At 39.1% G+C, this 59599-nt stretch overlaps 6 protein-coding genes across 7 annotated transcripts; 4 read left to right on the top strand and 2 right to left on the bottom strand.

The window, feature by feature from the left end:
• Window positions 1-4227: 4227 nt before the first annotated feature.
• LOC114362486 (polypeptide N-acetylgalactosaminyltransferase 10) lies at window positions 4228-7587 on the bottom strand. Its single transcript, XM_028317916.1, has 6 exons — window positions 7386-7587; window positions 6552-6755; window positions 5965-6016; window positions 5542-5677; window positions 4694-4869; window positions 4228-4328 (listed from the first exon to the last, which is right to left on the bottom strand). Exons 2-6 carry the CDS (start codon window positions 6750-6752, stop codon window positions 4228-4230), a joined length of 666 nt encoding a protein of 221 aa, XP_028173717.1. The 5' UTR covers window positions 6753-6755; window positions 7386-7587.
• A 380-nt stretch (window positions 7588-7967) lies between these two features.
• Cnx99A (Calnexin 99A) lies at window positions 7968-27344 on the top strand. 2 transcript variants are annotated; one of them, XM_028317917.1, is made up of 14 exons: window positions 8213-8260; window positions 8584-8601; window positions 8701-8814; window positions 9132-9296; window positions 9890-10039; window positions 15799-16007; window positions 16443-16650; window positions 17147-17267; window positions 17849-17991; window positions 19808-19924; window positions 20753-20893; window positions 23284-23406; window positions 23825-23992; window positions 24732-25015. In XM_028317917.1, the coding sequence occupies exons 3-14, from the start codon at window positions 8701-8703 to the stop codon at window positions 24798-24800; spliced, it is 1728 nt and encodes a 575-aa protein (XP_028173718.1). In that variant the 5' UTR covers window positions 8213-8260; window positions 8584-8601; the 3' UTR covers window positions 24801-25015. The 2 variants fall into 2 exon arrangements, with proteins under 2 accessions (XP_028173720.1, XP_028173718.1); XM_028317919.1 differs by lacking the exons at window positions 8213-8260; window positions 8584-8601 and adding an exon at window positions 7968-8115 and having other exon boundaries at window positions 24732-27344.
• A 6157-nt stretch (window positions 27345-33501) lies between these two features.
• LOC114362497 (arylsulfatase B) lies at window positions 33502-40741 on the top strand. The gene is made up of 12 exons (XM_028317930.1): window positions 33502-33646; window positions 34960-35119; window positions 37072-37231; window positions 37419-37513; window positions 37706-37776; window positions 37861-38014; window positions 38303-38460; window positions 39068-39216; window positions 39440-39582; window positions 39740-39890; window positions 39978-40097; window positions 40398-40741. Exons 1-12 carry the CDS (start codon window positions 33563-33565, stop codon window positions 40567-40569), a joined length of 1617 nt encoding a protein of 538 aa, XP_028173731.1. The 5' UTR covers window positions 33502-33562; the 3' UTR covers window positions 40570-40741.
• On the bottom strand, window positions 40718-49288 carry LOC114362485 (uncharacterized). Its single transcript, XM_028317915.1, has 10 exons — window positions 49110-49288; window positions 48774-49034; window positions 48419-48695; window positions 48020-48192; window positions 47715-47849; window positions 47237-47288; window positions 47069-47171; window positions 46158-46314; window positions 45178-45332; window positions 40718-41301 (listed from the first exon to the last, which is right to left on the bottom strand). The coding sequence occupies exons 1-10, from the start codon at window positions 49137-49139 to the stop codon at window positions 40842-40844; spliced, it is 1803 nt and encodes a 600-aa protein (XP_028173716.1). The 5' UTR covers window positions 49140-49288; the 3' UTR covers window positions 40718-40841.
• Window positions 49289-49477: 189 nt separating this feature from the next.
• LOC114362501 (uncharacterized) lies at window positions 49478-50444 on the top strand. The gene is made up of 2 exons (XM_028317935.1): window positions 49478-49730; window positions 50051-50444. Exons 1-2 carry the CDS (start codon window positions 49530-49532, stop codon window positions 50279-50281), a joined length of 432 nt encoding a protein of 143 aa, XP_028173736.1. The 5' UTR covers window positions 49478-49529; the 3' UTR covers window positions 50282-50444.
• A 1603-nt stretch (window positions 50445-52047) lies between these two features.
• csw (protein tyrosine phosphatase non-receptor type corkscrew) lies at window positions 52048-57601 on the top strand. Its single transcript, XM_028317920.1, has 2 exons — window positions 52048-52347; window positions 54425-57601. The coding sequence occupies exon 2, from the start codon at window positions 54532-54534 to the stop codon at window positions 56449-56451; it is 1920 nt and encodes a 639-aa protein (XP_028173721.1). The 5' UTR covers window positions 52048-52347; window positions 54425-54531; the 3' UTR covers window positions 56452-57601.
• Window positions 57602-59599: the final 1998 nt, after the last annotated feature.

The raw sequence follows: 59599 nt of genomic DNA, 5'->3' as shown, positions 1-59599 counted from the left end.
AACACATAAATAAATAAAAATTTTGTTAAAATTAAAGCGTACATAACACGCTGATTCCCCTGTAATAATTATTGTAACAGTAATAAAATAATATGCACCATCAAGGACCGCCCCAAAAAGGATAAAATAGACATAATAATAAAATTGTAAAAATGACAGTTCATTACAAATAAAATTAAATAAAACGCTCGAGTAAGCTGATGAGAAAAGGACATTGACCACGGCATTAACACTTACAAGATCTTTTTTAAATCGCTAGAGTTAGTTATATGAATAACAGGACTAGTGTCTGAGCGACGAGCCATAATGGCACAATTTTTAACCCAGACATATTGATAATTTTTATCTTTTGCTATTTTTTTCACTGATTGCAAAAGAGACTTATTCGAGCTAGTCAAATGGTCATTAAAATATATAAAATTATTGTTCGACTGAAAACCGATGTCACTACACTTAAGTTTACGTTTTCTAACCTGGGACAAGAAATCGTCCTTTTTCCATCTAGCCAAAAAACGTACAACAATAGGCCTGGGCTTGGAACTGCTACTCATTGTCTTTTTGGGAGCCACACGTGTCACAAAATCAATGTCCCTGGCACAATTCAGATCGAAGCCAGAAGCTACTGAGATACTATCCAAAAGTTCAACTAGGTTTTCAGTTTTCCGTTCCGGAATCCCATAAATCTCGACATTAGATCTTCTAGCCCACTGTTCCCTACTGTTAATTTCATTTTCCATAACAGATAACGATGACTTCAACTGGCCCACATCAGAGCCGGCTGACTTCAATGACTTGATATCACTTTCAACGCTATCAACCCTTGAACTTAACTCTTCGAATTTGCTATTGATGAAGTTCATTGAGTCCTTAATACTGGAAATATCATCCTTAATTGTCCGTAGTTCACTTGCTATAGTTGCACGAAGCTCAGCTGCCAATTTGCCCATTTCAGTAGCTATTATTGATCTGATCTCATCTGGACTTATGACGCAATCGCGCGCTACGAGACCCGATTCGGGCATGTCCTGCTTCACAGGCGAGCACGAAGTGGATGTGGATCCTCCTCTACGAAACGTAATGTTGTCATTATAGCTGGCTTTGTTGACATTACTGCTATTGGAGTTGCTCCTTATCGGTGTCGTATCTTTGTTAAGTTGCCGAGGCCGAGCCATAACACATTCTGGACAAGTCCAGTTCTTTCTGTAAGCCAAGTCGGGCCTCTTTTCCGTGGGGAACAAACATTTTAAGTGATAACTTAATTTACAATTAGAACAGTCGATGACATCGGTGGCGCCACCTGTGGTCGACTTGCAACATGCGAACTTCATTGTAGCGGATGACTAAAATTGTCTAAATAAAAATCCAAATAAATTTCTTGTGCCGAGGTTTGAACTTGGAACCTCTCGAAAACGCCGGTGTAAAAATCCAGTTCTAGCGCAAACGCGCTAACGTTGTGCTTAAGCGGTGTGACGAAATAAGTAGTTGGGTGATGCCGATGATTGACGCAACCGAAAGTCACTGTTGAGTTTTATTTTAGTTATACCCGCCGTAACAGAAACACTGAATGTAAACACCGTATGAACAAATAGTCTTTTTCAATAAAAACATCACTTTCACACCTTTAATTTCAGTACCTTCATTATATAATAATATCACTTAGACACTTTAGTTGAACGAAATAATGTAAAATGTTTGTGGTTCTGACGATTATGATCCGAGAAATAAACATTTAAATGCGGAACCAACTAACATAGGTTTGCTCTCAACAACTACCGCCGAAGAATATGTATAAATAAAAAATACGTTTATTTCGAACCAGGGTCCATAAGAGTAGGCGCACACCGTTGACTTTTAGTTGGCCGATAGTTGTGCCCGATTTTAATTTGTATGAAGAATCGGCCAAATCGAATCGGCGTAGTGTGCGCACTCCCATACATGCCCATACTGATCAACTGCCCGACTATAAACCTTAATTCTTTAGAAATTTCCATCGATGTAAACAAACACTTGTGCACACAATTACACTATAATACTCACGTTTTCTTAATATCATACACATTATTTCACAAGCTCATGAAACCAACTTTATTCTCATGATGAAACAAATATGAAATCTAACATTGAAAACAAAATATTTTAACAAAATATTTGGATGGTGAAAATTTGTGCTTCGTGTTAAAATGTCAAATCGACATTTGACGTTGAAATTTAGATCCTATCTCTGGAAAATCTGTAAGTCATAGACAATATTCATAGATAATAATCTGTAAATTTTATCGATTTTATTTCAAGTATTCAATTATTTCAATGACCATTAATTACTTTGATAATATTAATTTAAAATAAAATATAAACGAGGTTATATTCAACAATCTATTTTTTCTTCATTGAATGCAACAACACACTTTGCGAAGAAGTCTTTGAATTCAGAGCCCCGATTACGGTAATTTTTAACGTCTCCAATCCAGACGCGTTTCTGATTCTGCAATACGATTGGTCAAAACAGCTGACGTACGCTGTTGAACGACCAATCGTATCGCAGAATCGAGAAGCGTGTCTGGATTGGAAACGTTAAAAGTTACCGTAATCGGGGCTCAGCTTTATTATACAGACGAGTGTCACATAAAAAAGGCATTTCGACCACTTTTCGACTGGTTTACGATTTTATTGTGCACTTTGTCTAGACCGACAGTATAATTCAAATTATATTTCCTAAACAAATAAAAAAGGGAAATTTAAATTTTCTTTGATTAAGAAGATCCTATTTTGACGATCACATTACTGATCACAACTATTCACAACATCACTCAGAAGAGGGATTGATCTTAACTATACAAACGATCTTTAAAAATCTAATAATCGTCTGTCGCAGTCCGTAAATGACATTTACAGATGCGATTAACGAGAGATTTTGTCGCATCACTAGTAGATCAACTGACATAGACTAAAAATTCGTCAATGTCAGTTGGCCATATTTGTTTACATTTGGGGAAATTTCTAAAGAACTAAGGTATACTATCGGCCGACGAAAAATCAACGGTGTGCGCCTACTCTTAGTGTTAGCTGTGGTGTTAGTAACAATGTAAGCTTAAAACTATGTTAGTATTAATTAAATAATACAAATGATTATTTATTATTATTATTACAAAACATTATTATAAATAAATAAAAAATTCTTAACCTTCAATGTTGTATAAGTACCTAGGTCGAATTCAGATTAGGGTATTTCCCATGCGCATCTAAATAATATTTGTGGAAGTATAGTTAAGAGATATGGGGAGCATTAGGCTAGTCCCTTATCAAACATGTAATGCCGTATTAATTGCTGGCATAACTATAATTATAATCTGTTTGGACAAGGACATGCATGTTCACCGTATCGCATCAAATAAAACCTCTTTGTTTGTTGGTGAAACAATCGCTTTGCATAATCAATTTTATTCTATAGCAATAATAAGGCCGTTCAGTACATTTTTTTTTATGCATGACAAGGCAGGTATTTGACCGCAATCGCGCCTGGTGTTAAGTGAGATGCAGTCTAGGATGGTACATACATATCTTTTTACAAGCTTTATATTGTTATCATTTTGCTTGAGAGTAGTTTGTACCTACATGAGAGCAACAAACATCCTCACAAACTTTCACACTTCTATCAGTACGAGAATCACAAACTATACTATTCTATACTAATATAAATACGAAAGTAACTCTGTCTGTCTGTCTTGCTTTCACGCCTAAACCACTGAACCGATTTTGTTGAAATTTGGCACGGAGATAGTTTGAGTCTCGGGAAAGGACATAGGATAGTTTTTATCCCGGTTTTTAAAGCAGGGACGCGCGCGATAAGGTTTTTCTGTGACAGACAAAATTTCACGCGGGCGAAGCCGCGGGCGGAAAGCTAGTCAATCATAAAAAAGTCACTCACTTTTGGTACTAGCATCGTCGACTAGAAATATCTCCCTGAGCAGGTGTGGAGGCGACCGGTTGAGGACCCCGTACGCTGTCCGTAGCAGAGTGCTCCAATGTTGATAGTGGAATGGAACCACCAATAATCACAATCAAGCTTAAAAAGTCACTCACTTTTGGTACTAGCGTCGTTGACTAGAAATATCTCCCTGAGCAAGTGTGAAGGCGACCGGTTGAGAACCCCGTACGCTGTCCGTAGCAGAGTACTCCAATGTTCGTTGTAGAAGGGAACCACCAATAATCATAGTTAAGCATAAAAGGTCACTCACTTTTAGTACTAGCATCGTCGACTAGAAATATCTCCCTGAGCAGGTGCGGAGGTGACCGGTTGAGGACCCCGTACGCAGCAAAGTACTTCAATGCTCATTGTGGAAGGGAAGCACCAATAATCACAATCAAGCATAAAAAGTCATTCACTTTTAGTACTAGCATCGTCGACTAGAAATATCTCCCTGAGCAGGTGTGGAGGCGACCGGTTGAGGACCCCGTACGCTGTCCGTAGCAGAGTGCTCCAATGTTCATTGGAAAGGAACCACCAATAATCACAATCAAGCTTAAAAAAGTCACTCACTTTTAGTACTAGCGTCGTCGACCAGAAAGATCTCCCTGAGCAGGTGTGGAGGCGACCGGTTGAGGACCCCGTATGCTGTCCGCAGAAGAGTGCTCCACTGCTCATTGTGGAAAGCAAGCACCAATAATCACAATGACGCTTAAAAAAGTAACTCACTTTTGGTACTAGCATCGTCGACTAGAAATATCTCCCTGAGCAGGTGTGGAGGCGACCGGTTGAGGACCCCGTACGCTGTCCGCAGCAGCGTGCTCCAATGCTCATTGTGGAATGGAACCACCACGCTGACGGTAGGCAGAGACTCGATGTACAGCTTCTTTTTGCAGCCGGGATGTCTGTTGATGAGATAGATACTTGAATGCTGCACAGTCACAAAAAAAGGTGAAACGTTGGAACAGATTCTAGACTACCTACCCACAAACAACACTTACGAAAATAATTTTAGCGAGACTACCCAGGAAGAGGACAGTTATTTAAAATTTTAAGCAATGTCTAATAATATCATAAAATATATTTTAAGGAAAAGAAGAAAATTCGTCAGTGTATTTATATGAGGGTAATCTCCGAATGTGGCGGTAGGCCCGCCATATTTATCGCATAACCGCATACTGATCAAAGGTCAAACCGTCTGAGTAAATGTATCTAAAAAGGCTCGTAGGTATATAATAATTACTAGTTTTCATAAATTAGTACCAATCAGAGTTGAAATACAACAAAACCGCTATAATTTAACAACAATGGGTAGGTATTTGAAGTTGGACAAAAAAATGGCGTGCGTACGCAATTGAAAAAAAAACTTTGCAGAATCACAATCACAACACAAAGAGGCTTATAGGAACATAAAAAAGCAGCTATCGCAATTTAAATACAAATAACCGTTATTAATAACGGTAGATAAATAATGTAGGTACTTTGAGTTGGACAAGAAATGGCGTGTGTTAAAAAATGCTAAGAAGACCTCTTCTTAACGCAATCACAAATCGCGATGTTATGAAAATCCAACTCACCTGATATCCGGCAGAGACCGGTTTAAAGGAATCCTGTCGCTTAGGGCTCCGTTGAAGCCATTCTCGGCGTAAAGCCGCTCTTCCAAAGCACTATCCTTCTCCGGCAATTCGGCTGGCTGCCCGTGTTCTCCAATACCTTCGAAAAATATTATTTTAACTACCCACATTCCACAAAAAAGGTGGATTTTTAAATTATACTTCACAGCTCTGGGTGAAAGTCATTTAGCCAAATTGAAAAAAATATTTCGGTACAATTAAAATCGAAATATATTATGACGCCTTGAAGCGAATGTAGCATACATTTCATCAAAAGTTATGCATAATTTAAGCGATGCAATCGGAAGTGGCGCCTCTCGTCCTAAAGAAATATTTTTATATAAGTTATGCCTAAATAAAACTACAAAATTATTAAATAACACATACCCTCTCGATTCTGGTCTTCTCTTATTTGTGTGTAGTTGTGCCAGTCTTTTTTCTGAAACCATACAAAAACCATACAATCGCAACAACAAATAAAATTACTCATTTAACGCGCTATGCCTGTAAACATATGTACCTATACTTCATTTAAAAAATCACTCAAATATCATCATGCTATAAATAAAATTGTGCATGAAATGGATCAAATAAACTGTTCTAATATTTAATTTACGATGCTCTTTCCAGTAACTGGGTGGAAATGGTTGTTTTGTTATCATACCTAAAGATAAGTGCCTAACAAACTGAAATGTTTGCTCAGATTCCTTGGTAGATAATGCATTTCTCACATTAAGAAGGCATGACATTTTCACTTTTCTCATAATATTACTTTAATATTGTTTATTTAACACACATCGAGACATAGCTTTTTACATTGTCTATTATTTTAAACGTAATGAAACCACCAAGAGCTTTTAATTAATTACATATTTTGTTTCGTTCATTTAAGTAAAGTCAACTTTACTTTGCTACATACACATTCACTATGGAAAACCAAGATCAACTTTGAAGCTAATAAATGCTTACAATACCTTTGCACTTGTGGGCACAAAATACGGAGGTTTCTCTGGAGCGTCGACCGGCTTTACTTGAGCCTCTTGCGCAGGGATATCGGAGTCTACAGTGATATTGCTGATGTTCTTGATCATGTAGAGAATGATCAGTATGATCGTAAACGTGACTAGGTTCCGCAGCCGGAACAACCGGACAAGGTAACGTCTAAAGAATACCATGATCTGCGTTAAAGAAAATAGATAATTATTAATTATGTGTAGTAATATAAAATAAATGATAATAAAAGAAGTCACGCATGTATAAACTCACTTACAATATTAACTAATCTAATTACTCATATTTTGTAAAAGGATTTTGGGAATTAAATCAAACTTTAAATTATATTTTTGCCTTCATGATTAATGAAAAATGTAATAAAAAGTTAATATAAACTGCGTAACAACAGTATTAATATCATTAAAGAATTTTTAAAAGAATTCTAAAAACTATCACAGATTTATTATAATCTAACGGATTAAATTTAAGACCCAGTATTAAAATTATTGGTATTAAAAAAAGCTTATCTGATAAGATTGTAGAATTAGTTCAATGTGGATGTTTCAAAGTATTAAACGCTTATTTCCCACATAAATTACTCTCTTGAAAATATTTTATAAGATAAAAATATTTTTAATAGGTACATAGCTACTGTGTACTTTATTACACGGCAACAGCTAGCCACGTAAAACGTAGCTCTATACGTTAATACATAGCTATCAATTAATACTAGAATGTAGAAACGTGTATTAAGTTAACGTATCAAGCAGCTGATTAAATATTAAAAATATAAACCATTACAAAATTTATCTCACCAGAGTAGGATATAACGTTGAATGTTCGCTTTACTGACTTCAGTCAGGGTTGTAAATCTAGGAACATGTGAAACCACCAAAGATATTTCAATCTAAATCTTTACTTCCATAAAACACAGTAATGTTTTTATTTTAATTGAATTTTTATTGTCGCAAAACTCGACACGACGAAACAATCCCTCAAGATGTTAATGTAACAAAATGTAAACTGATATTTAATCAATGTATATGACTTGTAAGAAAGAGATGTACCAACACGCATTTGAAGAGGCAGAATGAGACAACAATTCAAACAGACAGCTGACAGGATGACATGCTAATTTGTCCGGATTGTACGTAATTGTTTAAGTTTTTTAAATCAAAGATACGACTCAAGGCATCAATTTTTAAAATCTTTCAAAGATACAAAATCCTTTTCCTTTAAAAAAAAATACTTTATCCAAATTCTAGTAACTAGAATTTAATCAGAAGACACTAGATTTTATTTAGAAAACCCATAATATAATTTTTCATTTGATATCAGACCATTGATTATTTCTTCAAAAATTTTGTTCCACAAACGCATCGGAAAATTCTCGACCACTTCCTTGACAACTGTTTGTTTTTGATTGGCTGAAATTTTTCAGAGGAAACTGAAAATCATTGAGGTTTAGTTTGGATTTTACGAGCACAAAAGCTAGTTTTTTTATGTGTTGAACAGTAACAATAAGTGTAATAAATAAAGAGCAAGGTGAGTTATGGTTCTAAACTTCATAAATAAATTAGAGCTGACTTAGGGCTGGGTCGCCGGCCCTTTTATTGAGGATATCCGATTTCCGGCGCTCTTCTATTAGCTGCTTGGTTTTCGAACTGTTCTTGCAGTTTTTTAATTGAATTACAGTAGAACGCCGATTATCCGAACGCCGATTAACCGAATCGCCAATTATCCGAATCGGTCCTAAGCGTAATATAAAAAATTTAAACCAAGTAATTTTTGTTTTGTTGTATTGTAACATGTTGGAACTCACAGGAGTCTAGATATTTTTCAACTAAGCGTTATTGTAGAACTCTAAACACAGTTAATAAAGTATATTCTATGTGTGTCAGTTCGTTTTTAACTCGTTTTTTCTTTATTACTAGTCTATGTCCGATTATCCGAATTTTCGATTATCCGAATCTACCCCGGTCCCAATTAATTCGGATAATCGGCGTTCTACTGTAGTTTGAAACAGACGTGGTAAAAGTTGGAACTGTGACTAGCGTGTGCATTACTTATTTATTAGCGGCCGACGTGTAAGCGTTATCAGTGAAATATTTGATGGGGTTTTCATTTCAGATGGCTCGAGGAGGGTACCGGGTGTTAGCGTTGAGTGCCTTACTGGTGTTAGTGGGAAGTGCAGTGGTTGTGAAGGCGGAAAGTGAAAACTCAGATGATGGGATCTCTGTGGAGGTTAGTTTATTAATCATGTCATACAGATACAGGTTACATGACCTACTTAGCAACAGTTAGAGATAGCTCTGCTTCTTGCAGAAAGATTTTGTACTTGAGTACCTTATTGCTGAATGAACTGTACATCATCTACCAGTCTTTACACCATAGGCCAACAGCTACACTTGTTTTGTACTAAAAACAATGTAATACTAGTTGTCTTGTACTAAAAAACCAGTGTAATTCACACTGAACTACTTTTATTTGAAAAAAAATATTTTATATTTAGTAGTATAATAATTTCATGATTAACTTTGATTGTTATGTCATTTGTGTAGGTCGAAGAAGATGACCAGTACCACAGTCCGACAATAGACCCGAAGAAAGTGTTCCTCGCAGAGCACTTTGACGATGAAGCCGCTTTTAAGAAGAAGTGGGTTAAATCGGAGGCCAAGAAGCAGGGTGTCGATGAGAACATCGCCAAATATGATGGCAAATGGAGTGTAAGTAGTTTTGCATTTATTTTTACTAAATTGTTTTTCCTGAATTTACATTTTTTATTGTAAATCTTTGTATAGAGATCATTGAGACTATGATATAGAATGCTGATTAGAATAATGTTATAGTGATTCCTATTAGAATAAAAATGCCATTGTAACCTTGAATTTAAATTATAATGATCATTAATTCAAAATTCTAAAACAAAAAATCAGGTTTTAGTACCCCAATGAGCATTGCCCATTTAATTTTGTGACGATTTAGACTTATCTTTGTTTACTTTAAATTAGTTTTAAATTTCATTCTTATTTTAATAATCTTGTGATCTTGTCCAAGAACAACACATTTGTTTGATATAGGTTCATGAGAATAGTTTTTTTCTAATTGGTTTTAAGACTTCCCTGATATCTAGGTTTTTATAGTTTTAAACTTTTCTATGTTTCAATCTACCTAAGAACATGAATGTTATTCCATAGTAAAAAATTTGTAAACTAGTACCTTTGAAGATAAAGTGAAGTATGTACTTAAGATAGTTACAGTGGATTATCTCATCCATATTTTACTTCTTCTCCTTCTAATCCAATTGCATTCTATTTAGATCCAAGCACCAACAAAGAAGATCCTGAAGGATGACTTGGGATTGGTGCTGACCACGGAAGCCAAGCACGCGGCCATATCCACACTCCTGGACAGGCCATTTGAGTTCAAAGACAAGCCTCTCGTGGTCCAGTATGAAGTTACTATGCAGGTATGTTATTTTAAAATATGAAATTTTGTTTTTTTTTTTTTTCCTTTTCTAATCTGCTACTTGGCAATCTGTTTCCGCGAAACAATAATCCAATTATCTGTCCGATTTCAATCCGGTTCTTGAGGTGTTTAGTAAGAGACTAGTCCAGTGAGTCATCTCTTATTCTTTCACTGCGAAATTTGGTTTAGTATAATAAATTTTTACCAGTAAACACTATTTGCCAATGATTTAATCTAAATTACATTTGACATCGTTTTATTGAAATAATTATTAGGCATAAGGTTTCTTCATTGTGTAACTTTTTGTATGACAATCAGGTTTCTTTATTGTCTCCCAGTCAACCTTTTGGCTAAGCAGAAAATTAGTAATTAGTTATAATGTTGTAGCCTTGAATAGGATTTAAATTTAAAACTACACTATGAAGTTTTTTATCTAAAAACAAACTATGCCTGTTGCTATGCCAAAGCCACAACTATTGAAATTATACTATGAATGCAGAGATTAAACAATTATTACGATCTGTAATGGCATTGACTCACTTTTTGTATAACATTTTAAACCGTGACAATGTTTTCAATTGCAAACCAATTGTAATTTACATTGTAATACTTCTTAATTGACTGTATTAGAACTAAATATTTTGCGCCATGTAGAGCGGAAAATGTTATTTTCTCGAAAGTATCTCTGTAATATAAACTATTTATACTTATTGCCTGAAATGAAATATGAAATTTTATTGTCTAACAAGAATCCTTGGGAAAAAAGCCGATTATGTTTTGAAAAGACGGAGTTCGAGGGGTATTCGTTATTGTATAGCTTGTAGTAATTGGCTTATCGGCTTAGCATACAATAACTTTCGAGATGTACTCGCCTACGCGTAGAAATTGCGTGTACTATTGCATCATACTAGTTAAATTAGAATCTAATGCCTAGGCTTTGGTTGTGACCCAAAATTGTCGCCAATGTTTGTGAAAGTAGCTAATTACATTAGTATAATTAGTAGTTAATGTTTAGGTAACCTTCCAAATAGGTTGTCATGATATCATCATAAAGCCCTTGGAAAGTTTTCGTTTAGCTGGAATGAAAAGTAGGTTACTAATCGAATAAAATTAATTTACGAAGTCCTCTTTAAAATATTTAACCACACATTCAAGGTATTGCTGTAAAGACTGAATCACTCTCATTCAATGTTAGTAGGTAACTTGTACATAAATATTTACCTAATTGAAAACTAAATTTCGACCTAAATATCTCAAATCTGAAGGTAAAACGTATGCAATTCAAATTGACCAATGCCATTCTTCTAAAACTTGATTGTGTGATAAACCTAAAGACCTAGGAATACATTATCACACATTATCATATACTTGAACTATTTCGTCGCATTTATTTGGTACGTTTGTTTTATTCAAAAGTCGGATATCTTCGCTAGAATCGTTATTTATAACATTTAGACTACCATTCGTCATGATGTCCATGAAAACAGTGGAATGTATTATGTCATGAAGTTGGATCTTTTATTTTTGCATGTTGAATCGAATTCGAATTAATTTCACAAACTTGTTTTTATAGAAATAGTTTAATCATGTCAACTGACCACTTTTACTGATATAGTTTTAGTACATTAACCTCTTCTTTGTCTTGATCAAATAGACTTGATAATAAATTAAACCAAGCTGATTTTATCAGGCAAACATTATCATGACTTGGTTAAATATCTGGGGACCTAGATAAAGTAACTTTAATGGGACAAATTATTGTAAAAGCTTTGTATAGCCTGACCAGGAACATAAAAACCCTGGCATAAAGGCGCGTCAATTGCATTTGATAGTGCAACACTGGGTATAGTCGTACCTGTATTAAATTAATAGGCTAACTTTATGTATCAGGATTCAGGATTATAGGCTAATTTAATGTTTTCATAAATTAACAAAAAAATATTACATTATAGGTAAACTGATTTAAATAAATTAAATGAAACCATCAATCGAGCAAGTAGGATTTTATTATTATTCATCAATAATAACATTCTGAACTTGAATATTCAACTACAATGTCTGCTCATGAACGCTTCAAACTCGGTACTTCTTTCCCAATTCCATAAAATTCAACACTTACAAAGTGACAAAAAACTTTAAAATAGGTAGTTGAAACAAACCACAGCTAATTTTCATAGTTGACTGTACTATACGATAAACATGTCAGTCAATTTGACAACCTTTGTCGGAAACATTATTTAATGAAAATATTGTCCGAACCCTTAGTATTTCTCTTCGATAAATACTTCACATTGTGAACCACTTTTCTTTCACGACTATAAAAAGATTTTAGCAATTTAATTCAGAAAATCAATTGCACACATTTAAAATAAAGTTTGTTTACACTTTGACAGCAATAGACTGACATGCAAGGTGACATATCAATGAAGTTTTCAGTTACTGTTGCCATTAAAAGAAATTAGTACCATTAGTTTTCCGCAACATGGCGAGGGTTTTTATGTTCCTGGTCGGGCTATAAAAATAATGCATTAAAATAAATATTTTCCATTGGTTTTTTCTGAGGCTCGTAGGCGTTTTAGTAGGTAGTTATTAAATTGAATCGCCCAGAAATTAGGCAACACGTCTTTGTAAAAAGTACATAAATTACCACAATGGAGCTATTTACAAAAGTAGGCATTACAAAATATCATGACGAATTTTTTTTTGAGTAGCGAATACCATGGGGCTCTCAAATACCTTCTAACCAGGGTGAAGAAACTTCCATACAAAGGTCATCGAAGTGAAACTTGCTTCCAAACAGCGACATCGGTGAATAAATTCAAATACTTTTTAACTACCCTAAAACGCTCTAGATGTCGCTGCTCCTGTTTCCTTCATATTTTCATTTTTTTCTTAATTAAAATATATTTGAGAATATTGTTAATTACAATGTGAAAACTTTTTTTAAATGAAATTAATTTGTTTTAATTTAAAACTGAACATTGACATTTTTGTTATAATTTACATAATAGAGTAGTAGAAATTACTATTTAACATATGGCAACTTTGTTTTTCCTCCAAAATGGCCGGTGTTGTTTTTGTTAGGTTGAATTGAATGCATTATTGTTTTCTTAGCCATCGTTTATGAGTTCTGTGGCCCTATTAAAGTATTGAAGAGTCGAGTCAAATTCAAGTTCATTCCTTCGTACCTGCTGCTGTTCTGGTTCATCGGAGTTTTGTTCGTTCCTTCGTGAATCGCGAAGAAACTTTCTGTTATGTTCACAAGTGATCTGAGTTTTCTCAATGTGCTGTGTTCTGTGTTTAGTGTTGAAAACTTTGCGAAAAGACGCTTTTGGTGTATAATATTATGTGTGTTCATAAATAAAGTAAAATTATTATGTTCTGGTTCATCGGGGTTTTGTTCGTTCCTTCGTGAATCGCGAAGAAACTTTCTGTTATGTTCACAAGTGATCTGAGTTTTCTCAATGTGCTGTGTTCTGTGTTTAGTGTTGAAAACTTTGCGAAAAGACGCTTTTGGTGTATAATATTATGTGTGTTCATAAATAAAGTAAAATTATTAAATTCAAAAGTTTTTGTTTACTTATTTGCATTTCCATGTGCAATGTAGAATTTTTCCAAATACATTGTTTTGAAAATACGTACACCATAAAGATAAATATTTTCAAAATAATGGATTTGAAAAAATTCTACATTGTACATCATAAAAACAATAATTCTTTGAAGGTTATGAGGGCCTATGTGTGCGTGAACTGTGTGTATGGGTGCGTGGACTTTATGTATGTATGTGTGCGTGTACTATGTATGTATGTGAGCGTTACGTACGTAGGTTAAGTACAGGGAATTTAACACCAGGCTATCAATTAGTAGGCTCAAAAATTTGACAGAGAGGGTTCTCTATTTCCTATGTATTACTTTTCTCTATGCTTCTAACGATACATTACGCTCATGTTTACAAACTGACAAGTGAAGATGCTGAGAACGAAGACAATGTAAACACCGTAAACTTGCGCTGGCGTCGCTCCAGCATCGCTTTCGGAAGTGCGACTTCCAGAGTTTTATAAATAGGATTTTATTTTAACACGCCAATGAACTTGGATATTTTTGATTTGCTGAATTAATGTTTTGCACATGTTCAGGGTTGACTGTGCCAATTTTTTTGTTATTAAAATAGAAAATAATATTTCTAATGTAAATATACCAAGACACAAAGAAGCATTTCAATGAACATTGTATTTTATTTATTTTGTAAAATAACTATATTTACAATTTCCATCAGATAGGTAGATCAATAATTTAATATTTTATACAGTGTCCAGAGTAAAAGTAAACTTAGTTTTTTATTTAGAAAGAATATTCGTAATTTGAATCTGGGGGCACGGCAGTGCCCCCGCCAAGTCGAGCGCGAAGCAAACACTGCCGTACCATCCTTTACTGGAACCATTTCGCCGCATTTTCAGGCCCCTATTTGAGAACCTCTGGATAAGACCACAACGCAGAAATTTTCGTCATCTAGTAAGCTATAATCACATACTTCAAATCCAAAATTTCAAGCCTGTAGGTCATTTAGTTCCGAAGTTAAGCGAAAGCAAAGTTTCGTATTTACGACACTCACTCACTGATAATCATCAAAATAGAACTAGTACTTCCCGTAAACTCAGAGAGCTGAAATTTGGTACAGAGTTAGGGTTTAATGGCCACATAAAGGGAAAACTATAAAAACTAGGAAAATCGAAGATCTGGAGTAACCACATTCATAATCAATACTACTCCGGCACCGTGGTGTTCGCATGTATCGCTCGCCACTAGATGGCGCTAGCACTAGCAAGCGGTGTCCAGATTTTTTTCCTTTCTAGAGTCCCCCGTCGATTAAGTTGAATGTTATGTAATTTGCATTTCGTTAATTTCGTTTATTATATTATAAGGATCGCTAAGGTTATGTTATTTAAATAATTGTTCATTCGTTGTTTGTTCTCCATTTTAAGGGTCGTTGAGTTTATTTGTGTTTAATATCGTAAAAAAATGACGATAAAACGACGACGTTAAATAATTTTGCCACTTTCTACAAAAAGAAGTGAAATCCCACCAAAAACATTCTGTAAAAAACTAGCCAAGTCTCGGTGGAGCTGCTTGTTTATCTCTAAAAAGTAATGAAATCTAGACAAAGTCGTGCCAAGTCTATGGTTCCTTACTGCGATTTCTTTATTATTATAGTTAATGTTGTGTGACTTGGCCGTTGAACAATCTTTATTAAGATAATTACATAAGTATTATTGAAATACGCAGCTTTATTAAACCTACAATTGACTGGTTATTGTTGAATCAACGTTTTCCAAGTGGCGCGGTAGGTAGCGGTTCTAGCGACCGATTTGTGCAATTGTGTCATGGAGCACCTCGTTTTGTACCCTTCAACGGCCAAGTCACACAACATTAACTATAATAATAAAGAAATCGCAGTAAGGAACCATAGACTTGGCACGACTTTGTCTAGATTTCATTACTTTTTAGAGATAAACAAGCAGCTCCACCGAGACTTGGCTAGTTTTTTACAGAATGTTTTTGGTGGGATTACAAATTACTAATATTACCTACTGTTGTGGGTTCACCACAATAGTCCAGCGGCGACGGGGTTAAAACTAAAGGCCCTCGAATCTACAGTTCGTCTCCGACACCATTGGGCTATTTTCGCCTTCAGTTTGATTTATTTATTTGTTCGATAGTTTGATGATTTATTTCTAATCAACTATTCTATTCTCTCTTCAGGAGGGCCAAAACTGCGGCGGTGCCTACATCAAGCTGCTCTCAAAGGGAACCAACACCAAAGCGGATCTCCGCAAGTTCTACGACCAGACGGCCTACACCATCATGTTTGGGCCCGACAAGTGCGGGAACGACAACAAACTGCACTTCATCTTCAGACACAAGAACCCGAGGAATGGATCCATTGAGGAGAAGCACAGCAAGAAGCCCAGGTGAGGAGTAGTTGACACCATTTGATCACTAATTTACATCAAGCTGCATTCTAGACTGCATCCCACTTAACATCAGGTGCGATTGTAGTCAAATGACTGCCTTGTTATGCATAAAAAAAGCTGCTCACAAAAGGCACGAGTACCATTTTTTTAGCAAGAAGCCTAGGCAATGAATTGCGGAGTCTTTAGAAATAGTCTACTTGGGCTTGATGCTAAATGAGTTTTAGAGTTGGAAGACAGTTTAATGCATAAAACAAAAATCATTAGCTTATAGCTACGTGAGACCCGGTTTCCACCAAGACGGAGCAGAGTGGAGAAATGTTTTGAATAACCAATCGATTTCATTATTTCCACCTCCCTTCTCCGCTCCACCTTGGGAAAACCGGCTTGAAGTTCTGCACCGAAAATTAATTGTATGAATTTACTTTTCCCCAGCCAACGCCTAGAAGACATCTACAAAGACAAAGAACCGCATCTGTACACTTTGATCGTGCGTCCAGACAACACCTTCAGCGTGCTCGTCGACGAGAAAGAAGTCAACGCTGGCTCACTCCTGGAGGACTTCACTCCCGCCGTCAACCCGCCTGAGGAGATCGACGACCCCAGCGACAGCAAGCCTGATGACTGGGATGAGAGGGAGAAGGTAAGAGGACTTTCGTATTGAACCACACACACACAGTAATTTGCTCATGTCATCTTACCTTCATCATCATAGACGGCTTCAGCGACAACTGAAGCCTAACAACTAGGACTGTGTCCACACTCTAGATACCGTCGGCTGATCCACAAGGTGCAGTATGGTTGTAGATTACTGGTCGGTCAAAATTGCCTAGCACATCCTTGATGACTACAGACACCCCGTAGACTGCAGACTTTTTTCGGCAGATTGGTCGTGCTGAATATGTATGGAAGTACGCACATCAGTCATCGATTTGATACCGGCCGTTTCCGCATACAGTTAGAATAGAAGCTAACCAAACTATCGCCCTACCAAAAGTCTATAGTCTGGAGGGAGTCTTTGAAGTCTACTGCTGTAGGCCATGCGTCTCCAATCGTTTTCGAGCCGTGTAAATTCAGTGGCTTCCCTAAACTCTTCCAAATAAATGTTCTTTCTTTCTAAATATTACATTTGTGTACAGATCGTAGACCCCACGGCGTCGAAGCCGGACGACTGGGACGAGACGGCGCCTGCGCAGATTGTCGACCCGAACGCGGTCAAGCCCGACGGCTGGTTAGATGCTGAGCCCGAGATGATTCCTGGTACGTATTCAAATATACTAACTTATGCTCATGTGTTGTGACATAGTGATTTCGTGACAGATTTTTTGTGTATTTTAAGTTTGGAGGGTACGTTTGGGTAACCTTTGTTTGAGACGACCATTTAAATGACATTCGAATAAGATAAAACGTTACTAGATGTTTTTGGTGGTCCCCAAGCTACTTCAGCTGAGTGCTAACAAAATAAAAAAATGGCTTCCCCTACGAGATTAATTGATAAGCATAATGCACGGTTGGTATAATTCTTTGCAACAAAAACTACAATCGCGGGCCCGAAACGCAGCGTTCAGAAGGCGTAGTGTGAGTTTATGTCAAACGCATTCGATAGCGACTGCGTTTAAAAAATATATGTTTGAAGATTTTAATTCTTAATAGTTTCCTCTAGGGGCGCTATACAATCCGTCATACATTTAATGTCACTTTTTTACGCAGTCGAAATCGAGTGTAAACTCACGCTACGCCCACTTGGTCACACGTCTCGGAATTAATGTTTTTACGCCTGTTAAAGTTTTTTTTACAAACAGCCACAGTTTAAACATTAATGAACAATATTTTTCCTCTAGACCCCGACGCGACCAAGCCTTCTGACTGGGACGAGGACATGGACGGCGAGTGGGAAGCGCCTCTTATCGACAACCCTGCTTGCGCGTCTGCACCCGGCTGCGGGCCCTGGCGTCCACCCACCATCCCCAACCCCGACTACAAGGTATACTGCACGTTATGTCGTTGAGATATAGTCCGGTCGCCGAGCACATAGAATTTCGTCCAATGACCCCAAGCTACACATCCTTATCGCTCGCGCGTAATTATATTGCTGTCGCGACTGTGCGACGGGCGCCCGCAGTGAGTGTGCGAGCGCGACAGCAACATAATTACGCGCGAGCGATAAGGATGGGTAGCTTTGGGTCATTGGACAAAATTCTACGTGCTCACGGACCAGGCTTTACAAGGTACACCACACCTTAAGCAGTTGTGATAGGGTCTATATTGCAATAACAACCCCGCCTGTGCCTCCGCGCCTGGCTGCGGGCCCTGGCGCCCGCCCACCATCCCCAACCCCGACTACAAGGTACAGTGCACCTTATGTAGTGGTGATAGGGGCTAGTTTCCAATGTAACAGATTCCAAACATGGACTACAAGGTACAGTGCAACTTATGTAGTGGTAATAGGTGTTATATTGCAACGACTTGACTTCGCTGGTTGCGGGCCGTAGCGACCGCCCACCATCCCCAACCCCGACTACAAGGTACAATGCACCTTATGTAGTGGTGATAGGGGCTAGTTTCCAATGTAACAGATTCCCAACCTCAACTACAGTCAGCGTCAAATAGTTCGCGACGACACCCAAAGTAGCCAAAAAGTTCTTGTTTGTTACAATTAGAATAAGGTTGTGTTGTCAACTTTTTGGCCACTTTGTATATCACGAACTATTCTATAGGCAAATTTGACGCTGACTGTACAAGGTACCCTAGTTCTTCCACTTGATGAATCGACGACCTAGTGAATGTAGCATCTGGATGCGGAGTATCAACTACTTTAAAGGCAATAATGCCAAACAAACGTGAATATAGCCAATCGGTGAAGGTGTCAGACTTGGCTGATTCGAGATCCGAGGAAACTAGTTCGAACCCTGTCACCGCTGGACTATTGTGGTGAACCCACTCTCCTACTTGATGGACCAACAATTTTGTAAAAATCGCGGTAATCATCTACATGCGGGCAGCGCAGGACCAGTCGTGGAAATCCGTGGGGGAAGCATTTGTCCAGCAGTGGACGGAATTAAATTTAGATCACAAAATCAATTGCACACATTTAAAATAAAGTTTGTTTACACTTTGACAGCAATAGACAGTTTAATTATTGACATGCAAGGTGACATTGAAGTTTTCAGTTACTGTTGCCATTAAAAGAAATTAGTACCATTAGTTTTCCGCAACATGGTGAGGGTTTTTATGTTCCTGGTCGGGCTATACTAAAGCCTGGTCCGTGAGCACGTAGAATCCCGTCCAATGACCCCAAGCTGCCCATCCTTGTCGCTCGCACATAATTATGTTGCTGTCGCGCTCCCACACCCACTGCGGGCGCGCGTCGCACAGTCGCGACAGCAATATAATTACGCGAGAGCGATAAGGATGGGTACCCCTATCCGTCCCCCGGACACGGCCTGAGCCGAGGTCCGAGCCTACCGTGGCGCCCTCAGGCCGCGTCCGTAGTCCCCTCGATCGGGCCCACTAGAGTGAGCCCGCCGTAGGCTGGACTTTGGTCCAACACCGCGGTGGGCAACCCTCTAGTTGGGTTCGCCACTGATCGGGCGCCTTATGCGCTCGATACGGCCCGATTGCGAACGTCGGTCTGCGACCGACGCGGACGAGCCTTGGCTTCGCTTCGCGAAGCCCACACTCGGCCTCGTCGGCACGCGCACCGACGATCGCTAAACGGCTAGAGTACCTTCCGTACTCGCCACTCTGCCCGGTGAAGCTGGAAAAGCTCCTCAAGCTACCAGCGCAATGTTTGTTTGCAGGGCATCTGGCGCGCGCCTCTGATCCCGAACCCCAACTACAAGGGCAAGTGGGTGCCGCGCCGCATTCCCAACCCGGACTTCTTCAGGGACGAGCATCCCTTCCGTATGACGCCTATCGTGAGTATATGACTCTTATTTTTATCCCAGGAAAATGGCCTATCCATGCCATACCTACCGCCGGGAGACGGCGTGAACTGAAACTTGGATTTATTTATTTATTTATTTGATCACCAACAAGGTTACATTGAGGCTTCACAAAAGTAACTATAAAAAATGACACTTGTTAAATGCAAACTTAATTATAGGTGAAAACATCATGCGTTAGAAACTAAAGCAACAGCAATTAGGGGTTAAAAACTGAAAATATTTATTATTGTGTAAAGAAGTCCCTATGCTTGTCCCTATATTTGTGGGAGAAAAGAAGTACAGGCAGTGGCAAACTGTTTTAAATATTATTTATTTAATGGGTCGTACACAGAGTGAGTTACAAAAATATAATTTAAAAAAATTGCGCAGCAAATGAAATAATTTCAGAAACCTTAACTTTACCTACCCTAAACATAACAACAATTTAACTTCGCACGTTTTATAGTCGTGTGACTTGGTCGAAATCGATTTTCCGACCAAGATTATTAATTGAACTGTTTCGTTTTTAGGGGGAGGCCTTAGTCTATAGTCTGGTCTGCGAGCACGTCGAATTTTGTCCAATGACCCCAAGCTACCCATACGCGACGGGTGAGACGTGCACACTCACTGCGTGTGACGGGCGCCCGCAGTGAGTGTGCGAGCGCGACAGCAACATAATTACGCGCGAGCAATAAGGATGGGTAGCTTGGGGGTCATTGGACAAAATTCTACGTGCTCACGGACCAGGCTTTTTTTCTTGAGGAATCATTTGGTCAATAGTGAACATCTTTGAACGAACCAACAACTCCTTATTCCCAGCACGCCGTAGGCTTCGAGCTATGGTCCATGTCTCCTATGCTGCTGTTCGACAACCTACTAGTGACCGATGACGCTGAAGTCGCGCGTGCGTGGGCGCAGCAAACCTTCCACCTCAAGCGCGCCAAGATCTCCAGGGACTCGGTGAGTTTGGATTGTATACTTTATTGTGGTTGATATTGGGTTTAGATTTGATTGGCACTCTTGTGCCTCGTGTTGGGAATGTGTTTGAATTTTTTGATTGGATCAATGTTAGTTGTCTGTCAAGAACAAATGAAAGTACGAAGTGATATCAAATAGGTACAGCAATACTAGTCTGTAATCTTCTATTATTTAAAAAATTAAAGTAGACACTAGCGTCCATATTTCCAATTAGCGAATGCGCACACTTGGCGACTAGACGCGGCCACTAAACGCATATTAGCTTGTCCGCGCGTTGTGGCGACGACAGCTAACATATTAAATTGACAAGTCGCGCGCCGCGTCTGTCGCTTCAATTGTCACCCAGTGTGCGCTGTCGTTTACTTCATGTGACAATAAAAAAGTGCAAGCAACTAAGAACTAAAGAACAAGTTGTATACAAGAGCAATAAATAATAAATTCGCTATAATGCTGTGTCATGTCTTCAGCAGAAAGTAATTCCATCCGACTAGCTTTTGGACAAAATATCTACTGTAAAATAAATACAATTTAGCAAACGCTATGGGGCCGCATGCTGCGCGCCATGAACTACAAGCCGGGCTACTGGGCGGCCTATGCAGTATACGTCGCCATTCCTATCGCCGCATACGTTGCCTACCTCGTCAGCCGTCTCAGAGAGGTCACGTGTGAACTGGGCTCGTTACTGTCAGTAGTCGCTAGATACAAGACGCGTTGTTAGTTATAGTCTGGTTTGCGAGCACGTAGAATTTTGTCCAATGACCCCAAGCTACCCATCCTTATCGCTCGCGCGTAATTATGTTGCTGTCGCGCTCGCACACTCACTGCGGGCATCCGTCGCACAGTCGCGACAGCAATATAATTACGCGCGAGCGATAAAGATGGGTAGCTTGGGGTCATTGGACAAAATTCTACGTGCTGGCAGACCGGGCTGTAACACTAGGGCTGCATGCTGCGCGCCATGAACTACAAGCCGGGCTACTGGGCGGCCTATGCAGTATACGTCGCCATCCCCATCGCCGCTTACGTCGCCTACCTCGTCAGCCGCCTCAGAGAGGTCACGTGTGAACTGGGCTCGTTACTGTCAGTAGTCGGCTAGATACAACACGCGTTGTTAGCTATAGTCTGGTTTGTGAGCATGTAGAATTTTGTGCAATGACCCCAAGCTACCCATCCTTATCCCTCGCGCGTAATTATATTGCTGTCGCGACTGTGCGACGGGCGCCCGCAGTGAGTGTGCGAGGGATATAATTACGCGCGAGCGATAAAGATGGGTAGCTTGAGGTCATTGGACAAAATTCTACGTGCTCGCAGACCGGGCTTTAACAATGGGGCTGCATGCTGCGCGCCATGAACTACAAGCCGGGCTACTGGGCGGCCTATGCAGTATACGTCGCCATCCCCATCGCCGCTTACGTCGCCTACCTCGTCAGCCGCCTCAGAGAGGTCGCGTGTGAACTGGGCTCGTACTGTCAGTAGTCTGCTAGATACAACACGCGTTGTTAGCTCACAACTACAAGCCGAGCTACTGGGCGGCCTACGCCGTGTGGTCGCGTGTAAACTGGGCTCGTTACTGTCAGTAGTCGGCTAGATACAACACGCGTTGTTAGCTCACAACCACAAGCCGGGCTACTGGGCGGCCTATGCAGTATACGTCGCCATCCCTATCGCCGCATACGTGGCCTACCTCGTCAGCCGCCTCAGAGAGGTCGCGTGTGAACTGGGCTCGTACTGTCAGTAGTCGCTAGATATACAACACGCGTTGTTAGCAAACAGTCTTGAGGCCGCATGCCGCGCCATGAACTGCAACCCCTGGCTACTGGGCGGCCTACGCCGAGTACGTCGCAACCTCGTCAGCCGCCTCGGAGAGCTCACGTTGAAAACAAAGACACTATAGTTTTTGAAGTGAAATATGGCTAATTTACCTGCTAGATCATTCTTCTATCGGTCAGTTTTCTATCGGCTGCATACAATGTTTATGAGTGTCAGTTAGACAATATTGAAACTATTGTTTTATTTTTGCTAATACGCTAGTTTTGTTAACTATCTACTGGGTGGCCTACGCTGTTTACGTGGCTATCCCCGTTGTCTCCTACCTTATTAGTTGCGCCAGAGAGGTCCCGTTTCAAAGAGGCTCTTTTACTATCGGCTGATGTGGCTAATTACGCGCTAGATTTATTATAAGGCAACAGTTTGCATAATAAGGTTGTAAGGTTTTCATCGCCGTCTATGTCGGTTACATCTGCATCCTCGCTAAAGAGGTCCCTTTTCACAACGAATGACAGAAGACAAATAAAGGTATACGTTATTATAGTAGTAGCAAATAGTAGAAGAAAGTAAGCTAGAGCTAGAGTACTAGTAGCCGCTATCCGCAGGATTCGCTGGTGGAGCGGGCACTGCAGTTGGCGGGAGCTAATCCTTGGCTATACGCGGTGGCCATACTTGGCTCCTTCGCCATTGTCGGCGTAGTGGCCTACCTCTGCTGCGGACCGAGATCGGTAAGATTGACTTTGTTTTGTAATGCTGTAAGGACTCTGATATTAGTAGGTACCCCTTTTCTGCTGCAACTTTTTTGCTTCAACTTGACCTTGAAACGCTTAAAAGCATTCAGTCTGAAGATGCGGAATAGTTCTGTGACCAGACACTTTAAAGATTCTGTTTCTGCTGATTTCTTCAATGTAGTAGAAGAATATTATAATGAAATAAAATATCTCATCTCACATAGAATTTGCAGTTTACAAAAAATTGCTTTATGAACGTTTTGCATAGATATAAAATTGTAAACTTTATAGCACATAATTATTGCAAAATAACACCTATTGCGAATCCATAACATATCAAAAGTTTTACCGAGAATTACCAAGACAAGCTTCGACACAATCATGAGCTGTCACTCACTGTACCCTTACACCACAGGATTCGGACGCAGACGTTAAAAAGACTGATGCGATGATGGAGGACGATCCCCACTCCGAAGGGGAAGGGGACGGGGCTGAAGGGGAAGGGGAAGCCGAGGCTGAGGAGCTGGAGGAGCAAGAGCAGGCTTCCAGCAAAGCGGACTTGGAAGGACCTGATACCACTGAGGTGAGGAGATGTGATATATTGTTAGAAGCAGCTCAAGGATCTGATGCGATGATGGACGATCCCCACTCCGAAGGGGAAGGGGACGGGGCTGAAGGGGAAGGGGACACGAGTAGGCCGCCAGCAAAGCGGACCTTGAGGGGCCGGATACCACTGAGGTAAGGAAATGGGATATATTGTTAGTAGCAGCTCAAGGATCTGATGCGATGATGGAGGACGATCCCCATTCCGAAGGGGAGGGCGAGGGGGCCGAAGGGGAAGGGGATGCCGAGCTGGAGGATCCCGAGCAGACCGCCAGCAAAGCAGACTTGGAAGGACCTGATACCACTGAGGTAAGGAGATGTGATACTTTAAGTATGGTAGATGCAGCTCAAGGATCTGATGCGATGATGGAGGATCCCCACTCTGAATATGTAACCTATGTATTATTTTATGTAAGCAGAGTTAAGAGAAATTGTATTTTAGAGCTAAAGCCTGGTCCGTGAGCTCGTAGAATCCCGTCCAATGACCCCAAGCTACCCATCTCTATCGCTCGCGCGTAATTATGTTGCTGTCGCGCTCGCACACTCACTGCGGGCGCCCGTCGCACAGTCGCGACAGCAACATAATTACGCGCGAGCGATAGGGATGGGTAGCTTGGGGTCATTGGACGGGATTCTACGTGCTCACGGACCAGGCTTTAGAACCAATCTACATTTTTTATTCCAAACAGGCATGTTGTAACCAACCATCATTTCCACAGAGCACGCCTTTGGTAGACGCAGAAGGCGCGGGAGACGGCCAACGCAAGCGCAAACCGCGCAAGGAGTGAGCTCCCGCTACGCAGGTATTCTTCACATCAGTTCTGTCCACCGCTCTTGTTCCCAATCTCTGTTAGTGTTGCCGAACTATCTATAGTAAAACTATCGATAGTTTTCATTCGAAAAAGCCTTCTCCATCGATAGGCCTATCGATAGTATCGATAGCTTTTTATTTAAAAGCGACGATACTATCGATAGTTTATTCTTCACGAGCAACAGTACTATCGATAGTATCGATAGTATTGCGCAAATTCAATAGTATTGCCTCGTTTTGAGTTATCGACAGTATCGATACTATCGATAGGCCAATCGATAGTCTTGTGATAGTTTGGCTATCGATAGTCGACTATCAATCGGCAACAATAATCGCTGTAGAATTTGATAGTTGACACCACCATTCTGTTAACACTTGTTTAGAATCTAACGCCCGTATTCACAAACATTAATATGATTTTAAACTTTCGCGTTCCATTTCAATTAAAATAGTAAGACACGGGTCTTAACGCGACGTTTATTAATGAGTTACATTATGTACTCACGGCTTAACGTTTCTCGATGGCTCGATTTTAACATTACTATGAGTCACAGTGCGCGTGGACGCACAGGGTGACACGCGAACCAATCACAGAGCTTTATTCAACGCTGTGCGTTCGATTTGCTGCCTCACTTAAGCAAGCATCGTTTGTGACTACGGGCGTTAGATACAGGTGACATTGGCGAAATCGCGTTTTCCCAAAATTCACAAGTAAATGTAAAAACGATTTTGTTACCATTTCTATTGTTGTGGTTTTCAAGCCTAGAATTTTGTGTGCAAGAAATCATCTATGAAATGAAACTTTTGGTTGATGGTGTCAACTACCGATTGTCCGATTTAAATTCATATCTCGATGTTTTTGTTTATGTCGATACAGTAAATTAAAATTATTTATTCGTACCTGTTTATGTTACTAATTTGTTTGTGATAGCCTTATTTCTGATTTTACACTTACAATCTTATTGTATTTCCTTTATTTATTAATTTACAGTATAGACATAAATAAAATACATTTATTTAAATTACCTACGATATTCCTAAGAACATAGTCGATTGTAAACCAAATCGACTAAAATATGTAGATAACAGTATGCTTTGTGTGTTGTGAAACATTTGCGATTTTAATACACACTGAACAATATACTTGTCATTAAGTGGACAGAACATTCCATTATCTAAGTATTCATTTCTTCAAGTATTATCCCACGTGAAATGTGCCTTTAGCACGGCTGCAACTACAAGTAATAAGCATTTCTATGTCGTGAAGTTCTTTATCTATACAATCAGGTATACATCAGTTTTAGATACGTGGGTGTTTGGCTACTTGAAAGCTTCGATATAAATCTAGTTTCTACCAAAGAGCTCACTGACTCGTTAACAAAACCCGTAGGTGACCGTTGGGATCAAATATATACACAACTTGGCCGGTACACTGCCGGGCACACGCATATTGTATGTCATTAGCTAATTTAGATGTTACGAAGCTTGATGTGATTTAAGACATACTGATTTACACCATTATGGATCTTGACCGAACCATAGTAAGGTCTAAAGTTCCACTCACAAACAATGATAGAAATTCCAATATTTATATTTCTACATTAAATACAAAGTCCATAATGATATTAGATGGTCCCCGAGTTCTACGGGTGTGAACAAAATTGTAAATGTGCTTATTAACATTTTTTTAAGCATTGAGGACCGGTTGTAAGATATCTTTGCGATCTTAAATTTTAAGCGATTGACGAATAAATATTTATAATTAATTAGCCCGGATTTTGGACTCGCATTTGAAACTGTAAGCAGCTATGTTTAATTATTTTCTAAGTAGCCCTTTTATCAAATTACTTGATACGTTTATGTTAATTATAATGTAATACAGTGAAGTTTGAAATGCGAGCACCAAAATTAAGCTTTAAACTATGTATTTATTATTGTATAAATGTAGTTAATACATTTGTTCTCGTATGTGTCACGATAATGGGTCATGCTCCTTTTGTACTTATTGTAAACAAGGTTTTATCGCAAATATAATGTATTTAAGTACCTACACTTCATTGTAAATAATGAAATGTTGCTTTTCATTCTTCAATCCTTTAAATTTTAAATTGATGGTTTTGTGAATCTGAAATGAGATCTCAATTTGAAAAACGCATTCTTGTCTTTTAGAAACCATTGTGAAGGATTAATAATAATATTATGTATAGTTTTCAGATAAAAAAAACTGTATAGTCAGCTGCACAGAAATAAATTAACTTGTATGTAGACATTGTAATTTATTACAAGCAGATAAGGTTCATTATAGAAATATACGTATTCCTGTGCAGATGAGTTTACAGAGCAATATCATAGCGTAGCTCAGAGCATGGCCCAGGGTGGCGTTATGTAATAAGCGCCCGCGCGCCGTAGATTAAATAATATATTGTTTGTCTCGATGCATTTTATTTTCGTCCGTAAGCGTTGTGTGTGATAGGTACAAGTAATGGACTGTAATTTACATGAATAAACTAAATGGTTTCTATTTTATTTGTTTTATTTTGAAATAATTTTAGGCACAAAAACAAATTATATTTAATTTAATTTCAATATCGTGACGTGAAGTGACACACCCACCACCTTTTGTGATATTTTTTCTATTAGAAACATAATTTTGTCTGTGATTAATTAATGTATTTATTTTAATATGTAATTGTCTAAACTAAAAAATAATTTCTATTCACGTCTCGTAGATGACCAAGCACCTGACAGACAGTATTTTGGTGTCTGTATTAGTCGGTCTTACTACTACAGTTTTCGCTGACAGACTAGCCAATCATCGTAAACAATGCATTAAAAAGCCTTTTGTTTTATGATTTAAATGGCAGTGACGTCTAAGTTGTTGCTATTCCATAAAATGCCAAGTTTTACCGCTTTCTTCGTACAAAAACAAAGTGATACGTGAAACAATAACGCGTACATCAAATGCAGTGAGCACTATGAATGGAGGTCACTTTCTACATGCACTTATGTGAGCGCATGTCAACAACCCGACATCAGAGATTACTAATCGCTGTCGTGGAAAACGCATTTCGTTCTTACTACTTAGGTAGGTACGGTTTCTGAATAGTTTTTGTGCTTAGGCGTGTTCATCTTCTCCTCAAAAATTTATCTACACTAATATTATAAAGAGGAAAGATTTGTACCTATTTTTGTATGTTTGTAATGAATAGGCTCAAAAACCACTGAACGGATTTTGATGAAACTTTACAGTATTATTGTTCATAATCCAGAATAACATATAGGCTATAATTTATGACGATCTGTGACAAACGAAATTTCACGCGTGTGAAGCCGCGGGCAAAAGCTAGTTCAATATAAAAGGATTCTTACTTTATTAGAAGATGAGCACGCTCAACCCAAAAACCCTATATAGTAGGGAATTTAGTGCAATGATTTGTATGGAGACCCCTCCACTTTGGTATAGAAGGCTCATTTTTGCAACAATGGTTCTTTGGGTGCTCCTGAGTGGATTTCCGTCGGTAGACATCGGGAGCCCCCCCTGTGGTAGCAGGGGGAGGGGGGGCAAGTTTCCTTCCGCCGCGCTTCACTTTAAGGCCCATATCTTCAAAACTATGGGTACTAGGGCAAGTGTGGTATCATTTTCGGATAATTAAAGGATGGCGAATTCATTTCTAGAACAACCTTTTTGCCTTTTCATACAAAAAATTGAAATATTGAGTAAAATTCACAAAAACCAAAAAGTATTTTTTTAAATAAACGTCGTTTACTTTTAAACCACTGGAGATAATCTAATAAAAAAAATATGACCTGAAAGCTACATTTATCAGGATTAGGCGAATTTTATTGCGCATCGGAAAAAAATATTTATTTTATCCATGAATTCATACTATTTGGTTCAAAAGCAAGCAAGGATTATTATTTTAGAATTTATTTAGAGTTGCTGGCACATCAATCTACCATAATTTGTATTTTTTCGTCAATTGATTTTGAACTCTATGTGTGAGACATAAGGTTGAAAATAGCTTAAATACATTTTAATTTTGAAAATATCTTAAGAAGAAAGCACTATACCTATGTATAAAGAACTTTAATTTGTCTAAACGTCTTAATGATTATTATTATTTTAATTAACAGTTTTATTTCTACATACAATTGTACCAGTGATTTAACGGAAAGGTAAGTGTAAGGAAAATGAGGTTTCACAATCATAGAACAGGATATATTTTTAGCACAAAGGTTACGGCTGTGACCGTTTTAGTTATTTTTTTCAGACAGCACCAGCTTTTGCACTACTTCTTGCACTTNTAATATTGAAAATATCTTAAGGGGGCGTCCATAAATTACGTGAGACTTTTAGGGGGAGGAGGGGGTCCAGAAAAAACTCACTTAATCTCACGTGGGGGAGAGGGGGGATGTCGAGAAATATCACGTAATTTTTTTCCACAACAAACAGAGTAAATCCTCAGTCTGCCTTTGTGAACACAGGCACAGTTTTTAGATCCGCGGTTTGCTACCAATGCTTAAATATAACAAAATGTAAACTAATAGTTAAAATTGGACTAAGAGTTATTTTTTTTATATTTTCGAAGCATGTATTATATCATTTACATTGCAAATAGGCATTTTGGAAAATCTCACGTGAGATTAGGGGGTGGGGGAGGGGGTCTGAAAAAATCTCATGAAATCTCACCAAGGGGGGCGGGGGGGTTAAAAATTAGCCAAAATTGGCTCACGTAATTAATGGACGCCCCCTAAGAAGAAAGCACTATACCTATGTATAAAGAACTTTAATTTGTCTAAACGTCTTAATGATTATTATTATTTTAATTAACAGTTTTATTTCTACATACAATTGTACCAGTGATTTAACGGAAAGGTAAGTGTAAGGAAAATGAGGTTTCACAATCATAGTACAGGATATATTTTTAGCACAAAGGTTACGGCTGTGACCGTTTTAGTTGTTTTTTTCAGACAGCACCAGCTTCTGCACTACTTCTTGCACTTACATCTCACCATTTCCAGGCAAGCCTCAGCAGCTACGGGAAAACCGGTCCATGTAGGCTCCATCTTGCTATCGGCTCTGGTCCACCCCCAACCAGTCGGGTAAAGGGAAGACTCCAGTCGGTTGCTTGCACCTGATCCTATACGCGAATCCCTTGATATACTGCCAGTAGCCAAGGCTGATACAAAGCTGCTGCTGATGTCTGGGTTATCTTATGTAGGGCCTAAGCTAAGCTAGGTCTAAGCGTAGTCCACAGCGACCCATTAGGATCTTTATGCTCCGTTTTTTTATTCCCTATCATCCAAAAAAATCCTATCCATTAGGTGAATTAAGCGTCTGAGTGAAAGCCTTCTAAGTCTTTTGATGCCGGATATGCTGACCCAAGCAGACCCATCCTTACAGTATTGATTCATGGACCCCACATGTATTCCACATGCTCGAGAGCTGTCTTCTGTTGGTAGGCCTATTTTGTGGGACATGTGGTTCGTTCCATAATGCCCAGTTTGCGTACCAGTAATTGCTTGGGCTTAGGTACCTTTTATTTCCGTTTAATGAGTTTTCTCCATGACCTTGTGTTTCCCTTTAGGAATGATTTGGAGAGGTTTATCTTATATCGTTGGAGCTTTTCCATTTAGCACTGTGCTTCTTGGATATCCAAGAAGCACAGTGGCCATATGGCCATATTATGGCCATGAGGTATGCCGTTAGATAAAGGTAAGTATCAGTTCTGACCCAATAGGTATCGCCTCTGACCCTAGTTTCGCTAGACTGTCGGCTCTCCCATTGCATTTGATCCGTGTATGTCCAGGTATCCCACATCAGGGACACTTTCATGCCTTCCGAGTTTGTTCATCTATCTAGAATAATTCTAGACTCAACCTTCACTGAGGCGATGGCTTTTTGTTTGAGTGCTTGCTGGCTGTGGATCAGGATGTAAATATTGCGTTTTTTACACCCCTGTTCTTTAGTGCACACATATCATAGCGTAGAATTCAGCTTGAAACACTGTAGCAAACCTCCTTAAGCGATCACTATGTTCGAAGTGTGTAAACACGACTACTGTAAAGTAGTCGCCCGTTCCCGTTCCCAAGGCCATCTTTACAGTGGCGGCGTAAGTCCTAAGGCACCCTCTGGTAACCCCCACGATTTTGGGGTTACCTACCGATTCCAAGATTGAAAGACAATGACATAGACCGCAGACTTGTTATGCAGATGCGCCAGTGAGTACTAATCTGTGCGACATGTGTCACCCTCTGATGCTTGGCACCCGGGGCGTTCTTTGTCTTCGTGACTTTGAGCTATCAGTAAACCAGATTAGGCTGTTCTGTTGGGATTTTGGTCCTCTTTTTAGTCATCCCTTGTTCAAGATCTATCCACTTACTTATTAGATAAATCCAAGGGGTTCGCGTATAGGATTAGTTGCAAGCAACCGACTCAGTCTTCCCTTTACCCGACTGGTTGGGGGTGGACCAGAGCCGATAGCAAGATGGAGCCTACATGGACCGGTTTTCCCGTAGCTGCCGAGGCTTGCCTGGAAATGGTGAGATGTAAGTGCAAGAAGTAGTGCAGAAGCTGGTGCTGTCTGAAAAAAACAACTAAAACGGTCACAGCCGTAACCTTTGTGCTAAAAATATATCCTGTACTATGATTGTGAAACCTCATTTTCCTTACACTTACCTTTCCGTTAAATCACTGGTACAATTGTATGTAGAAATAAAACTGTTAATTAAAATAATAATAATCATTAAGACGTTTAGACAAATTAAAGTTCTTTATACATATAGTGCTTTCTTCTTAAGATATTTTCAATATTAAAATGTATTTAAGCTATTTTCAACCTTATGTCTCACACATAGAGTTCAAAATCAATTGACGAAAAAATACAAATTATGGTAGATTGATGTGCCAGCAACTCTAAATAAATTCTAAAATAATAATCCTTGCTTGCTTATGAACCAAATAGTATGAATTCATGGATAAAATAAATATTTTTTTCCGATGCGCAATAAAATTCGCCCGCTGTGTCCTGAAGAAAAAATTTTTTTCACCTACTTTTTGGGAAAAAAGTACCATACAATGTTATATTTTTATAATCCTGATAAATGTAGCTTTCAGGTCATATTTTTTTTATTAGATTATCTCCAGTGGTTTAAAAGTAAACGACGTTTATTTAAAAAAATACTTTTTGGTTTTTGTGAATTTTACTCAATATTTCAATTTTTTTGTATGAAAAGGCAAAAAGGTTGTTCTAGAAATGAATTCGCCATCCTTTAATTATCCGAAAATGATACCACACTTGCCCTAGTACCCATAGTTTTGAAGATATGGGCCTTAAAGTGAAGCGCGGCGGAAGGAAACTTGCCCCCCCTCCCCCTGCTACCACAGGGGGGGCTCCCGATGTCTACCGACGGAAATCCACTCAGGAGCACCCAAAGAACCACTGTTGCAAAAATGAGCCTTCTATACCAAAGTGGAGGGGTTCTTGCACTAAATTCCCTACTAATATGTCGGATCTGTAAGGTCTACAATAAATGTAGTGGTCCCCTGGACGTGCATTTCATGTCCCTACCCAAATTCAAGGCTACAGCAACCGACTCTATATCATAAAAAATTTAACGCTAACTAACTAAGCAGCAACTTATATTTCTTGCAAGTGTGCAATTAGCTTAATATTTTGCGTATTTTTTAACATATTGTGTATTGTTGTACCGTTCGTTGGTGTACCTAATAAATAAATAAATAAAATCTCAATTCAAAAATCGGACCTTAGGCTTTTATATCATGTCACGTATGAGTGGACCTCGGTCCGCAGTGTTTTACGAAATTTTGCGATAAATATTAATCCGTGGCCTTCAAAGTTCAATCACTTACAGCGGTTTAAACTTATGATGTTTACTCTTAATAAATTAGGTATATTTTATATCTGGTTGTTAATAAACCTACCCAACAACTTATCTTCCTTTCGTTGAAATCGTTACAAGTGCTTAGGTGTCATAGTATCACTATTAGCGATGAGGTATTAACATGTTAAAGTTAAGGCGCGTTCACAGTGACCTGAGCCCCGATTACGGTAACTTTTAACGTTTCCAATCCAGACGCGTTTCTGATTCTGCAATACGATTGGTCAAAATAGCTGACGTACGCTGTTGAACGACCAATCGTATCGCAGAATCGAGAAGCGTGTCTGGATTGGAAACGTTAAAAGTTACCGTAATCGGGGCTCAGAGCACTCCTTAGAGTGAAGATGAGAAAGAAGATTGTTGTGAGAAATATGAAAAATGTGTCGTAAGAAGAAATGTTGATGGTCGGAAACTTCCCAGTCGGGCCCAAACATCCGACCGCAAAAATGCTTACTTGGTGAGTACCTTACCTCTATCTACATTTTATTGTTTATTTGTATGATTTATTTCATCACTTAAAACATTTTGTATTCAACACTCACAAAAGACAAAATCTCTTGAAAAATTCGACGGCCTAATCTGATAAGTGAATCACGATCACGCGAATTAAGTTACAAATGACCGCGCATCCACCGTGTCCCAATGGTATGCTCTCACACAAATCCTTCGTACTATACATATTTGTAGCATAAACGTACTTATTACAACTAAATAAAGTCCCACAGTGCTTATCTTGATGTGCCGTCATGTGTACAAATCAGAACGTGCCTTTGGAAGCCCAAGCTGCGTGCTTTGACAGTCGCGCTCGGCCGCGCCCGCGCATCGGACAAATACAGAATGCTTGCGCTCGCGTTTGTGCTTGCTTTCGCGAGCGCTTGCGCCGCCAGACCACACATCGTGCTTATAGTCGCCGATGACTTGGTCAGTGAGTTCTTAAATAAACAGAAAATCGTCTTTAGGTAGAGAAACTTAGTGAGTGGCACAGTACCCTTTATTCCTATCTACCCACTTTTTCGATGGACAGGCAGTGGTACAAATGGCGCGAAATCGTGTTTTGTGGCGTTTCAGGAGGAGGCTTACGTCCAGCATTGGACAAGTTATCTTGGTTTAGTTTGTGCCCAGTTTCAGTGCAAAACCACTCTACCTGTGTGTGATCTGTATGGACTATAGGCATCCAATAAAATGTCGGTCATTTTAATTTCATTATCTCTTATGCTTTACCGCTGTTTGTTTACTTAAGTACTTGACGGAAAAGTAGGGTAAGCACGATAACAACGCTGACCAATCGATTCGAGTTACCTGTTGATCTGATAATATTCTTATGTGCCCCGTAATATTATGTTATACCTATCATTATTTACCTACTATAGAAAATGATGTTTTTGCTCATAAGAACACCTATTTCTACCTGTTCCAATCGTACTACACCTACTATCTACATACATAACATAATATTAAATAAGTTATGTGTATTTGTCTATTTGTAAAACCGTGTCAAGAAAGTTAAATATTTGAGTATGACTGGACGTGAGTATTTCTTCATTATTCACTTTTATATTATTTGACGTAGGTAAAGTTCAGCTATGAAGAAAAATTTCAACAATTATTTAATTTCATCCACATCGTTAAATACAAGTATTACAACAATAATTACCGGCAATTTGAGCCGCGATTATTCCCCTCGTGTGTAACTGGTCCGATGTTGCCACAGGATACCTGACATTACTGGGTGCGTAGGCCAGGATGTTGCATGTTAGATCGGGATTTAACTTAGGCAATCGTTCGAGTGGCATTGCCAGCAATTCCTTGAAAGTAAGATATTTTTTACATGCAACTTCTGTAGTTGTCTTTTGGGCACTAGACAATTTAAAAGAAGAACTCATGAAAATAATTCCTTTTAAGTAGGTAATCTATCTATTAATTAGAGCTAAAAAACTTAGCTTACTTATCATTCAGTCCTTTCGATATCTCGCGCCAATCGCAATCAAATAAGGTCGACTCGGTATGCCCAACTTATGTTAAGTATTTTGCATTGAATTAAAGCACTTTGTTGCCAAAGTGCAATATGCTTAAAATTACCGAGACATTAAATCTCAACTTCATTCCAATATGAATAGTTTTTTACCATATCTTTTCTAAAACATTGCTGGACTCAATTGTTGCGACAGTTAGGAAAATCCATCTTAAACTCTCTATATTTGTAAACTGACAGAATGTTGACGACACATTTGCAGGGCTGGAACGATGTGGGCTTCCACGGGTCGAACCAGATCCCGACGCCGAATCTGGACGCCCTGGGGATGTCAGGTGTCATCTTGCAGCACCACTACGTGACGCCTATCTGCACACCTTCCCGGTCTGCACTCATGACTGGGAAATACCCCATCCATACTGGTAAGACACGTGAAATTGTTAATTCTTATCTAGCTGTTGGTAAAAATTCTTTTTTAAATGAACTCTTAGGTATTTCTAACGATTTGTACCTCATGGTTAAGCCTTTTAAATGTTTTTTTTTTTTTAATTATTACTACGTTTTTCTAAGTGTTGCGCAAAAACAATTTGAATGTCAAGAACGCTAATGATGCGTCAAGTTTACCAAACTATAAGAAATAACCTTGGTTGGTCACCATAGCCATCCATAGGTGAGTATTTCTCAAAAAAAATGTACATTTTGAAAAAAAAAGTGTGCTTTGAAACAGTTCAAAAGTTTTATATTTATAAATCATCACACAAAAAAAACACACACACAATTTTGAAGGATGAATATTAATCTTTAAGATAACGAAGAATTATAGCTATAATCCTACTTATTACCATATATTTAGATATTTTAAAAATAGTCCTTTTTTACCTTTCATACAAAAACCTGTTTGCCACCCTAGCTTTTTCATGTATTTTTGTTTCATAAAATGCGATACGTAACTAAATTATTGTAAATTTCTTAGTATTATCGTTCTACAGTAATCGCAGTTTCTGTATCAAATTGATTTTCTATGGGGTGTCATAATGAATTGGCAATTTAAAGCAAAAAAACAAAATGAGTCGCTCTCATTTACTATTTCGTTATTTACTCTTTAGTTACGATTTATTTCTACTTTCCCATGGTTTCTGAACAATTTCGTATTTATTTTACACGGACAACAATAGCTGCACTCTGAATGGCTGTTGGCCTGACGTCTCCGCCATAACATCTATCGCGAAAATTAGTGAAAACGTGTGTGTTTTGTGGGATTACTTTTTCGTAACAGGCAGTAAAATCAGCGATTTTATATAGAACGGTAAGTCTTCATTTAACCATTTTTTGTAATACGTGTGGTACGAACATTTAGTAAGCTTTTATATTTGCTGTAACAAATTTTATCAAAAAAATACTTGTTTCTGATCTCATTTTGTCTAATATTTCGTTACGTTTTTTACGAATTTCGTTACGTTACGAAAAAGTACAACATAATGCTGAGTGTATACTGTTATTACCTGACTAAGCATAGTAATATTCACTACTTAATTTATTTCAAAAAATATAGAGCGTTAATAACAAAAGGATTGAATACTATCTGCTTTACAGAAGTGCCACCAGCAAAAAATTATCAAATCATTTAGATTACGTTTTTATGTGATTACTTCTTTTGTTTTTTTAGGAATGCCGCCAAAAACCAATGCCGAAAGGCAAAAAGCTTACAGAGAACGACTCAAAATGGATAAATATGATGGAACAAAAATAATTTTATTAAAATAGTATGAATGATTACTCCCTTATTTTATTTCTAACCCCTTAATATTACCCCGTATTTGGGTGCATACTTACAAATATTTCGAATTGAATAAATGAAGAGCATTCACAATAATTCGCCAATGTATAACAAGCCTTATGGCCTTACTATTTCGTTACTACTGTTTCGTTACGTACATTTTTTTTGAGAAATACTCAGGTCATACTTTACTCTAAAAGTGAAGTAATTTAGAACTGTAGACAGTAGGTAGGTACTTACAAACACTGATGAAAGTTGAAAGCGATATAGGAATTGCATCCAGGTTTTGTACAAGCTAGGTCTCGGGAAGATCCTAACGCAATGATGCACATACGCGTCATTAATCACAACCCTGTTCAGACTTCATCATTGTTTAGAGTAGGCGCACACCGTTGATTTTTCGTCGGCCGATAGTTTAGTCGGGCAGTTGATCAATATGGGCATGTATGGGAGTGCGCACACTACGCCGATTCGATTTGGCCGATTCTTCATACAATTTAAAATCGGGCACAACTATCGGCCAATTAAAAATCAACTGTGTGCGCCTAATCATCATCATCAATGAGTTTGTATTTTACATAAATCACCTCTCCTCAGGAATGCAACACAACGTGATCTACGGCTCTGAGCCGCGAGGTCTGCCGCTGTCTGAAAAGATCTTGCCTCAATACCTGAAGGAGCTCGGCTACCGTACCCACCTCGTCGGCAAGTGGCACCTCGGCAGTTACAAGAAGGAATACTTGCCTAAACAACGAGGGTAAAAATATTTTTTAACGTCATGTGGACGTAATTTTTCCGTATGATAAAAAAACCCTTCATAGAAAAGCAGCTTCTACTTATGCCTGTTTAAATTACTGCAGATTTTGAATCAATTATATCATAGTTAACTGTATAAGTTTTCAAATGTTAATGATAGAAATACTGTAAAATATCTTATTCCACAGGTTTGAGACTCACACTGGCTTCGTTGCAGGTAAAATTGACATGTTCGATCATACGAACGCGGAAAGGGGGTCTTGGGGATTCGATTTCAGGACTGGTAAGTTTGACTAACAAATAAATATAATATTCAGTCATAATTTAAAAGAAATGTTTAAGGAAACTTCTTCTAAGATGCTTTTTTAAACAACATGCCAAATCCATGAAAGAAAAATTCCATAAGAAACAATTAATTCCATAACAAACAAATGAAAAGATTCAAAGGCTATTTTAGCATCTATGTTGTTTTCAGATTCAGAATTAGTTGCTCACGATTTATTTGGCCAATACGCAACAGATGTATTCACAAATGAAGCCGTGCGGGTAAGTGATCATCTTCACCGTCACTAACTCATATAAAAATTAAAATAGCCTGTTTTTCTACAATTTTTGTATACTTTATTGCAGCGTATACACGGGCACAATAAGTCGGAGCCGTTATTTCTGATGGTGGCGCACTCTGCCGTTCACACCGGCAACCCTTACGAGCCCATCCGAGCTCCGGACAAAGATATCGAGAAGTTCGCCCACATCAAGGATCAACAAAGACGGAAATTCGCAGGTAAAATAATTGTCTTTGAGATTTACTCAGATGTTTCCGCATGTAGATTTCATAATTTATGCGAAATTACTTGAAACATACGGGCGCTAACGACCTACCTATGTAAAAGTACTTTTAAACTTTATCTGGGGTATTTTGCAGCTCAGGTATGTATGGATAATGTATCACATTTATGTCAGTATGGGTAGGTAAAAAAATTATAGCTTCGGTCGTCGGTCCACCTTGTGATGGAAGTCCCACAAATTAAAATTACTATCTAGGAATTATGTGGATGCTTATGCATTTCAGGAGTACTATGGAAACTGGACGAGTCAGTAGGCAAAGTGGTACAAGCCCTGGAAGCTAACGGACTACTGGAAAACTCGATTATTCTATTCACAACTGACAACGGCGGCCCGGCAGCTGGCTTCAACGACAATGCCGCTTCTAACTATCCTTTGAGAGGGGTAAGGTTTATTTAAATTGCCACTTGGTTGATTTTTCATCAATGTTGTGGGGGCTAAATAGTATACCGCGAAGCCATACAAAAAAGCTGGTCTAAGTAAAATGCAGTGGCAAAATTGCAGTGAAAAATTGCGAGTAAATGTACACTACCGAATCAAAACATACAAACGAACGAAAGGGACACTTACTTGGAGCACCAGTAGTCTTCACATGGATCCACGTGCAGATGAAAAAGTCCGTTTACTGGCGGGCCCGCATTTTCTTCGCTTTACAATAACCTACTGGATCTAGAATCTGATCACAGCCAGAAATCACAACACTAACTGCGTTTTTATCACTTTAAAATCAATTTTTGAGCGGCACGAAATTCACACAGTTTGAGATCTCAACGGAATAAAAATAAAATCTATGATAGGATCGTACGTCATTGACTGCGAGTTGGCGCGTAATTCAAATTTCGAACTACAGCGTTTTTTTTTTTAATTTAAGCATTGGAACGCACATGATCGCATGCTACGTTAGACGCCAACTTCGATTAATTATTCTGTTACGCATTAACTTAAGTTGGATATAATAAAGGTTTATGACCATGTTAAAAATCATTTGCAGGTAAAGAATACATTGTGGGAAGGCGGAGTGCGTGGTGTATCAGCGTTATGGAGCCCACTACTGGTCAGCAGGTCACGTGTGGCCACGCAAACAGTGCACATCACGGACTGGCTGCCCACGCTTTATACTGCCGCAGGGGGCGATACTAGGTCCGTTTTTACTCCTTATCTAAATTTTACAATATTTTCTTAGGGAGACAGATTTTGATGATCTACTTTAGGTTAAATTGAGCTACAACCCTTACCCTAAAAATTACGGAGCTTGACGCTAAGTTATAGATCTTACCGACTAGCTAAAAAATATAAAGAAAAGTTTGAGTCGAGCATTTGTACACTGATTTGGTTATAATGATTGATATTGGTTTATTTGCAGTATATTCAAAGATATAGACGGTTTCGACCTATGGGAAGCGTTGTCTCATGACGTAAAGTCAGACAGAACATCCATAGTCCACAACATAGACGACATTTGGGGCAGCGCTGCTATTACTGTTGACCAGTGGAAATTAGTTAAAGGTATGTTACGTTATTATAATCTTAAGATTGAATATTTATCTAAAAACTCATAATATCCTCTGAATATTTCATGATTGTTGAATTAGACTTAATGCTATTGAATTAATTCTAGAGATAGTCTTCAAGACCAAACTAATAATGAATTTTCCGAATATAGGAACAAATTACAAAGGAACATGGGATAATTGGTATGGCCCCGACGGTCGCGAAGGAACTTACGAAGTAGATCTAATTTTGAAGTCGCCTGCAGGTCAGGCCATAAACAAGCTGGGTTTGATGCCTGATAAGGACAAAATCAGGCAATTAAGGTAACTGAAGTGTAAAATCACTGTCCTTGTACATTATGCATTAATGTTATTTTCTCGGTAATTAAAATTATATTTTGTTTATTTCAGAGAGGAAGCTACCGTGAACTGCAATGCAAGTATCGTCCCTATCACATGTAAACCGCTGGTCGCGCCCTGTCTCTTCAACATCAAAGAAGACCCGTGCGAACAGAGAAACTTAGCTGAAGAGTAAGAAATCACAATATTCCATACTTATGGGTTACTTAATTAATCATTCGTTTACACACAACAGTTGCCAATCAAATTAATGCACATTTAAAACTTTAGCCTAAAATGATAATGTCATCCAAATAGACTGAAGTAAGCTTAACTTTAATTAATTAATGTTTGTATTAATATTACCAAGATTTAAGCGAAATTCTGTATTTATGATTGGGAAAGAATTTAGATTTTATCTAGTTGATCAAATTCTTATACGAAACGTAAATGCATTCTTATTGAAAATATAAATGGAGCTTCTTGTTTCAGAGAACCAGAAATACTAGAAAGACTGCTAAAAGAGCTTAGTGAAGCAAACCAAACAGCAGTACCGCCAAACAATAAAGAATTAGACGTACGTGGTGACCCAAAGTACTGGGGGCGAGTGTACTTTAACTTTGGAGACTTCGAAATGGATGATCCAAGCCAGATCAATTTATGAAACGACAAAGGCTGATAAACTAGTAAACCAAACGATGGGTTCATGAATATTGTTCAATGCATTTAAGTGTATTTGTTGTGAAATGTTTTAAGTAAGTGATACATTCATACATAAGTACAAAACATTTTATTGTTAATATCAAATAGGTAATAAAACTTTTTATTACTTTTGAGTTATTGCATATTATTACTGGAACAAAATTATTAACTGAAAACACCGTTACAATACCAATCAATCAAATTATTAATGTAAAAAATATTATAATCTTAAGATTAAGCCTTAGCTTTAGCCCTCTTGGTTCTTACACCAGTTCTCAATTTAGGCTTGTTTTCGTCATTTTCATCGTTAATCTTCCTTTTTGTTATTCTCCTCTTCCCTAGATTCTCTATTTCTTTCAAAGGATTATTAGAACCGCTTAACGGAAGGTCTTCATCCATCTGATAATTGGATAGGAGTGCTTCTTTATACTGTTTGAGAGTCAAATCTTCAATCTCTGTTGTCTTGTTCAGATCCACTGGTGTTTCAATAACTCGACCAAGGTTAGATGCGTTTTGTAGAGACACTTTCTCCATGGGTCCTAGGACATCTCCTACTGGGTCGGGTTGGCTTTCTTGAGATGCGAAGGTTTCGGCTAAGAGTCTGTCGACAATGCTCTCTTCTTCGGCAACTTGGAAGAACTTGTTCATAACAGACTTGAGTTGGTCTGGGTCAATTTCGCTTGGTGTGTTGAGGCTGGAAAGTTTTGAATCAGTTAAAATGATGTGTATTAGGATGTTGTGTCCTGGAATTACAGGTTAATGGTGTATTAAGTGCCGGTGGTACCGTGTGATCTCATTCTTCTCGTAAATGACGTAAGAGGTGACTGAGTTTGTTCCGGCGTTTCTTCTCAGCACTTGCCATTATGTTTGTCTCGAAGCGCTGGTAGGCCCAAAAGATAAGGAGACATGTAAAGTGCCCCATAAGGGCTACCTTTTCTTTTTTTATTATTTTCTATTGACGTTCATAAGTGCCACTTGTGGTCTAAACTGAATAAATATTTTTGATTTTGATTGATTTTGATTTTGAAGAGGCGACTAAAGGCTCCCGACTGGACTTTCGACTCCCAACCCATTTGGCCAGCGTGGGGAGTGTATCCCAAATCTTCGCTGGTATTTGGTAAAATAAAGAGAGTTGTGCTCCTGCAGTGAAGACCTAAATGACCTGCTGATGACGACATCAAGTATCAACTGTTCAAAAGTACTCACTCGTCCTGTGGCTACAGTTAAGTATAAACCTGATGATTCGCACTGCTGCTACGGTGGAGATTGAGTGACCTGCTGACCATGATGAAGGCTACAGCGGAGATCATGCATCAACCAATTATCAATTCACGCATCAAGTGAGATACAGGCCAAGAGCTTCCTCGTTGTGTATAAAAAAAACTATAGATACAGGTCAGTTAACTAAATCTGGCACGTTCACAGTACCTACTCACACTTACGCAATTTCACTATACAGTATGTTTAAAAATAAATTATTTTGATTCATAAGTGTAGGTAGTATAGAAGTAGTTTTTAGTAAAATGGGTGCGCCGCGCGCTTATTCATAGACACTACACAAGCGCAATCTGTAAATGTGTTGATCGTGCCAGCTTTAGTTAATTGACCTGTATTGATCTCACGAGTGTTGCAGCAAAAGTAGAGAAATGACCTGCTGATATGATGGATCACCTTGATACCTGCTGATGCCAGCTTGACGGCGTTGGAGCCGACACGCCGAGTGCTGTCTCCAGCCCCCTGCTGTACTGTACTCACTCGGGCGAGGCGAGGGCGAGGAAGTCGAAGAGAGCCGCGACCACGCACTTTGGGAATGTAACCTATATGACGAAGCTCGACAGAAGCACGGTAATAATATCATACAGTATTGTAACTTCATATAAACAGACGGGACGCGAGCTTTCCATCGAAATTCAAATGTCGGTATGCGCTCGACATGCAAAAGTCGGGGGTGTCGCGAATGTGCCACAGTAATAAACGGACGATGTGTTTAAACAGTAAGCGGTAAATTTTTTTTTATAAAATTAATTATAAGTACCTATTTATAAATATGTCAAGTGGTGCTGTTTGTGCTGTTTTTGGTTGCACGAATTCCTCAATAACGCACCCATAGATAAAAGAGTAGCAAACCTACCTATATCCATACACACTTACAAACTTTTGTATTTCTACTATTATTAGCATAATATTCCTTTTTATTCCTCCTTATCCATGTTTCCAAAAACACTATAAATATAATAATCAAACATTATGTACGCCTAAGTCGAGGCGCATACATTTTACGGTCGCAAATTTATAAGATTTTTTATTATGTCTTAATACAAATATGTTGTTTTAATAGAATCTACTAATCACAAAACAACATGCATTTTTATCCTATTCCACTCACAAAGTATTTTGTTTGTCAAATCAAAATTAAATATAAAAATACAATCACAAGTCTAGAAATTCTAAGTAGGCAGATGTTATGAAAGTAGGGTCTGCAGGCAGCCCTATCGCATGTTGTCATTACGTGACGTATAGATGACCCACGCTGAACTGTCCCACCAAACTCAATGACAGGGGGGCGCTACCATCGTTCAACTATATGGTTTCCAACATGGCAAAAATCGGAACCAGCGATCCGGTATAGACGGTGGCGCCCCACTGTCAATGTCATGCATAGGACAGTTCAGTATTTTGGAACTATACCGCACGACTGTTGTCATTTATTTCAAAAATATGGCTGAGTTGGAATACTGTTTAGATAGTATTACCGTGACAGAAGATACTGGATGCGATACGGAGAGCCGAGCAAGGACCTGTTTATCACCAGGACCTCGCGAGTAGTCGTAGTAATTGGATCGCGCTGCGCGAGTTCGCGCACTCCTGGCACACAATCAGGCGAAGTTATGAGAAGAAGTGATGATTCATCAACGATTGCAGCCCGACGCGAAGTACCGTATTTGTGGTGTCAAGCCCCAGAAGGGGGAGAATTGACAATGAGAAGGGACATGGATAAGAGAAATTTGTAGGGAGTCAAGCAAAGCGCCCGTTTTTTTTTTTTTTTTTGAAGGGACGCGCGCTGGTAGCTTGAGGAGCTTTTCCAGCTTCACCGGGCAGAGTGGCGAGTACAGAAGGTACTCTAGCCGTTTGGCGATCGTCGGTCGCAGACCGACGTTCGCGATCGGGCCGTATCGAGCGCATAAGGCGCCCGATCAGTGGCGAACCCAACTAGAGGGTTGCCCACCGCGGTGTTGGACCAAAGTCCAGCCTACGGCGGGCTCACTCTAGTGGGCCCGATCGAGGGGACTACGGACGCGGCCTGAGGGCGCCACGGTAGGCTCGGACCTCGGCTCAGGCCGTGTCCGGGGGACGGATAGGGGAGAACCGGCCCGGTACATGTCTGTACCGTCCGAAATGGAAAGCAGGGCCTCGTACTCGCCGGCGAGTACGGTGTAACGAGCTACTGTGTTGTGGAGTAGTTGGCGTGCTTAAGGCAGTGATGTCTGTGTTCAGAAATTCGGTAATAGCAAAGCGCCCGGGGAAAGAGCCCAGTGCAAGTACCCGCGCGCTCTCCCGAGATTCGGTTTGTACGCCGTGAGGCAGGAAGAACCATGGGTGGTGGTGAGATTTGTACTCACTCGGGCATGGGTGCGGTGACGGCGTGCGAGCGCAATAGCCGCGCCAGCTTGGCGGCGTTGGAGCCGACACGCCGAGTGCTGTCTCCAGCCGCCGCCTGTACTGTACTCACTCGGGCGAGGAAGTCGAAGAGAGCCGCGACCACGCACTTTGGGAATGTAACCTATATGACGAAGCTCGACAGAAGATGCTGGATGCGATACGGAGAGCCGAGCAAGGACCTGTTTATCACCAGGACCTCACGAGTAGTAGTAATTGGATCGCGCTGCGCGAGTTCGCGCACTCCTGGCACACGATCAGGCGAAGTTATGAGAAGAAGTAATGATTCATCGACGATAGCAGCCCGACGCGAAGTACCGTATTTGTGTCAAGTCCCAGAAGGAGGAGAATTGACAATGAGAAGGGACATGGATTAGAGAAATTTGTAGGGAGTCAAGCAAAGCGGGGAAAGAGTCCAGAGCAAGTACCCGCGCGCTCCCGAGATTCGGTTCGTACGCCGTGAGGCAGGAAGAACCGGTCTATTCCACTTTGATCACCTGGCTTTGATGACCCAGGTGATCAAAGTCCACTTCCAGCGACAATTTAGTGTCCTTTGATCACCCACGTATACTATGCCCTGGGTGATCAAAGTGAACTCCAGTTAAATTATAATTTTAGTGTCCTTTGATCACCTATATACAAATCACACCTCCTCTGAATACCTAGTCACATGTCCAATTGTTATACTTACATATTTTGTTTTATAACATTTTGGATATTTTCTAAAAACCGCAACAAACAAATTGGACATGTATGTGACTATTCAGAGTTATAATTTATTTATAGGTGATCAAAGGACACTAAAATAGTAATTTAACTGGAGTCCACTTTGATCACCCAGAGCATAGTATCCGTGGGTGATCAAAGTGGAATAGACCGAAGAACCATGGGTGGTGGTGGGATTTGTACTCACTCGGGCATGGGCGCGGTGACGGCGTGCGAGCGCAATAGCCGCGCCAGCTTGGCGGCGTTGGCGGCCGACACGCCGAGTGCTGTCTCCAGCCGCCGCGCGCTCGCCGTGCCCCAGCCGCGGCAGAGGGCCAGCGTGCGACGGAATATGCACAGGCACTGGGAACATAACGTGTTAACGTTACTGAACTTCCTCGAATCGTTCGTACGTTCACTGCCGAATGATGTCCACTGCTGGACAAAGGCCTCTCCCAAGAATAGGCTAGATGACAAAATTTCAATTATTTGTCCGTCAGACAGATAATTAGAAAATATTAGACTCGTATTTTTTATTTTCTTTCATAATTAAATAATAACAGTGCTACATCGAGTTGAAATGGCGCGATACGTCACGCTTGAGTAGAATTTTTACTCAAAAGTGACGTCACGCGACATTTCAACTCAATATAATACCACCCCCCGTCCACTGCCACTTGATTTTAGCGAATTCTTCCTCTGGGAATACTGACTCGCAATCTTCTATTGATTCCGAGGTTGTTAAGGACAACCAAAAGACTTATTTACTGCTGAACAAAGGTCCCCCACAACGATTAATCAGCCTTGCTCGCATCTTAATACATTAATGTGGAGAATCACAGCAGAGCGAATTGGTTTTAAAAATCCAACATAGTTGCTCACACAAAGGGAAAAGATTAAAGTTTTTGAGCACCGCGTGGCAGTACAAAACAAAAAAATATATTCGATTTTCCTTCCCAAGCCATCAGCCATCGTCGCGCGGTAAGTTCTTCGACATTAGGCCGAGTCACTTGTTTGTCCTTCACAAAGAACATACCTCCCTCTTATTAGCACTCAAGGCGACTAGTCACAGATCGGTAGGTATTCGGGTCGGGTCCTCATCGAAGCAAGCGGTGCAGCAGTGAGTGGCAGCTCGAGGGAAGTCCTCTGACCTTAAACCAAGCCACTTGTACTTTACAAAAAACATACCTCCCTCTTCTTAGCGCTCAAGGCCACCAGTCGCGGGTCAGTGGGTATTCGAGTCGGGTCCTCGTCGGAGCAAGCGGTGCAGCAGTGAGTGGCAGCTCGAGGAAAATCTTCAGACATTAGGCCGAAGCACGCCGCGTGTTGTTGGGTGTTGCAGTATCTAAAGGGGAATATTAAGGTTCCTACAGTTCCACTATTAGTGATATTCTATTAAGAAAATAATGCATGATTTGTTAGCTATTCAACAATATGAACTATAAATATCGGGTAGTCAAACCGCAGAAAGGATCAAATCTCTTGGCTAATTTCAAATTAAAGAAAAGTGGCACAAAGACCACTTTTACCATGGGAGCCAATCCATTTTTAGGGTCCTCCGTACTGTGACACATAACCACGAAATATAAAGTAGCTAGGTATGTATGTAGGTAGAGGTATACAATAGGGATGTTTCCTGGGTCAAAAAGAAAGAAAGAAAGAAAAATTGTTTATTTGGTTCAAACATAGTAATTTTACACAATTTGGATAATAATTATAAATAAATTGTTGAGCAAGAAAGCAAGAGTTTTAATTAGTCCGTCAGTTAAATTATCAAAAAATACTCTACACGTATTTTTCGCTTTTTCAAACTAATGAAAATTTAAAGAGATAAAGCGCGCCAAAGTTCATAAGAAGAGGCCCGTGACGTCAATGAGTGCATAAAAGTGCCGCACTTTGTGACGTCGCGCGGAACTTCAACGCACCATAACTATGTAATTATTTGTTAGATTGACAAATAAAAATATATGTGTCCAATATTTTTTTATATTAAACATGACGGACTAAAAAAAATTTTTTAGGAAACTAGCCTATTACCAGGGAGTGCAGCAACCCTCCCTTATCCCATCCCCTCCCTAGATACACCCATAAGTACTTACTGGCAAGTCAGCAACAGCATATTCTGCGTTTCCCCTCCGTACTTGTTGCAAGGACACTGCAGCAGCCTCTCACTGGAACCTGATGCGCTGCGGGCCAGGGATGCTGCGAAATAAAAATAAAGTTAGTTTGGGGTTGCAAATAATAAGGAGCTTGGTGAATAGACTTACATGTAAACTCCTCTTGCTCCATCTGCGACATTACCGGTGGATTTTGAGAAGGCTGTAGAAAAAATACAATTTGATGAATATGCAAAATAATTATGTAATGTGAACTGATAATAATGAATAAATCAATGGATACTCTATTTACATGCACCCCAGCCAAAATGTGACACAGGTCTTTTAAAGTATAAAATACCTTGTACCTTAACAATGATTAACTTTCTTTATTGATTTCGTATTCACTGCGAAATCAATCACGTCATACAAAGCACAAGGTTCACGAAGTCACAATGCGCCCATGATGTCCTTCATGTAGGACAAAGTGACCACCCGTTGGTTTTCACTCGTCTAACATTTTGACTTTTACAAGACTAAACTAGGTACTTTTATCATCTTAGTTTAATTGATGCAGTAAACAACATTCGCACGGAAAGCTCGAGGTGTTCCTTACAGATCACGTCCTATACAAAGTACATAGACTCACGATGGCCTCGTGACTGGCGCCCATGCTGTCCTTCATGTAGGACCGCGCCACCACCCGGTGGTAGGGCGTCTCCACCCAGCCCAGCTTGATGGTGTCTCGCAGGGTAGGCTCGAGATGTTCCTTACCGATCACGTCCTATACAAAGCACATAGACTCACAATAGCCTCGTGACTAGCGCCCATGCTGTCCTTCATGTAGGACCGCGCCACCACCCGGTGGTAGGGCGTCTCTATCCAGCCCAGCTTGATGGTGTCGCTCGAGGTGTTCCTTACCGATCACGTCCTATACAAAGCACATAGACTCACAATAGCCTCGTGACTGGCGCCCATGCTGTCCTTCATGTAGGACCGCGCCACCACCCGGTGGTAGGGCGTCTCTACCCAGCCCAGCTTGATGGTGTCTCGCAGGGTAGGCTCGAGGTGGTCGTCCGCTTCGGCCGCCGCATTGAAGCCCGGCGCTTGATAACCTTCTGGGGCATCTAGAATGGTTTTGCTTATTAGCTTTTGCTACATAATAGCCCCATGTTGCGCATTTTGTTCACAATTTACGTTTCAATTTTAAGCGTTTTACCCAAATTATTCTTCTAAAATAGAAATAAGTACTAGCTCAAGTTACTTCTTTAAACAGCCTGAAAAAGACTCCCACGCGTACGAAGTAAGTGGTCACAGCATAGAACAAAATAAAAGTAGAAACTAATTCTTTACCCTCATTGTAATACAGCCGCAAAGACACGTCATAAGTTTCAGGCAGGTGCTGTTGACAAGTCTGCATGATGACCACACACGCTCTAATGAGGTGGACAGTCCTCTCGCGTACCCCGTCGAACGTATAACGCGCATGCGTCTTTCCGCTGTCCCGCGTTTTAGACGATACGCTCATGGTCACCCCATCGTCGTTATAAGTATACTCGAACACGTGGTATTCGATCAAGTTCTCCATTTTACACTCATCCTCGTAAAAGCAGAGCGCTAGTTGGTGCAACTAGAAGCGAGATGACACGATTTTAATAGAAAACCTAAGTCTTGAATCCCAAGCGGACAATTGTGTAGGTTAACTTACGTATTTTTTATCAAATGCCTCGAACGCCTGAGTAAGAGCTGTACTCAGAAAATGAGCAAGGTCATCTTTGCATTTCTTTTTTAGAATCCTCAATTTCAAACCACCAAAATTTTCCATTGAATAGCTGTCTTCGGGAAAAGCATTCTTCAAATATGTAATCGTACTGACTGCTATAACAGTCAACTGCTTCATAAATGTGACTGAACTAGTATAATTTTCTGTAACTTGTTTAGGAAACACTTTTGTCCACTCAGTTACAGCCTATGAAAAAAAATGATTGTTTAATTTCATGAATATTGAAGGTGGACAGAAATCAATAACAAGCAATTTATTTACCTGAGACGTACGTGTTGCTGTGGCTGTCATTTTCTTCTAGAAGAAACTCTCAATATAAATAAGCTCTAAAATGTTATCGAACTTGTAATGTGAGAGACGTGGTAACTTTTCAGTTTTGTAAAATTTCCCGCGTCTAAACTTCAGCGGAACTACTTTTTTTTTTAATTATTATAGTAGGCAATGATCGTATTCTGCTTACAATTAAAAATCATATCACTAGATATTACCATCAAATATTAGGTTATTTGCAACAATACCGAAAACTTTTGTATTACCAAAAAGATTTCATAACATGTTTAAAAACAAAAGTGAATTTCTTATTTCAAAAGATTGACATAACAATAAATTGAAATTTATTGAAAGAAATTTTTAAACGTTTTTGTGAATTATTTGTGTGTGAAAATATTTTTTGTGGCCGTTATGTTGTGTCCTGAAGGAGTGCATGTTCCCAATGATAATTTAGATAAAGAAGAAGAAGAAACTGATAGAAAGAAAACCAAAAAGATTCCGGGTGAAGGTAGTGGAAGCTTAGAGCTACATTCTTTCAAAAATCCAAAGACTTGGAAAAAATCTATTACAAATTTCTTCCGACATCAATTGAGATCAACAAAATCGAATGATGTAAGTGTATAACGTAGTAATATAATTTCAAATTATCATCAATTTATATGACGTGAGTACGTGACGTGAACTATTAATTGAACAAGGTAGATTTAAGCATTCATCCTCGACTCACTTGTAAAGTTGTAATGCTCCGTGATGATGCTGTAACGGTTACAGCATCATCACGGAGCATTACAGTGTAACCTACTAACCTATTCAATATTAATGAAGTTTTATTTTTAAAATCCATCGTGTCCTACCTGCTGTAAAGAAGTCCTACCATTTGTTGATTTAACCAATCAGTGTCTGTCTATAAAATGTGACTTTTATTATTTTAGGGTGATCGTCCGTCTGGAAGTAAGGAAAGTTTTGAAGATAAAGATATAAGTCCTGAGCAAAAATGGCAGTCTTTAGGAAAGGTATTTAGACGCCAAAGTTTTGTTGAGCATTGGAACAAATCTACAAACCAGCAAGGGGAGTGTTCATCACCGAGCAAAAGACTAGCCGTGAGAAAAGTACTATCCAATTATTTTGGGAAATCTCAAAAGTCCGTTCCAGATGATAAATAATTTTATTTCTGTAGTCTCTTACTTAATTTAATAAACAATAAAATATTTTAAACTAATTGCTATATGTAGTACATTATTATTGACCTTCTAATTTAATAAGTAATGATATCTAAAAGTAGGTATTTAGGTAAAAGTTTTCCGAGGAATCTGTTAAGTGGTAAACACGATTAATGTGTTAACCTTACTGAGCTTATTGGTGTAATCCTTTCACGTTAGGGCCGATTTTTCAATCGTCAGATATATATAGTTCCAAAATACTGAACTGTCCTATCGATGACATTGACAGCGGGGCGCCACCGTCAATACCGAATCGCTTGTTCCGATTTTTGCCATGTTGGAAACCATAAAGTTGAACGATGGTAGCGCCCCCCTGTCATTGAGTTTGGCGGGACAGTTCAGCGTGGGTCATCTATAGTTCCAAAATACTGGACTGTCCTGTCGATGACATTGACAGTGGGGCGCCACCGTCAACACCGGATCGCTGGTTCAGATTTTTGCCATGTTGGAAACCATATAGTTGAACGATGGTAGCGCCCCCCTGTCATTGAGTTTGGCGGGACAGTTCAGCGTGGGTCATCTTTATTTTAACTGAAGAATAAACTTGTCATTTTGACATATTTTCCATANCTGTTGCCATTAAAAGAAATTAGTACAGTTTGTCTATAAAGTCGTGACATAAAATGAGGGCGCTTTTTTTCTTCATGTAGCAACCCTATACAATTTGACCAAATGAGTTTGATACTAGGGCAATTTAGTTACGGGTAGATTTTTCTATCCTTAGACATTGAGTTATAATGTACTACGTACCTTAGATATAGTTCCAAAATACTGGACTGTCCTGTCGATGACATTGACAGTGGGGCGCCACCGTCAATACCGGATCGCTGGTTCAGATTTTTGCCATGTTGGAAACCATATAGTTGAACGATGGTAGCGCCCCCCTGTCATTGAGTTTGGCGGGACAGTTCAGCGTGGGTCATCTATATCTTTTGACTGATCAATAAACTTGTCATTTTGACATATTTTCCATACTGAAACTGTCAATGTGCCAATCTTATTCTTCAGTTAAAATTTATAGTTCCAAAATACTGGACTGTCCTGTCGATGACATTGACAGTGGGGCGCCACCGTCAATACCGGATCGCTGGTTCAGATTTTTGCCATGTTGGAAACCATATAGTTGAACGATGGTAGCGCCCCCCTGTCATTGAGTTTGGCGGGACAGTTCAGCGTGGGTCATCTTTATTTTAACTGAAGAATAAACTTGTCATTTTGACATATTTTCCATACTGAAACTGTCAATGTGCCAAACTTATTCTTCAGTTATAGATGACCCACGCTGAACTGTCCCGCCAAACTCAATGACAGGGGGGCGCTACCATCGTTCAACTATATGGTTTCCAACATGGCAAAAATCTGAACCAGCGATCCGGTATTGACGGTGGCGCCCCACTGTCAATGTCATCGACAGGACAGTCCAGTATTTTGGAACTATAAAAGTTATCCGACAGTTGAAAAATCAGCCCTTAGTCACATTAATTTGGTACCATGTAAACTGCAAGTAAGGGTAGCTAACGCTATCCAATACAATAAAAAATGTTTATTAAATTGATCGTAGAACTAGAACAACGTAAAATCACAGAAAAATACTAGATGACAAATATGTTCCTCCGAATGTCGCAGAAAAATACTAGATGACAAATAGATCCTTCGAATGACAGCCAGCAGCTGACAGCGTAAGTGACAATCAGTGACAATCTGATTTTTTGTCTGTGGTGACATTTCCGCAGGCACTCATGAACGGAATTCATTTTACAGCTTTTTGTGCTAAAATTATTTAATTTCAACGTTTATTTCGATTTATTCATGCATTACTAACCATATACCTTTTCAAAAACAGTTATCTATAACCTATAATGCACGTTTATTAGTGTACAAGTGTATACGCCCTTGAAAACCGTGTTTCAAAAAAAGTCTAAAGTCAGCATAGCAACAGCAGTTGGATTCGTTTATTTCCTATTTTAGGAAAATTTAAGAAGTGGTAGCTGCACGGGTGCCTTTATGGGGTGAGTTTAAGGGAATACAATGCATTTTACTACTGTAAACAGGTTAAGAGACCACCAAAAGAGGTCTTCGGTGCGCCTTTGTGCGTTTAGTGTGTGTAGATACCTATGTACACCTATACATATTACAATATCTTGGTCATACATTGTTGTAGTAAGTGGTTTGTGGATAATATTATTCTTAGGAAAAACTTCAGATTGGGTCCAATGTAAGAATCATGCCTAATTGGAAGAACTGGTATATAAATCCATTCAAGGATTTAGGGTCAGAGGGTAGGGTTAGTCCATCAAATACTACACATTTAAGCATTATCAAGAATCAAAAGCAATAATATGTTTATGTAAACCCCAGAAAAAGATCTCAAACAAGTTTTCCACACTTTGCTAAAATTCAATATTCTTGAAAGATGTTCACATAGCGTTCAGTGCTGTAACATTTAAATTATTATTACACTAAACTTGACATGACCAACTGGAGGGTTGAGAACTTGAGACAATAGAAGATTTTTAAATGTGTTTTCCCATTGTTCTCTGTAATACCAAGGCCGAAGTGTCTTGAGGTATTAATCTAGTTTATATTGTTCTATAATTTTATAAAGTATAAATTAAGCATCAAATTATTAGTTTTATTGTATTAATCTTATCTTCTGGTCTCACACATCATCATAGCAAAATGTAAAATAGCAATTTGTGTACAGTAACATCAACAATCAATCAACATACTGCTTCTGTAATGATCTGACAGAATCTGGGTGTGGTGTTATTACTTGAGTTCCATCATTGACATACCGTTTGCTACCACAAACAAGCCTAATTCCAGTCTGCAATACAGACAACATAGTTGCTAACAAGCATTAGAATAACAATACCTTATTTATTGGCCTCATAACAATATCTTGACTATGTATATGACTGAAATTCATTGCCTTCTGAATAATGTGGTATATTTCACATGTAAAGATGGATTTCATGGAACTGTTTACAATTTCCCTCGTGCCAATGTTTTTAGTTTTCCTTGTTCATTCTACAGGTGTTAGGTAAATGGGTATATGAGCCGACACTAGCCCATGTTAACATAGGCATATAAATGGAATGGTGGAGTCAGAAATTTGATATCATGATTTTAATTTTTTTAATTTTTATACAAAATTAATTTAAAAAAAAACCGATTTGTATGAAAATTAAAATAATTCAAATGAAGATATCAATTTTCTGACTTCACCATACCATTTATATGACCATGTTAACATGGGCTAGTGTCGGCTCATATACCCATTTACCTAACACCCTGTAGAAGCCATTAATTGCTTCTCCGTATGATCTATCTGTACATTAAAATGTTGTGTCTGGTCTGTTGATATCATAGACAAGTGTAAGACATAGACCATATTGTACAGTTAAGTAAGTTTTTCCCTGAATTCCATGAGTCAACCAAGGCTATTAATGAATTTGATGAAGTCCTAGTTACTTTTTAACCCTATCTAGGGCTCTGTCCTAAATATTGCCAACATTTGAACTTTATTGTCTTAAAAATCTTAATTGATGATTTTCACTGTACTATTTAAATTACAAAAGAAGTTGTTCCATGAAGTTGTTTCAAAAAACTGAAATCAATTTATTCATTATCGATAAACAACATTTTGAATAAGGTTGGTGTTGTATAGTATTTTGATAACATAATCAGTTCATGTTGAGGAAGTAATTATTGTTTAACCATTTTGCGGGAGTCAACCACACATTGGGAGTTACTTACAATTAAAATCTATTTTAATATTCACCTAAAACAGATTGCAATTGGATTATTCCTCCTTATTCGTCGTTTCAGCCGAAAGACGTCCACTGCTGGACAAAGGCCTCCCTTATGGATTTCCACAAAGACCGGTCCTGCGCCGCTCGCATCCAGGCAACTCCCGCGACCTTCACCAGATCGTCTGTCCACCTAGTGGGAGGCCTGCCCACGCCTCTCCTTACTCATTTTATGCTTTTTATTGGAAAGTTTGACTGATGATCCAATATCTTCTTTAAGAGGATATCCTACAACTGATAATTTTATTTAATTTAAATTGTTTTCTCTTTTCAGATGCATGGAGAGGATGTCTGTTGTGTTGAGGGTCATAGAGAGGCAACACTGATCTGATTAAATAAGGTATTGTAGTATCCGCGTGGTGCTTTTGTTAGCGTAGTAAGATGATTACACGAAGATGGTTTCACCCGTCACTGAATGGAGTGGACGCAGAAAAGCTGCTGATGGACTGCGGACGCGATGGGTACTTCTTGGCGCGGCCGAGTATGAGCAACAAGGGCGACTTCACGCTCTCCGTCCGACGGGGCAGCGAGGTCACCCACATCAAAATACAGAACAACGGAGAATTCCTCGATCTCTACGGCGGGGAGAAATTCGCCACTCTCTCTGAACTCGTCCAATTCTACATGGACAACCAAGGCCAGCTGCGAGAAAAGAACGGAAACATCATCCGATTAAAAACACCCCTCAACTGTGCCGACCCCACCACTGAACGCTGGTACCACGGACAACTGACCGCGAAGGAGGCCGAGAAGATGATGCTGGAGAACGGCAAGAATGGCTCCTTCCTTGTGCGAGAGTCGCAGCGCCAACCCGGCGACTTCGTCCTTTCGATCAGGACACGAGACCGCGTCACGCACGTCATCATCAGGCGGCAGGACAACAAATATGACGTCGGTGGCGGTCAGCAGTTCGATGACTTGGTCAGTCTGATAGAACACTATCGTAACTACCCTATGGTCGAAACTACGGGCGAAGTGCTAAGGTTGATACAACCTTTCAACGCCACCCGAATCCAAGTACGTCATTTCCATACGCGAGTGAAACAACTGCAAAAAGAAAATGAAGGGCCTATCGAAAGCATGGCTTACAAACAAGGTTTCTGGGAAGAATTTGAGACGTTACAAATGATGGAGAACCTGCAATTGTTCGACAGAATGGAGGGTTCAAAACCAGAGAACATTCGGAAAAACAGATACAAAAATATTATACCTTTTGATCACACGCGTGTTGTCCTGAGGGACATTCCAGGCGACGCCCCGGCAGGCTCTGATTACATCAACGCCAACTACATTCGGTGCGACATGTCCGATTCCTTATCGGACTCACAGGACAGCATTTACATTAGCAACGAAAACGGCTCGCCAACTTCCCGAGAAGGGACTCTCTCCAAAGGCAAACATAAAACATCTCCGAACCATACTACTGTAGTTGTGACGGAGGAGAAGTTTCACCGGGATGGAAAGCACAACAACGGTGTCCAGAAACTCGTACCGTCATTTGAGCCGAGCGTTATCCGGTCGAACCCCAATTATGTTAACACCACGATACCCAAGGCTGTCGTCGAAGCAGAAACTACGATCGACGATCATGTTTATAACAAGACCTATATCGCCACTCAGGGTTGTCTGTCGACTACGATTTACCAGTTTTGGTCCATGATCTGGCAGGAAGATGTACGCATAATCATAATGACGACGAAAGAAATTGAACGCGGTAAAGTGAAATGCGAGCGATACTGGCCCGACCTGAATAAAACGGAGGTTATAAAAAAATATACAATTTACAACGAATCGGAATCATCGACCCAAGATTACACGTTGCGACGTTTTCAGGTTACGCGGAAGGACGATACTGAATCGAAGAGAACCATCTATCATTTTCACTTCACGGCTTGGCCGGACCACGGCGTGCCCTCGGAGCCAGGTCGCGTCCTTAACATTCTGCTGGACGTGAACTTCAGGCTGCAGCAGATAATGACGGGGCCCGACCCTCCGCCGCAGGCCGTCGTATGCGTGCACTGCTCTGCCGGAATAGGCCGCACCGGCACTTTCATAGTCATCGACATGATCCTGGACCAAATAAGGAAGGAGGGCTTCGATTGCGAGATCGACATCCACCGCACGGTGCAGATGGTCCGAGACCAGCGATCCGGTATGGTGCAGAATGAAGCGCAGTACAAATTCATTTACATGGCGGTTCTGGAGTTCATCGAGACTGTGAAGCAGCGGATCGGGCTGGGGCCCGAGACGACGACCCAGGACTCGCCCCGCATCAGGACTCACCCCGTACCTTTTTTATGAAACGCGCTAAAAGCGTCAAGAAACTTTTGTCGCAAGCTTTATCCCTCGGAAAAAAAATAGACGATTGAAGTTCACGGGAACTTCAGGACTCCAGTGAAACCACTCTATAAACAGTTGTGAATTTGTGAATATGTTTCAACATAATATGTGTATCTTCTAAACAATAATTTTATTCAAAATAAAAATATTGGGTGGTATTTTTTTAATAAGGTGTATGTATCAATATTAAAGGTACTAAATATTTAAAGTGTAAGGTAAATTTTAGTTTAAAGATTAAAGTGCCGAATATTTTTTCCATGTTTTCAATAGGAAGCTCTGAGCTTTGATTTCAATTATAATTTTAACATACTTATTCATGTAAAGGGAAGTTTATAAGGAAACTTAATTGTTCTACATAAATAATTATTTATGAAGTATTTTATCGCTGTATATTATGTATGTATAGGCACTAATTAGGACTTGTATCGTTAGTGACTCAACAATAATATCATACTTTTCCAAAAATAAGTTATTATTCGAATATGATTGAATTGATAGTGTTAACATATGAAATAAAAATATAAATGTTGTTAAAAAACGGGAATATTGTTAGAAATTGAAAACTATTACGTTTAATATATTATTATATCATTACGGCGACCTGATGGATGTTTCAAATCGTTGCTTTAACAGTACTACATGAGGTCAGGCGGTTGGCTTCAATGTGATCTCGAATTGGATTTTAATTAGACAGAATGCTATTATATTTTAAATCAGGTTCAGAAGTGTTCATTATTATGTTGTGTATAAATGTAACGATATCTAAAAATAGCAGCTATTAGTTGCTCAGCAAAAAACAAAGGCGTTTTACCGCGCGCTTTGTAATTCAAACACATTATGCTTTTGCGTGTATAAAGTCAATTAACCCATAGTAATTGTATATCCACTGTTTCAACAGTCAATCGGAAAATTGAATAAATTGTAAAAAGCAGAAGTTAAAATCGGAATGTAAATTGTAAAGATCTAAATAGATTTAAATCTGACGCTAATTTCGGGGTCTCCCTTTCACATTTACTTTATTTTAGTTTTTTTTAGCCATATACATAATTATGTTATTCCTTCTATGGGACAAATACCATCTTTTATAGTCTTTATTGTTCTACTTTAACAATAAGAGGTGGAATTGTGTAAAGCAATCGTAATCATTTGACAGTTCATAACGTACGATAAAGTCAGTTAAACAAAGCGTTTGACAGAATAATCGTATGTTATGAACTGTCAAATGATAACGATTGCTTTACACAATTCCACCTAAGATTTGTTTTTTTTTATCTTGTCAAGATGTTAAATTGAGGTGCTTTTATGTGAAGAAGTATGGCTCATATCATAATAGAATGGGCAAATGGTGCGATATTTTTTATGAATATTTGTTTGTATGCTTAAGTGATAAAATGTACTATGTACAGAGGACTAAACATTTATTATATTCAACCATTTACGCAGTCTACGCCTACAAAGTTCGGCTACAAAATGCAATGACACTTGGATAATTTAAGAGAAAGAATTGTAATGAAGTCTTCATAATAATTTGCACATGCGATTACTTATAATGTTTCCACTCTTAATGGGTCAATATTGTGTTAAACAACTTAAGATGGAGGTGTAAATCTAATCCATATTCGTTTTAAGGCTATATTTCACCTTGTCATGGACTGCTCACTTCATAATACTTGTACTACCATGCGTGACCTACTAAACCTTAACATATTTATTTTGTAGTGGGGGTTTTCATGTGCTACTTATGACAGATTATACAGTGCCCCTAGTGGTTACATTCAAGAACTAAATTCTTTATAGATTTTTTGATGCACTCGCTAGCGAGTTCGCCTAATGTAAACTCATGGTAAGCACACAGATCACGACTTATCCGTGACGTGTTTCTTGATCCATAATCCTCTGAGATGGTTGATTCCATAGTAATGATCTTCTGAAGTGGTGCCCCTGCCATGGTATGATGCCATAGCATCTGATTCTGTGGGCATAGCGCAGTGAGCAGGGTCCTTTTAAGGTTACAACGCACTATTACACGTGAAATTGTAAATGTTACATACAAGAAAAAATTGGGAAATCCAGTGGATATAATTTAAACGCGTAGGTACTTTTGATGGGACGTATTATTGAAGCATTAGAATTCATAAATTGTTTATTTGTGTTATTTTCTGTTTAATTTGTGCAATTTCATTGGAATACTTACTTAGAAATATGCTTCCTATACATTACTTAAACTACAAGTAGTATCATAATATGTTGATGGAATGTGTTAAAGTTGATAAAAGGACAATGACCAAAAATGTATGGAGTGTGGTCCAAATGTCCACCACTAACGAGACCTATGTAGTAAAATAGTCTGCTAAATACTGATTCATTATAACCAAACTGCAATCAAAAATATGCTGTCAGTAAAAAGTTATGATTGAATGAAAAGTCTGTTTTTTACCTTTTCATCCGAAAAATGTTCTTGATATCATTCTATCCATTGCACATTTTGGACTAATCTACGCAAATTATGTCATGTCGCATGTGGCGCGTGGTTATAGATGAATTTTATTAAATATTATACTAGCTGTGCCTACGACTTTGTACGCGTGAAAATAGTTTGAATAATATTTCCCATTTTTACAACAATTGTCTTTACTGCTCCGCCCCTATTGGTTGTAGGGTGATGTTATTTATCCTAAAACCATCCTTGATAAATGGGCTATCCATAACAAATATAATTTTTCAAATCGGACCAGTAGTTCCTGTGATTAGCGCGTAAACTACTACAATTTTTCAAACAGTCGTAACTTTTTACTGACAGTTTATTTTTTTTTCGTCCCATACTGAAAGTTAATCTCTATTTAATGGACTAAAAGCCCATATAGGTCTCATTAGTGGTGGACATTTGGACCACTTTTGGTCATTGTCCTTTAAAAAGATATTTTGGACCAGACGAGTGGGCAGCCGACCAACAAATGGCAGCATCCTTACTGTGGCTTTAATTCAATGAGGGCTATCATTTTAGCGCTCACCAGTTAGCGCCACTGTAGAGTAAGGTCCTGTCACTTGCTAGTAGCGAAGACAGTGGCACCAACTGGTGAGCGCTAAAGTGGTAGGAGGACTATCGCAA

This window comes from Ostrinia furnacalis, unplaced genomic scaffold (assembly GCF_004193835.3).
Source record: "Ostrinia furnacalis isolate ACB-3 unplaced genomic scaffold, ASM419383v2 OfSCF6535, whole genome shotgun sequence".
Classification (NCBI taxonomy): Eukaryota; Metazoa; Arthropoda; class Insecta; order Lepidoptera; family Crambidae; genus Ostrinia; species Ostrinia furnacalis.
The sequence above is the reverse complement of the archived record's forward strand: the minus strand, read 5'-3'. Positions and strand labels throughout refer to the sequence as shown.

Bases quoted from the DNA above. Each gene is read 5' to 3' on its own strand.
- LOC114362486 (XM_028317916.1), bottom strand. From the start codon at position 6,752: ATGGTATTCTTTAGACGTTACCTTGTCCGGTTGTTCCGGCTGCGGAAC. The intron at 6,017-6,551 runs GTATTGTAAGCA...GTATGGTTTCAG, and splicing joins TTGTGCCCACAAGTGCAAAG to AAAAAAGACTGGCACAACTA. The intron at 4,329-4,693 runs GTGAGTTACTTT...TTCCACAATGAG, and splicing joins CGACGATGCTAGTACCAAAA to CATTGAAGTACTTTGCTGCG.
- Cnx99A (XM_028317919.1), top strand. From the start codon at position 8,701: ATGGCTCGAGGAGGGTACCGGGTGTTAGCGTTGAGTGCCTTACTGGTG. The intron at 8,815-9,131 runs GTTAGTTTATTA...TCATTTGTGTAG, and splicing joins ATGATGGGATCTCTGTGGAG to GTCGAAGAAGATGACCAGTA. The intron at 20,894-23,283 runs GTGAGTTTGGAT...CGCTATCCGCAG, and splicing joins CCAAGATCTCCAGGGACTCG to GATTCGCTGGTGGAGCGGGC.
- LOC114362497 (XM_028317930.1), top strand. From the start codon at position 33,563: ATGCTTGCGCTCGCGTTTGTGCTTGCTTTCGCGAGCGCTTGCGCCGCC. The intron at 38,015-38,302 runs GTAAAATAATTG...TATGCATTTCAG, and splicing joins ACAAAGACGGAAATTCGCAG to GAGTACTATGGAAACTGGAC. The intron at 39,583-39,739 runs GTATGTTACGTT...TTCCGAATATAG, and splicing joins CCAGTGGAAATTAGTTAAAG to GAACAAATTACAAAGGAACA.
- LOC114362485 (XM_028317915.1), bottom strand. From the start codon at position 49,139: ATGACAGCCACAGCAACACGTACGTCTCAG. The intron at 48,696-48,773 runs GTAAGTTAACCT...TCTCGCTTCTAG, and splicing joins AGGCATTTGATAAAAAATAC to TTGCACCAACTAGCGCTCTG. The intron at 46,315-47,068 runs GTAAGTACTTAT...ATTCCCCTTTAG, and splicing joins ATGCTGTTGCTGACTTGCCA to ATACTGCAACACCCAACAAC.
- LOC114362501 (XM_028317935.1), top strand. From the start codon at position 49,530: ATGTTGTGTCCTGAAGGAGTGCATGTTCCCAATGATAATTTAGATAAA. The intron at 49,731-50,050 runs GTAAGTGTATAA...TTATTATTTTAG, and splicing joins GATCAACAAAATCGAATGAT to GGTGATCGTCCGTCTGGAAG.
- csw (XM_028317920.1), top strand. From the start codon at position 54,532: ATGATTACACGAAGATGGTTTCACCCGTCACTGAATGGAGTGGACGCA.